Source organism: Vidua macroura, chromosome 17 (genome assembly GCF_024509145.1).
Source record: "Vidua macroura isolate BioBank_ID:100142 chromosome 17, ASM2450914v1, whole genome shotgun sequence".
In the NCBI taxonomy this organism is placed as follows: Eukaryota; Metazoa; Chordata; class Aves; order Passeriformes; family Viduidae; genus Vidua; species Vidua macroura.
This window is the reverse complement of record NC_071587.1, coordinates 12506880-12561845: the sequence shown is the minus strand read 5'-3', so window position 1 is coordinate 12561845 and position 54966 is coordinate 12506880. Positions and strand designations below refer to the sequence as shown.

The window sequence follows — 54966 nt, the reverse complement described above, 5'->3', positions numbered from 1 at the left end:
TGTCACCCCTTTCCTCCATGCCCAAGTACAGGGATGTGTCACAGCAGTGACATCCAGCTGGCACTTTTGAGTTTGCTCTGAGAATAGAGAAAAGAGTGGCCTGTGCAGAATGAATTCAAAAATATTTGAATGGACTAAAATTGTATCCTGAAAAAGCAGCAGAGAGTCTTCACTGAAGGCTGACCAGAAATCTCACTGCATCCAGCACTGCTTGTGAGCAGCTCGGTAAGACATGCTTTAGGCTTAATTCATATTTATATATTTGAATCATGGTTTTTCTCTTCTCCAGTAGGGAAAAAAAAAAAAAAGAAAAAAAAAGAAAAACTAAGATGAAACATCCATGCTATTTTTTAATTTTATATACTTTATACTGAGTCTTAAGACCCTCAAGGTTGCCATTTATCGAAAATTACATCACAGTGCCCCTGGCATTTTTGTGGTGTGGACCAATTAACATTAGTAGCTTAATTAAAATTACCAAATGCATTTTAAAGAATGACATAAGGTTGATTTTAATCAAGACTTCCAAAAATGAAGTAGAATGTTAATCAGCTGCCCCACCCACCATTTATATGGCCCACGGTACTCAGTGTCAGAACTCCTACATCATCCTCTGACTTCATTTCCCCCAGGGATTATTAAATAGTTAATAACAACTGTCTGAAGTCCACCCAGGTTTTACCTGTTGGCAGAAATCTGGGGTCATGACACCACTAGTGTAGCATTCCCATAAATGCGGCAGATTTAGGTTCAAATAGTTTTAATGTACAGCAGGTGGCATTTTTGTATTTAAAGAGTAAAACCACACCTGAGTGTTCATGATTTTTAGGATTTTGCCAACGAAAGGAAAGCAGAAAATAAGACATTTTGCTTTTTGGAAGTCAGAAGAAATGGTGCAGCTGTTTTCGAGATTGCTATTTTCAAGCTGTCATATGAGCATGGAATAGAAGCCATTCTTGCTTTCCAGTTATATTTTAGTACAAATATCTTTCATTTGTTTGTTTCAACATATTTTCCCTTCAACACGTTTTTTTAATCAGAATCTTTCCTAATAGGCTGGAGGAGTGTACTATCTTAGTGTGAGACCAGTTCAGGACAGAGGGAGGAATACTGACTAAGTTAGTACTGGGCAAGCTCAAACTTCTCAGCATGTAAAAATTATGTGTTCAAATGTTCAGTCATACAGTGCTGCCTGTTTGTAGCTTAATTACTATGAATGCACGTGGAATTTATGTTCAATTATCAGAAAGTAATCTTTTATTTAACTTTGTGCTTTTTTGTCTCAAATACCTATTTTGCCCTGCCACAAAAAATATTTCCCATCCCTAAAAGCATTAGAAAATGTGGATCTCAAAATTGACAGAGGTTAGATGAAAGGTTTTTTCCTTTTAAGGATGGTCTGTAGAGTTTATTTCTGGCTGAAAGATAAAATACCAAAAGAAATGATGGAAACAAAACCCCACTTCCTCTTACAGTGACTTGACTAACCACAGAATAAATATTTTGCAGGTGCTTCTCACTCTGGAGCCAGGTAGACTGCACACATACATTATTTTTGGGTTGTTCTTTTTAACGACGAATGTTATTTGGAAGGAGCTATCCCATTTGAAGTTGTGAGCTGTTAGCAGTGAATGACATTTCATCTCCTATTTCTCTGGGCTTTGCTCATTAGAAATAGATCAATAACTTTCCAAGTAATTGGCAGGCGATGGGTGTTGCTCCTGTTTCATCACAGTGTTAAATTTAACAGTTTCTGAGTGGTGACACTTTCTCTGGCACCTGTGGTGCCATCTACTGCACAGCGTGGTAGAGGCTGGACAAGAGAGCTGCATCCCTCCACTGCCGCCTTCTCTTCTTCCTTCCCATCTTAACATTTAAAAATGGTTCCTCATTTGCTTTCCTGGTAATTTTCCTTCTTACACACATTAAAAAAAAAGTATATAAATACATATTAGAGTATGTATTTATGCACATTTATCTATAAATGTATAGATGCGTATTTCTATAATTTTTTTAACATATGCAGTCGACATTTGGAATTTAATTTTGGTAGGTTTTTTGAAAAGAAGGTTTTAAAAAGGGAAAATAAAAAAAGAAAGAGGACTCTAGAAAAATAATCTGCTAGTCCATTTCATGATTGTAGCTCATTTACTTATCATGTTGTGGATACCAATTTATCTGGTTAGAGATATTTATATTTACATATATGTGTGCAGTGTTAAATTGGAAGCACGGAAAATTTTGTTATTGTTACTTGTTTTTGTTGACTTAGATATAAACACTAAGTATTTTAGTTGGGGTTTTTTATGATTGCTGTTTGATGCTGTGAAGAAGAAGTAAGTAGCTAAATTGGCTTCTCCTAAGTTGGTGTATTTAGTTTTTTTTGCAATCTGTTGCTGGGGCATGGTATAATTTTGGCAGTTCCATATCAAAATAATTCTGTTGTTTTTGATGTAGAGTTGTTGGAAAGAGCTACAGAGATTTTACATAAATATTTCCGGAATGATCTCAAGATACCTAAAGGCCAAAGACTTAAGATGAAAGCTCTGAAAATTTCAGTTTATTATTTCCCCTTTCTTTGGCTTCCCTGTTAATTGAAGCACCTTGTGCTCATATCATCATAGCCTGAGGATTTCCTTGAATAAATCAATGCATGGATTTTTTAATTACCTACCCAGGCTGGACTTGGATTGCTCACTCATACGAGTACCAAAGAAGAAAGGTTCAGTGTCAGTAGCTAATGGAGCAACATTTTAAAAACTACATCATCTAACTTGCTAACAAGTCTAAGCATCACCACGTTTGAAATGCTGTTGGCTGTGAACTGGATTGAGCACAGCTTCCAGTACTGCTGACTGCTGTGCACTAAACATGATGTTATCATCAGTGAGCTTTGAAAATTTTTCCCTAGAAAGGATAAGCCTTAAGATATTTATCTCCTAAGTAACTTCTAGCACTCTCAGTGAGACGTCTAATGAGGAATCAATTATGATGACATAGTTATGAGTTGAAAATACAACTTGGCATATGATAACTGCAAAGGTAGGAGCAGTTAAAGTTTGTGTTATTGGTTTTTTTTTTTTTTTTGCCACGGAGCTGATGGGGCAGGAGCCCTGAGCTCTGCACACAAAAGCACTGCAGAACCAGAGAGTGCCAAGGAGTACCTGGGGCTGCTCCTCTGCAGGATTCCCAGGAGTGCTGCATTTTCTCTTTGCAATCACCATGAATTTAACCATTCTGAAGTGACAGACAGGATTTTTTGTAGGAAAAGCCAAACATCTAAAGGTGAAATGCACCAAAATACTCATAATGTGTGGGGTTTCTTCCCAAATTCACCGTCTGTGTCTGCCTGTGTCACCCATTGTGCAGCGCTGCCCTCTGGCCGGGGATGCCACAGGAACAACAACAATCCCAGTTCAGCCATAACCCTTACAAAATTTAGCATTCTTTTCTTAAATTTCAGCTTCTCTGGAAGCCAGTGATTCATGATTCCTTAGAATTGGGGTTTATTGTTTGTTCAGAATACAAGATTTTAACAGCGTACTGAGAAAGAATTGACAACGTATCGCAGGACTGTCGTAAACCTTGGGAATGCTGAAGGCAAACGATAAAAAGTAGCACAAAATCTTTAATTCAACTTCTGTAGAAGTTGAATTAAAGATTTTGTGCTACTTCAGTAGAAGTTGAATTCCACTTTGGGGAAGGACGTGGATTTTTCAACAGCTGGAGCCGCACTGGAGTTCCATGCCCCTCAGCTTCCCGCCAGCCAGGAACAGACATTTGAGAACATGGGAAGAGGGAAATGGCTGGATGAGAAAGGTACTGGTCAGCTGTTTGGCCACTTCCGAGCCAGCCTGGTTGGGTTTATTCCAGAAACCGCGGTGCTGTGGAGTTTGTGGTCAAACATCAGCTCCACGGATGGGCCTGAGGGCCAGCGGCGGCCATGGCCTGGCAGGGTGGGCGGGGCCGCCGCCTGTCAGTCAGAAAAGGGCGGGAAAAGCCCTCAGGCGCCAACTCCAGCCCTTGGCCAGTCAGGAGAGGAGGGAAAAGGCCTCAGCAGGTCAGGAAGGGTGGGGAAAAACCATTGGTAGGTTAAGAAGAGTGGGAAAACCTCTCAGATGGTCAGTCGGGGTAGGGAAAGCCCTCAGCTGGTCAGAAAGGGCGGGAAAAGCCTCAGCTGGTCAGTCAGGGTAGGAAAAGCCCTCAGCTGGTCAGAAAGGTCAGAAGCGGCCCTTGGTCATTCTGGAATGGCAAGAAAAGTCCTTGGTCAATTACGAAGAGTGGGAGAATCCCTTGGTTGGTTGGGAAGAGAAGGAAAAGCCCTTGGTTGGTCTGGAAGGGTGGGAGAAGCTCTAAGTTGGTCAGGAAAAGCCCTCAGTCAGGCAGGGTGGGTGGAAAAAGCCCTCACATGGTCAGGATAGGGTGTGCCAGCTCCTGCTCATTATAAGGGGAGGGAGAAGCCCTCAGCTGGTCAGTCAGGAGGGGTGGAAAAACCTTGACTTTGGTTTCTACAGCAAATTTCTGCCTTTTCTCTATGATCCTGTGGTCTGAGCTCAGGTCATGTGTTTTCCATCCAGGAAGCAGAGGAGCCACTTCCAATTTCTGTGATAGCCTCTTTTTGTCTCTTTTTAACAGGGCTTCTTCCCTATCCAGAGAAGCTGAACTGACCTGCACCAGCTTTAATGGAGAAGCATGGTCTGTGTTCCACTGAAACTCCAGCTGGGAACAAGGCCAGCTTCAGGGAAACAAGTCTGTCTGGTCAGGAGAGCCATGTCCCCAGGTAAAAAAAATGTAAAAAATAGCACCTCCACTATCTTTCTGTGGTAATGCTCAAGTAGGTTGGACACTATTGCACCAAACAGGCTCATGCTGAAGCAAAACCATAATCCAATACAAAAACAAATGAGGTCTTGGATTGCCAACAGCATCTTCATTCCCTCAGACCTCTCCAAAAAGTCTGTGGCTACAGAAATACAGAAAACTGTGACAAAATGAGCTTACTGAATTACACCAACAAAAAACCCTTGACAATTTTTAAAGAGTCTTTCTGCACTCAGTACATCAGCCTCAGCAGCTAGAACAGCCTGGGAGTATCATGAAGGTATTTTAAAAATAAAAGGATATTATTGACATTATTATTTAGAGATTTCTTGGTCTCTGGCTCATGACTTCAGTGATACACAGGTCTACGTTTTGGAGTGTGTTAGTTTCTTACATTGCAGATTTTTGTTTGTAACTGTTTCTTTTGTGTATCTTGTTAGCTTGCTGAAGGTGCTATAATATTAATATTTTGTGCCATTTATGTAGAAGATCTGTTCTCCTTCTATACAGAAACAAGTATCCACTCTGCTGCAATCTATTAGAAATGATCAGGCAAACCCTGCGAGCTGTGCAGCACCTTCCCTTTCTCTGCTCAGATGTCATTGTTAACTAAACCACAGTGAATTTTAAGTAGGCATACTTGGCCAGTGTCATATGTTTGCTTATTAAAATTCAGATAATCTCTGCAAAAAGAGACAGAATATCAGCAGGGGGTACACGGAGACTTCCTGTCCTCTTCCTCCTATTTTGCATTTTACATATTACATTTCCAATTTCTGTTGGCTAGCAAAAGGGGAATTTGGGATTGGAACACAAACCTGGACTTGCAAATTCTGCAGCAAACTCTGAAATACATCTGGGTTATTAAGATAGTTACAGTGGACAGAATAAAATGAATAAGTAAAATATTATCAGTATCAAAGTAATGATATGATTTAGAATTCCTACCTATCTGTCCTTTCATCCATCTGCCCATACAGATTTTTATTGTCTTCAACACTAATTCTTGTTCTTCTGGAACTTAAAATTGCTTTAAAAAATTATAATCTAGTTTCAGCAAAGTGGAGAGAGTGTGGAAGCTGAGCTACAAAATGCAAGAAACATATTCAGCTGATAGAAGGGAGCTTTAATGACAGCTCATTATTGTTTAAGGAGACTCTGCTTAACTTTAAAAATCATTCTTGCTGATTTGAGATAATTCATTTTGTGTGGCATGCACTGGTATTGACTCATCTTTTCCCTGTATATTACTTAATGACAGAATTGGACTTCGCTGATAAAACTTTGAGCTAAAATAAGTTCCATGAATTCTTTAATTCCTACCTAGACTTAGGATAGTGCAGAGTACACTTGTAATTTTAATGACAGCTGAAATGCTGGAGTCAGATTGCTTATGAAAATAAAAAGCATCTGTCATAACATTCAAACCAGCCTGGAGTTTTACTGTAAGGGATCTGCTGCAGGGCTACTTTGTCTTTTTAGGTGAAAGATACAGATTTGATTCTTTCCATGGTGTGTCTGTTGAGACTGAGCCTTCATGTAATTAAAATCCTTAGCAGTTAGTTCAGGGCAGCAGATCAAAAGGTTAATGTGCAATGGTTACAACAGGAAGTATTTGTAGTCTTGAACACTTTTTAAATTTATAGCATTTAAAAACAACTTTGCCAAAATCATGGCCAAAGCCAATATTACCTCATTTATAGTAAAGCATTAATCATTAGTCACAAACCAGCCAGTTGGTCTAGAAGTTCAGCTGGTGAAAAATTTGATGGTTACAGGATTGAACAGAAATACACTTTAAATTGTGTCCTCTATTCATGCATTTGCAATGGAAAGGCAAAGGTATTAGGGAAACTGAGCAAAACAAAATTAAAAAATGGAAGTGTTCCTCCACATTTCTGAACCTAAAGTATGCTGTAAGCAGTTTTGGCTCACATGATTTTTGTAAGAGTGGGGATAGTTGATAAAACTTAAAGTAGAACTAGATTTTATTATATGATCTGTGTCATCTATTCTCTTTGTTTCAGTTCTGAAGTTCTTGAAGCAATAGAAAATGTTATCCAAGGTGTACTTCAAAGCCTGGCCCAAAAAAAAGCACCTGTTCTCACAGTGGCTAACAGAACAGACTGGAGGAACATAGAGTAAGTAGTACATATTTAAAAGTCCTGCCTTCTATTAATATAAATGCTGTGAATATTAATTGGATTATGTAACTTCCAGAAAAGTTAATCATACATAATCATTCTATCAGCATTAGAATCAAGAAATAATTTTTTAAAGTAATGGACGAATAAAAAGTAATGCTTAGTAACCACTCTGAACAGGCATCATCATGTATTAAGTAATAGCAGACCACAGCACAAAGGGAAATGTAAAACTACTGTAATAGGGGTTGGAGAGGAAAGGGAGGTCCTATAAACAATCCTTTTCTGGAAGCAGCAGAAACCAGAAATGATACATTGTGTTAGAGTGAAAAAACCTGGTTTAGGCTGGAAGAAATTACTGGCAATTCTGTTCTTCAAACTCTTTGAGTGCTTCCTACTTTCTTTTCTTCTGCTTTTCCTCATGGTATCATATTTCTTAAAATGGTAGTGATGAATTTATCCTTTTATTCTTCAGAGAAGATGCATCTCATCTCTCCCTGCTGTGTCTTACCTGTGTGCTAAGTTCACTACCAGCAAAATAAAGCAAACCAAGTTTCCAGTACATTAGCTGAATTTCAGATCTTTTGCCAGCTGACCTAGACAGGATCAGAGAAAAAGAAACCTGTCCTCCTTTATAGCACATTCTGTGATTTGTAGAAGTTGATTGTGGAACAGTATTTTTCCAAGGAGTTCATTTAAACTGAAAATCATCAAACCTGAGAGATTAGCTGATTTCTACAATACAATAGCAAAAGAATAAGGGAAGACACAAATCTGGCTCGGGCCTTGTAAGAGCTTTGGACATCAGCAGGTTAAAGGATATTCAGATTGATAAGATTACAGAGGTGCTTGTACATGGACACATTACAAACATTTAAGATTGAGGAAGCACAGCAAACTTTCCAGGCATAACACTCTGGTGGAATACTCATTTAATGAGAACAATAAACTTCTGCCAATCAAAAAACCTGAGGGGCCTGAAGGTAATCAGTTAACTAAAAAGCTTGTAGGTTCCAGGGAATTTAATGTTTTGTGTCTTGATAGTTTGACAAAAATGTTTCACTCAGATGTTTGTAAAATTAAAATACTCTTACGAAGTTTTGCAATTTTTGGCAGTCTTTGGGGAAATGGCATTCCATGTTAGAAAAACAAATGTGAGCTGTTAGTTACCATCTGAACACATATGGGGGAAAATGTTCAAATTAAAACGAGTTAAGATCACAGTATGTTAAAAATAAGAGTCATCAATCTTATCAAAAAGAGCAGAATCATTCTTTCTGGTGGAGAAGTGTAATCTCAGATATCTCTTATGGAAAACTACCCCGCTGGAGTAAGAACAGACCTGGGCAGAATGGGAATGATCCAGGTTTAACCTGAGAGTAATTCAGGGGAGTCTTGATTACAGCTTTTCTCCTTTTCAGTTACAATGTTGGGAGCAGGCAAGCGAAAAGCACAAATAACTTTAAAATGTTGCAACACAAAGGCAATAAAGTTGCTTTAAAGCTGGCAGGCAGATGCTGCACCGGGCTGTCCCGATAGATTTGTGCAGCGTGTGCGCTCTGCCACCCAAAGGACGCACGGAGCAAAACCTCGGACAAACGGATTTGGAAACATGATCTGGTTTGGGATAGAATTATAGCCATTAAACCACCAGCACTTTTAAAATGTACCTATGAAAATCTGAAATGAAAAAGAATGCTTTAAAGGCAGGATCATAAGGCACTAAATTAAATTAAAGTAAAATAATGAAGTGTCCTTAAGAAAATAATTGATTCTTTTGGTGAAATGTGTGCCTTCAGATGTGAAATGGTGAAGCATGAAATACTGGAGCTCGTTTAGGTTAAACAACTGTTTAGAGAGCAGGATACACCCTCTTTTTGTTTCCAACACTTAATAACAGAATGCAATTAAGTTATCTTGATAATAATTTAAGGACATAATTTAGATAGCATTATTGTATTCTGAAATAGTAACAAATTTTCATACAGTCTGCATCAGGAAGTCACTGGTGTCAGACGATTTTTATTTTAATAATGACTCAGATTTTTTCTTCTTATTTCTTCCTTTGTTTTCATACTATGTAATTACTGATGCTGATACATTAACAGTTCTAAACATGTATAAAATACTTCTATTTCTGTCTGGAAACTTATCTACTTTATACTTTAATTCAGCCTTGAACCATCTTCCTGAGAAACTCTTTGCTGTCTTTTTCCTTTGGCTACCCCAAGCCCACCCAAGCTGACAGTTTCTGTGCTGAGTCTGAAAATAGCACTGCTGTGTTTGATCATAGGAAAGGAGTTCCTGAGTCTGAGTTACCTTGCAGAGAACAAGTCACTTGTACTCAGGGAGTTTGCAGTTTATTGTGTTTGTTTGCATTATGTCAGATTTAAAGATTCTGTAGGTCTACAGATGATACCAGCTTGTACTACAAAACAAATAAGAAGTGACTGCCCTCAATCAGCAAGAAGATTTGGTAAGTTAAAAAGAAGTCCAAAGTGGAGTGCTTGGGTTTTTCTTTTTTTCCCCTTAGTTCCCAAGTTCTTAAAGAAACATAAAAAACATAAAATATTGTGCACTACAATTTGGAAGTGTGTGGCTGACATAAGCTGATACTATGATCAGCCTTTCAGCTTTTCTATTTTTTCCTCTATTAAATTATAGTGAGTGACAGTGAAATTAATACAATATTCTTAGAGTTTCTCCCTTCCCTTAATGGATATCAACTAAAGGCATATTCAGTGTGTCTTAATATAAAAACATCACCCTTCTTCAAAAAGCTGGCCAGGAAAGGAATCTTGGAATACAGACAATAAGCTCATTTCTTTTTCTAACTCAGTCATTTCATTTCTTGGCCTGGACATAAGTGCATACATTCCCTCACTTAACCCCCTCATATTTTTTCTCATTATGCTAGAAATTAATGAGTCTATTGAATAGTACAATCTCTCTGTATTTTCACAGTACATTTCAAACTTTTATTTATGGGACACAAATATGGTCTTATATAAAGATAAATTATTGTATATACATTTCTGAAAATGGATAGAATATTTTGTAAAATGTATTTTTTTTTTCAGCTCTGATGCTCAAAATATTATCAATGATCTATAAGATGGTGCAGAGCAACACTTATGCAACTAAAAGGTAATGGAGTCAATTTCTGCAATTTCAGATAAAGCTGTGTTTTAAGTATGTTGTTGTGAAAATCAGCCTGTAGGATACAAACCTGCAGGATTCCTGTACATAGAATGCTTTAGGTTTATCTGGTTAACCATGTTCTTTATAAAATTCTCATGAGCCTGCAGCTGTTTCAGTATTATAATTACAAATACAATATTTTGTCTTGATAGAGATATATATTATTCAGATACTCTACTGTTTGGTAGCCAAAGTGTTGTGGACCAAATAATCAATGACATTTCTTGCATGCTTAAGATACCCCGCAGAAGTCTTCATGTGGTAAGTGGCTTCTTATCAGTATTTTTATCATTATTTCCAAATATCATTAAACTGACTAAACTGCAAAGGGAAATATCACAAAAAGTTGTTAGCTAGAATTAAATAGTTAAAATAAAAGTCTCATTGGTGCTAATGAAACCTAGTTATTGTGCATTCAAAAGATTTTTTTCTTCACAAAAAATTCATTGAGTTTGCTTTTTCCAAAGGGTTTGGGACAAACTGCCAGCTAAAATCACAGGAGCTTTTGTTATCATCTAGAGAAGGCAGTGCTTAAACTTCAGCGTGCAAGACACCTGTTTACAAGTTTCTACTCAAATGAATTGATAATTTGGGGGTTAAATGAAAATTTAAAATACATCAGAAATGTAACTACCTGTCAAATTGACTCATATCTTGCAAGGGTTCCTTCATACATAAAATTATTTCTTGTAAGTCTTTATGTCCATGAGGACAAAACATTGCTTAGTGTTTAAAAGGCTGATGGCAGTGAACCACTGCTTAGTACCAGTGGGAATTCTCAGAGATTTCTTGTTTTATCTGTGCAGTACAGTAACTTCCCATTTACTCTGTACAACTTTTATTTTTTCCAGCTGTCTACAACTAAAGGTTTTGTTGCTGGTAATTTAAGTTACACTGAGGAAGATGGTACAAAAGTGAATTGTACCTGCAGTGCAACAGTATGTATTATAAACCACAAACACAATCCATAGCATCTGCCTGTACAAGATAACCTGCACTCCTTGTAGGTCAGGTTACAGTGTACATTTATTACAAAAACCTCTGCTTGTGACAAATTGAGGCATTACAACCTGGGTGAATAAAACAGATGAAAATATTGCTTAACTGAATTGGTAATTCTAGAGCTAAGACTCCGTATTATAATTCTGAGCTGGACCCACCAGGAATAAATCTTTGGATATGGTTTTTAGCACTACCTTCTGCCATGGGATCCTTGCAGAGGAAGGTGTATATATTACATATCTTAGGCTTTATATTACAGTGTTTTGTCAAATGAGTGCTCCTGAAGCAAAAAATCCTGGGCACTCTGAACATAGAACATTTCTGTCACAGCAGATTGAATTCTGGCAGAGAGAGAAAACAAGTCAAAATTGGTTTAAGGGGAGGCAATTCAACTGGCCTAGTCCTGAAAGATTTTCTACAGCAGTGTAGAGAAAGAAAGCAGAAATAAAACTCAGACTTGCTGACTACTGTCACAATTTTCTGAAAAATATGTTCATTGTAAGCCTCAGTTGGTCATTTCAAAATTGAAGGGTAACCTTAGCTGCTCATTACAGTTTGTTTGTAAGCATTAAGTCCCCTGTTACTGATCTCCATATTTTTATTTGCTGAGTTGTTTCAGCCTGGCACTGGGGTGATTTACGGTCAGGAGTTAAAACAGACCACACACTTCCATATATACATTCTCTTTGACCAAGTTCTTCCCCCAGTTCCTGTTTTCTCATCCATATGCTTGCCAGATTCAGCCAATCCTAACTGAAGATGTAAAGTAAACATCACCACGTCTTCAAGCAGTTGCTCCAAAATGCTCATAAAATCAGGTTAGAGGCCAGTAAAAGAATGAATTTAATGGTCTTACAAAAGGAATGTTTAAATGTTTTAAGTCTGTATTAAATTTGCAATCTTCACACCAAGCAGACTTTTTTTCCTAGCTAACACAGATAAAACATTAATCAGGGTATTGTTATCTCCATCATGCCCATAGGATGAACAATTTTCTGCAACAGTGGCACAAATACTTTTGAAAAGCATCTTGTTATGACAGGGGACTCCTAGACCACTACACAATAGTGCATATGAATGCACTTGTAAAGAGGTGAAAATGTCAGAACTGATCTTGCATATAGAGGAGGATGGTGGTTTCAGGATGAAATCGTGTCCTTCATTACCTAATGTTGTTATTTTAAAATATATAATTTTCTTTATTTAAAATGATAAATCTCATTTTTGTTGTTTTAGGCAGTCACTGTGCCATCTAATGTTCAAGGAATTAAAAGTATCCTTTGAGCAAGAACTCTAATCATAGATTGAAAAAAAGAAAGTAAAAACAAGAAATATTCCAAGTTAAACAACGTTCTGGTAATTTTTGCTTTCCTTGTTGGCTCTGAAATTGAGTCATGATCACTGCTCTTGGCTGCAGAACAGGTATTTTAGAGCAGTTAGTTTTAATTGATTGGTGTGATGGATCATTTTACGCACAGCTGGCCTTAACACAAAAGATTTAACCTCACATGCCAAATTTATATTAATTGTAGAAAAAGATGCAACTTTCCAGAGACTCCTGGATGACAACTTCTTCAATAAAGTGTCCCCATGTATCATGATCACGGTATGCACCTTGTATTTCATATCCTCCAGCTACACCTAATTTAAGGAATACTTTAGCATTGTAGAGCGGCTCAAACTTGGGCAAAAGGCCATCATAAAATTAATAGGAAACATATTTAACAATATTTTTTAAAATTTAATTATCCTCATAGAACTATGAAATACATGTTCTAAATACTTATTTCCTCCAAACATCTCCTTAGAGCTTGGTAGCTTATCAGCTTCCTGTGCTGCTGCAAAGTTGCTGCTCAGTCTCAGAAAGGCTCAGCTCTTCCATGACCTTTTGTCCTTCAAGACCTGAGGTTTTGCAAACCCAAATGAAAGAGAATTGGTTGATTTTGGACAGTACTGAAAGAGCTGTGGAGCCAGGGGAATTAACAGGAATGTGTAAATGAAATATGCATACAAGGAGGAAAAAACATTTTGCCATTCCTAAGAGAGATAAGCACTTCTACTATGCTATGCCACAAATAGTCCAGCTTCAGTCAGCCATAGCAAGAACTTGTTTTATATTGTTCCATTAGTGCCATAAATATTAGGTTAAGATAAAAAAGTGGCCTTCTTACACCAGCCTATGCAGACACCAGGCTACATCTATGTATCAACTCCCAGACCTTACAAATTTACTCCTTGAACAGAGGAATGCCTGATGCTCCTGCAGTGCCCATACTCCAGAACACCTGCCCAGCTGCTCCCAGCCTGGCTCTCCCTCTGCACAAAGCCAAAATAGGAGCATAGGACTTTCCCTGCAAAACAGCTGCTGGAGAAATGTTTCTGCCAGCATTTTGTTTGTTTGTTTGCTTTTAAATGGCAAATGTAAACGCATATGTAGCCAGATGTTGTTTCAGTTAATATAAAACTGTCTGCTTTTCTTTTATTTCTTTAGGGAAGAGGCATACCAGATCTTAATACACGACTTTTGGTCAGGAAGCTGTGGGATTCTTTTCAAATTCCTATTTTCACCCTTATGGATGCAGATCCACATGGTAAATCTGTAGAGGCTCAAAGGCATAAAAGGAAAGCAAAATTTGTTTAGAATGTCTTTTCTCACTCTTATGGGAGGGTTCTGAGAGCTCAGAAATCCGACACATTCAGAAGGTGATCTATCTACATCGATCCCATCTGAAATGGGGGAGACTACTGCAAAGTGAGAAGCAGCTGCTTAAAGAAATAGTATTAAGAGATATGAATAACACAGGATAAAGACAGACACTTTCAATAAGAAATATTGGGCAATGTGTAAAAGAGCTGATTACCCTTGGGTTTGAATGGACTGAACACAGATAGTGTAAAACATTTAACTACATGAAGGTGACATGCTGAGATTCTGATTGTTTTGACATAATCTAAAAATATATGTAAACCATAAAAACCTCACTAATCATAAAGCCATAACTGTTGTGCCATGAAACTGATTTTTTAAACAGTCTCCTTAAGCATGCCCTTTGTGCAGACAGACACTTGACTTTTGCTATTCTGCAACCCAGGTGTAGAAATAATGTGCGTCTACAAATATGGATCTGTGGTGAGTATATTTTTTCCTCTTCAAACACATTGTTTTGTAGCCCATCCTGGAAGCTGGAATGCATGAAATGCTACAGCCTCTGTCAGAATGGGTGCTGCCTTTTACCATTTTGTTTCAACACAAAGAGGTGATTTTTAGGCCTTGTGTGTCTGCAGAAACAGTTTTTTCCTGCAACGAAAAGAAACTGGATAGTAATGCCAGGTGTTTCATTTAACCATATTTCACGGTTTTTCTCTGCTGCACAGGCAGTTTTCAGACAGTCCAAATAGAAAAGGGTTCACCATTTGGATTTGTTTCTGCCTTAGAAGAGGAACAAAGGCTGGAGGGGCCTTGGGAGGAGGAGAACCTAAATGTGACATGGGTGATTCTCCACAAAATAATGTTGTGTTGGTAAAGATTTTATTCTGGACTGAGAATTTGCTTAGGGATACTTGTGTTAGTGTGCAACATTATGGAAGAAGTAAAGAGGAACAAGAGGAACAAGGAAGTATTATCATGTTACATGGCTACAGACAAGGTATGGAAGCACATCATGGAAGGTGGGAGCATATAGGTGAAGGCAGAGGGCAGGAGCAGATGGGTGAATGTTCAGGAGAGAAATGGAAAAAGAACATCCCAAGTTAAACCACAGATCACTGAATGTTATAGCTGACCTTTCCTATTTTAGTCAATGTCCTTTGAGGCCCATCATCTCACTGTTCCCTCTGTCAAGTGGCTTGGTCTCCTTCCATCTGATCTCGAGAGGTGAGTTATTTCCCCAGAAGAAACAGAAGTATCCTTCTGCTTCACAGACAGGAAATGCAGGCTGACTTACTGCACAAAAATCTATTTAAATCCATTACTCTTTCCTTGCATCATTTTGGCTTAATATAAGGAAACAAGATGGACAAATATATTTTTAAGTGTGTGAGAAAATGTAAGAATTTTATTTTCTTTACAGATTAAACATATGCAAAGATGCCTTGATTCCATTTACAAAGCAAGATGAAAATAAGTTAGCAAGTATTCAAAAGAGACCTTACATTGCTTGTCAGCCACTGTGGAAAAAAGAGGTTTGTATAAACCTACTGTTTTCAATTTCTTACTCCCCACAGGACAGATCCTGTATCTGACAAGCTTTTAGGATAGCAGAACCAGCCAGGTTTTGTAGCCCTAAAAGAAGGCAAGATTGAGAAAGCTTGGAATGTCTCTCTGAACCACTTTACAGCTCTACATGCACATACAATGAGTGGATGGAATTTTCTTACTTAACTTCCTACACACATTAATTTTTCCTCTTTTTTTTTTTTTTTCCCTCTTTTAGCTGGAAATTATGGCAGCATCTAAACTGAAGGCTGAAATTCAAGTTTTAACTTCTGTCTCGTCAGATTACCTGTCCAGAGTCTATTTACCAAACAAACTGCAGTTTGGTGGATGGTTATGAGTGCTGCTCTGCAAATGAAATGTATTTCTATATATTGATTTAATTTAACTACACTTAAGATAAAGAAGTACACAGGAGTATCTGTCAGTTTCTTGTTCAATTTCTTTATCTCTGTACCTAGAGTATAATATTCTCTTTTTCTTTGTTCAAACTATAAGAGTAATTATGATTTTTGTGGTCTACTGCTACTTCCATTCTGTGGTTTCTGCTGTGAAACAGTGCTATATGTAATAGTGCACATAGAAAAGATAATGAAATATGTCCTTTCTGGCCAGAAAAATGTGAAGTTCAAAAACATATCCAAGAATTGTTTTGCCTTCTATCTTAAAGCACTGCTTGATGCTGTACCAAGGTTTTTGTATTTGAATGGAGGGAAAGACTTGCTTAAGAATTTATTATATGTACCTCTTTTTGGAAATTATTTTAGGCACAGCATTGTGGGGTTTTGTGTTCACTGTAAATTTGGACCTAAAAGCCAGAAATAATTCCTGATTACTGTGTATCTCAAGCAGCTACAAATGTTTCAGCAATCAAACTATTATTTGTGTTCAATGAACAAATAAGAAAGTGGATGTTACTGATTAAGAATTTAATAAATAATCCTGTTAATAATACACATCATAACAGAAACGCTTGTTCATTTTATTTATTTTGTTGGCTGTAAAACAGTAAAGACAAGCAGAAAGCTGTGGTGATTAAAGTGTACATTAATTTTTATGTGAGGGAGTCAGATTGACTGCATAGAAAATGCCTCCAAAATTGATCTCCACAGCCATCAGCATGGTATTTTCAGTAGATTTATTTAGTTGGGGTTTTTTTACAGCTGTTCCATCAGTATCAAACTTGAATGAAACGCTCTTTTTATTTACAGTACAGCGGCAGAGTCACAATGTGACTCTGTAATCCCAGGGAATACAGGGCTGGTGCAGAAGCCGCTGTACGTCAGGAGGGTCAGGTCACCTGCGGCTCGGGGACATCCCCAAAATCCCAAAATTTCCCCAAAATCCCCAACTCGCGGCTCCTCCCGCGGCTCTGGAAGGAAACCGGGATTCGCCTCTGGCTGGGCCGGCCCCGCCCCGGCCCCGCCCCGGCCCCGCCCTGCCCGCGCAGGGCGCAGTCGCGGCCCCGCCCCGCGGCGCCTGCGCAGGAGGCGCGGCCCGTCCCGCGCTCGCCGCCGGCCGCGTCGCAGGTCCCGGGCCGGAGCGGGCCCGTAGCGGTGCGTGAGGGCGGCCCCGGCCCGCGCCCCCGCCCGGCACCGCGGCAGCGCCCGGGGGCCGTCCCGGGTGCCGCCGGCCGGGCAGAGGGAGCCCCGAGGAGCGGCGGCCTCGGGGGTGGGCGGGGAGCCCCGGCCGGGGTGTGCGCCAGAGGGGCAGCACCCCCGGCCGGGCTCGCGTTTGGGCTCCGGGATTCGCCTTTGGCTGGGGCACGGCCCGAGAGGGATCCGCGGCAGGGTGGGCAGCCGGGAGCTGTGGGGGTCCAACAGCAAGTTGTTGTTTATTTATTTCTTTATTTTATTTTACTGTGTTTGGTTTGGTATATCTGTATATCCCCGGGTGCCTCCCAGGGCCGTGCTGCTCTGGTGGCTGCGCTGAGACGCCCCGAGCACGCTCGAGGGCCTTGCGGGGCTCAACGTTTCGCTCGTTCGCAGGGCAAGGATGAGTCTGTTCGGATCGACGTCGGGGTTCGGTACCGGCGGTACCAGCATGTTCGGCAGCACGACAGCAGATAACCACAACCCGATGAAGGTACGTGTGTCAGCCCCCCGTGCTGCTGGGTGTGCTAGTTTGTCACAGCAGGACCTACTGACTCATTCTGTAGAAGTAATAAGAGCTCGGTTTACAGTTTTCAAAAGTTGTTCTGTCTCCTGTCCTCCCTAGGATATTGAAGTAACATCTCCACCTGATGACAGCATATCTTGTTTAGCATTTAGTCCACCGACGCTGCCGGGTAACTTCCTCATTGCAGGATCGTGGGCAAATGATGTAAGTATTCTCACTTAGACATGCAGATTGAATAAAGTGCCTAAAGTGCAAAATGGGATCCCAAAAGCTTGCACAGGGCCCCTGAAAACCTAACCTGTTGAAGAACTGCAACATTTAGGTCTGATACCAAGGCATTAAGTTTAATATGACTGATAAATCATTGCAAACCCAAAAAGATTAAGTTATCATAACATTTTTTTTTTTTTTTTTTTTTGGTTTGAAGGATGAGATCCCAGCTGGCTCAGGCAGGGAGGGAAGACAGATGTGGGCATGTTTTCTAACTGTTGTGTTCTGCCCAGCTGAGGGTTCAGGGTTCTCCAGGACACTGTGGTGAGGGGTTACAGGTTTGCAAGGCACTCTTGAGGTGGAATTGAGGTTGTGGGGTTGAGTTTTGGTTCTACAGGTGAATGGAACATAAGCAAAAAGAAAAAGGTTTCACTAGTTCTGAAAAAAAAACAGACTTTGGCATTTATAACCATACTTTTTGTTGGATAAACTAGGGCTGGAGTCTTCAAGACAAGTCTTTTCAAGCTCCTGTTAATATGGTTTATCTGCATTTGTTTCTCCTGTTACAGGTTCGCTGCTGGGAAGTTCAGGATAATGGACAGACAATTCCAAAGGCTCAGCAGATGCACACAGGGCCTGTACTAGATGCCTGCTGGAGTGATGTATGTTGTTATTTAAAAACAAATGCACATTTTTACCAGAAGTCCAGATAAATTGGTGTGTGGTCTGCAGGCAGATGAGTGCCATATGAAGCTGCCACCCATGGTTATTGCACAGACTGAAATTGCTGTAAATGTGTGCTGAGTGTGTCCTAGTGGGATGGGCTGGCATGGATGTAAGAAGGCTAAAAGTGAGTTTAAAAGTTAGGAGTGTGTTAAAAGCTAGATAAAACTAGCACCGTTTGTTCTTTTGTAACATAGTAATAAATCAATTTGAATTTATGTTTCTTCTTTGTCTTGCAATCCCTGTACATGTTACATTGATGTTACACTGTTTCTGGAAGAGAATAACACTTGACAGTTTTCCCGTAGAGCCTGCTAATATCTTGGTTTTATTTTTATTTTTAGGATGGGAGTAAAGTATTTACTGCTTCCTGTGATAAAACTGCCAAAATGTGGGATCTCAACAGTAATCAGGCAATTCAGATTGCACAAGTAAGTAAAGCCCAAAATACTAAATGTTTTTTCTTTTTCTGTTTTTATTAAAAACTACCTTTCTAATTTTTATACTTTTGTGATAGCAAAGTGCACCTGAACAGGTGATCAAAGTGATTTAAAAACCCTGTGCATCTGTTTCCTCTGTTTTACTTAAGAGAGCTCTTTCCACTGCTGCAGTGATCTCACTAAGTCACCCATTAGAGGGGAAAAATATTTTTAAGAAGTCATTCAATTCACTTCCCAAATACCAGCTTTCTACTGCAACAATAACAGAATTACAATTTACATTCTCAAATTAGAAGTTAATGTCTGTTTGTAGAATATGTAATTATGGTGACTAAAATTAGTTACCAGTTGTAATTTAAGAAGAGTTGTTCTCTTTAATGATTGCTTCTTGCATGTGTGTTTGTCCTTTCTTTCTTCAGCATGATGCTCCTGTGAAGACCATCCATTGGATTAAAGCACCAAATTACAGCTGTGTGATGACAGGAAGCTGGGATAAAACTTTGAAGGTATAATTTTTACCTGAATAAATAGACACAAAGTGTGCTAGTAATTTGTGTATAAAAATACTTACATGAAATGAAAATATTTTATTAAGCTCTAATAATTAATGGAATAGCCTCACTTCACAGAGAGTTGCACTATTCTGACTGTAACAAGAATGAAACAGTTACATTCTCTGTCCTGTAGTAATTTTAGGTGTATCCTGAGCTCCAGGTGTAAGTTTGTTTGTTCTCTGTCCCCATCAGTTCTGGGATACCCGTTCACCAACACCTATGATGACACTGCAGCTCCCTGAAAGATGTTACTGTGCAGATGTGGTAAGTTAGGATATGTGGCAAACTGGTGCCAGCTGGATAACTGGGAGTAGGAAGAAGTTTTGGGGTCTTCTGTAGGACAGGATTTGAATACTGTTAGTGTTTGATGTCTGTGTGATTGTAGTGCTAGAACATAATCTGATCTTCTTGAGCAGGCCCTGGAAAATAGGGATGGAAATAGGGATTTTCTTCATATAGGACACACATGGTGTCCTTTTAACATCACAAAAATCAACCTGAGAATTGACCTACCTTTAGTTCTGGACAAGTTTGTAAACCACCACTGCACTTCACACTGGAAGAATCAGCTCATAATTAGAAGATTTTTGGTGTGTTTAATTTCTCAGTGGCAGGGAAAAACTGACTGGTTGTGTTTGAAGATACGTGAATAAATGAACTTTTTTCTTTATCTGCTTCCTATTTCCCTCCCTCTCATTCCTTTAAGTTCTTCAGGGTGTTCTGCCATGCAATTAACACAAGTGTCTCTCTTCCAACCTGTTTTACAACCTTATCCAGGTTCATCCTATGGCAGCTGTGGCCACTGCAGAAAGGGGTTTGATAGTTTATCAGTTAGAAAACCAACCTTCTGAATTTAGAAGAATAGAATCTCCCCTGAAACACCAGGTAAATAATAATATTTGTATTTATACAGATCATTGACTTTTTTTGTAAAAACATGCAGTGTTTCAAAACCAAGTTACCTTAGCATGGCAGTGACCTGGTTTGCCAGTGATGTGGTGCTGATCTTCACAAGGATTTAGAAATTTAAATACTGTTGCCCAAATTCTCAACAGAATTTGAGCTATCTTTTGACCTTGCTAGTGGTTTTGCTTTACCTTGCATTGATGACTTTGAAGTTTTGTGTCCCTGTGGAAAAGATGTCTCTCTATAAAAGTCCTTTGTATTTTTCTCAAATTCAGCATCGCTGTGTTGCTATTTTCAAAGACAAAGTGAACAAACCAACTGGATTTGCCCTTGGAAGCATTGAAGGCCGAGTAGCTATTCATTATATCAACCCCCCTAACCCGTAAGTATTCAATAAAACATTCTCTCTCTATTGCTCACTTCACAGTGATGGAAATAAAAAGCTTTTTTTTAAAACAAAAAAATTTAAACTTTTAAATTTCCTTTCCAGCGCAAAAGATAATTTCACTTTTAAATGCCATCGCTCCAATGGAACAAACACATCAGCACCTCAGGACATCTATGCTGTGAGTATCCAACATGTTTCATGTATACACTGTACACTCCTAATGTGAAATTGGCTCTGAATTGTTCTCCTTCACCTTTTATCTTGCCTAAGGCTGTCTTAGACACATTTAAAGACCTGTCATAGTCATTCTTTAAGAAGAAAAATATTTTAAAAATTGTTATTTATATATTAAAAAAATTTAATTCTCCCATAAAACCAGCATTAGATCAGCCTTGCATTGAATCTGCTTGTCAACAAGTGAGTTGACACTTGTTGATTTTGCAGATATTGAAACAATAGTTGTTTAATGGCATTATGCATTGAATTATTAGGTACTAAGCCAAAAAGATGGTGTTTTGCTTGTTGCCTTGGTGGTTTTTCTTTGGTTGTTTTTTGAGGTTTTTTTCTCAAAAAAAATTTAAAGAATTAAGAGCTGTATCTAGTTGAAATTTAATGTATTTACTCTCACAGACTTCAGCACACCTTCTGTGAGTGTTCCCATTACCTGTCGCTAAGTGTGGTGTTTTACCTGGTGTTCTGTATGGTTCTGCAGGTTAATGGGATTGCATTCCACCCTGTCCATGGTACTCTGGCCACAGTAGGGTCTGATGGGAGGTTCAGCTTTTGGGATAAAGATGCACGGACAAAGCTAAAAACCTCAGAGCAGCTGGACCAGCCAATATCTGCTTGTTGTTTCAACCACAATGGCAATATATTTGCTTATGCTTCCAGCTATGATTGGTCAAAGGTAAGGAGGCTTTAGACTCATGTTCATACTTTCAGTTGATCACTAAGACACTTCTTCTTGTGAGGTTTCTGCTGTTTTTTATAAGTAGTACATGAATCTTTCTGATTTCTAAGAGAACTTAAAATGGCTGTTGGCCACCTGATGAAGTTTAAGATTGAAGCTTTGAATTCATGGTGGTTCAGGTCGAGCTGGACAGGATTGCTAAATGATGCTGGTTTGCAAATGTGGATGAGCAAAATGTAAATTCCCTGATTCAGAGGTTGCTATGGTTGCTCACACACGTTGTGCCGTGGGCAGTGTCACAGGGCAGTGTGGCACCCTGACAGCTTCCCACAGAGCTTGTGAAATGCACATCTCTGCTGCTTGTGCAGGGAAAAAAGCTGTGACTGTGATTATAAACACTTATCTCAGTGTTTGAATGCTCTCTATTAAATTTTCACTGCCACTCAGTGAGGCTTTTGATGGTGCTTATTTATGTATTTCTTCTACACTTAACAATACAGATGCAGCAGAACCACAGCTAAACCATGATCTGTAGAAAATCAATACTTCCTAATAGTTTAAGGAGGGAGAGCAGCAAGCTTGGAATGTAACTAATTTTCATGGTGCTTGGAGGATAATGTTCCTTCTGGTTATGAGTCAAATGAATGCAGAGTCACACAGATTAACTCAATTGCATGCCACAGAGAGCTAAATTTTAATTCACTGCATTGTATTTAGTCCTCTGCCCACATGAAAATATTTGTTGGTGTCAAGGCAGATGAGTTCTTCAGTTCTGCTGCTTGGGTAGACTGCAGTGGTACCTTTCAGATCTGCAAACCTGTATTAAGTTGTAAAATCAGTTGGTGCCAAGTACAAACCTTCCTTCCCAGAGCCATTTCTTGTCCATAGCGTTGGTAATTTCCAACTTGCATGTTGGACTTCATTAGCTTTATTAGTGTTTACTCTCCCTGATTTGGATACTTGGGTATTAATTTGGTAATGTGTATGAAAATGATATGCAAAACAGGGCGTTTGCATCTGCAGCTGGGGAACAGAAAACTCTGCAGTTGCCTGTAGAACTTGGGCTTCACTTTGAAAAAAATGTAACCTTATGTTATTTAAAAGATAGAAAATATAAAGTGAAGCTGGGTGGCCATTAAAGGTTTCGTTTTTTCTCTGCCTCGAATGACATTTAAAATAAATCATATTGAGTTCTTAGGCTGCATCTGTAAAGGAGAACTTAGAGGTATGTGGTTATTTTTTAAATGAAAATATTTTATACTTTAAAAATGAATAAAAGTCTCTTAAATTTCACTTTATATGTACAGTTTTTGTAATTGCTTGTTCAAGTAAACTGTTCCTAATCCACCAGTGTGGTCCAATATCTGGTCTTAAATCTTAATAAACCAAACTAATGGAATATTCATATTCTTACATTTTAAGTAATGCTGATATTTTTTCTTTGAAGAGACTCAATGTAGATTATTTTTGTCTTTAGGGTCATGAATTCTATAATCCACAGAAGAAAAACTACATTTTCCTGCGAAATGCAGCAGAAGAGCTGAAGCCCAGGAATAAGAAGTAGTGAGTCTGACTTGAACTCCTCTACTTGTTCTGCCCTTCCTGCCTCTGCTCTTCTGCCATTTGTGCCCTGTTGCACCATGATTCAGTCAATTTTGGATCACAAACATTTAGCAGGAACTGTAAAAATGACAGTAAATGTATTCTGACTTGCTGGAGAACAGTTTCCAAATTAGATACTCTGACATGTATAAGAAAGAGAGGCTCATATTGACAAGACTTAACCACTCTCTGTTCCACAGCAATAATGAAATTGCAGCAAAATCAACACGTGGGGTGGATATTCCTGCTTTGAAGTGCAACCATTTGTATCTCTGGATTTATTTTGTTAGTATTACATTAAAATATGTTAATTATAATTGTTCTGGAGAAGCTGTATAAATACTGTATTTTTTGTAAGTACTTGGAGAATCACCAGTAATTCTTCTCAAAGGAGGTTTGGGTTTTTTGGGTTTTTTTTCCTTATTAATAATTCAGGGATTCTTTCATTGCTTTCTGGTTTTTGAAATGGAAGCATTATCTGCTGTATGCCAGGAAGAAATGCTTTGAAAATAGTTTTCCCTCCTTTTTTAGATGACTAGGAAGGTATGTAGGGGGCCAAGAGCAGCAACAGAAACTCAAGACAGAAAATGGGCCCAGTGCAAACTTTAGATTCTTCTGACACTCCTGCAGTGGACATGACTTCTGAGCAAACTGCTTTTTCTAGTTCAAAGGAGAAGTTGCAGTGGTGCCAAGTGGTGAAATAGCTCAGAGTTCAGGAACATGAGCAAACCTTTAAAGGTTTTATTCATGACCAAACCAATGTGTGCAAAATCCCTTTGACCTAAGCTTCTTTGAAGCTGACACCTTTTAGAGTTGTAAGTTGAGCATTTTAACATGGTTTTGTCCTGTAAGAGGGTGTTCAGGACTGAAAATATACTCATTTTTGTATTAACTAGAAAGTAGTGCTGGGAAGTTTCATCCTGATCAAAAATGCTGTGAAACAAAATGAGTGGGTCTCTTTCTGACTTGAATCTACCACTGTTTACTTTTAACTAGCTATTTGTATACATGCCAAAGTTTTCTTTTTGGAAGTGAATGCTTATTATTCCTGTCTAACTATTGTTTGTTTGATAATGACTGAATAAAAAGGGGATGGGGGGAGCATGTATAGAATTACATGGCATATTGTACAAATTCTCTGTAAAACTGTTATGGTTTAATGCCGGTGGTTATGGATTCATGCTGAGTTTCAAATAAAATTTTTACTAAATGCTTTTTTATATTCAGAAGTTCTGTTATAATAATGTGGGCAAGGCAATGTGCTTCATGTTTCACAGCAGCTTCTTGGCCTTTCAGTGTAATTCACAGACATTTGCTGAAAGTCAGCTCCTTTTCCTCCAGCTGCTTAAGCTGAGAATCCAACGCATTTTCCAACTTCTGTTCCACTATGAATGATTCCTGTGGGTTTGCCTCAAAGAATTGGGAGAACTGCTGTGAAAGGCCTTTTGTTTTGAGATGAATCAAGTTCATTGCTATTTCAGCAGCCAAACACCTGACATGGTGAGTACAAATAAATCACAGACTCTTCAGACTCCCTCCAGCCCACTGTCTTTTCACTCCAGACTCTCCCCTGGGTTCATCAGTTTTTGCTGGATGGGTATTTCTTGTTTGGTATAGAGGAAAATCTTTCAAATACACCCAGCTCTGCTTTGTTAAGGGATTATCTTTTTCTGTTTTATTTCTCAAGACAATTTGGATTTTTTCCTGCTACCTCTATGTTTTACATAGTTTTAGATTTCACATTCATGCACAATTTGTTTTCTTTAAGGTAGGAAAGAGTTCCCAGCACTTAAATCAGTAGCTGATCATTTGCTCAAACATTTCTTTGGTTTCTGTTGATTTTTTTCCCTAAGGTTGTGATTGTTATGCAGCAGTTTCTGGTTGTTAGCACATTTTTCTAGACTTCCCAGTCAACTGAATGCCACCAAGCAGCTGCAGGCTCAAGATCAGGTGTAAGTGATCATTGAAGTGTGCAGAACTCCCACTGGAGTAAAGAGGGAAGAATGGAATGTGTCATTGCTTCCTGCTTTAAAAAAATCTCATTTTGTTTAAATACCTAACAATGTGAATGAGTGAGAGAAAAGAGATGAGTTCAGCAGGTACATTTCTCTGGGATCCAGTGGAGCTGCACCTGCTCCAGTGGCCACTGAGGCCAGCACTGGTGAGTCTGGTTTCATAACACATCATGTGTTAATATGCTGAGTACTTAACTCTGCTGGACTGAATTTCTTTGTCAGTGAGGCTTCAGAATTATTTAATCATCACTTGCTACTTGTTCAGACTAATTTTAGAATGACATAGTTTCCATTATGTTGCTGTGCACATTAGATGTGTTCAGCTGGGAGGAGAGTCAGGCTTTGAACTGAATTGTTTTCCATTACCCAAGTTAACAGAACACATTGGCAATCTGCTCTTCCCTGGAACTATTGTGAGGTTCTGTTGTAAAGTACACACAGCTGTATCCCTTCAAGTATCAAAAATGAGAGTTTATTCACACCCTTTAAAGTGTTAGTGCATTTCTGGAAATGTATTAATTTGCTATTCCATGGCAGTTTACCTGTCCCAAAAAACTGAGTGAAGAATGCAAGATTCTAACATGTACCAAAGCTAACAGGAATGCTTGATTTATAAAATAACTTCTTTAGTTTTCTGAATGTTTGCTGTGAATGTGTTTTATTGCAGGCAAATAATCTTTGGCATAAAGAGCAGCCCAGTTAAACCCCTCAAAATGGGAACATTTTACCACATTTTCAGGTGAGTTTCCTGCTGCTGCTCTCACATGTCAGTGGTTTTGCACATTGGTTTAATGAAATGTATTTCAGAAAACTAAATAATTGTCAAAGTTTGTCTGCTAAAGCCTTTCACAGATGAAACAAAACATGTTTGCACAATGGCAGGCAGAGTATTGATTAAGCATCTGCCACAGGAAATGCAATCCTGAATTGGGGAGTACTCCAGTTTAGCTCCTAGGCCAGAAAAACTGGTCACTGAGTTGTTCTGCAGAGAGGTGTGGATTTGAGATCCAGGTGGGATTAGGTGTACGTGGGATATTTCAATGAAACTATTGCTGTGGCCTGGCTCACTTTAATGGTGAAGCACTGTTTGCAGATGAGGTGTCTGGAACTGTGTCAGATCACTATCAAGAGGTTTTACACTCTCCAGCCTTTGAAATGACAGAAACCACTGATTTCCAATTTGTTTGCTTTTTGCAGAGATGAACCTGAGTAAAATGAAATGACTGTTAATTTTTAAGCCTCCAGACTGGCTAATTAAGTGCCATTTGCAGTCATTTTGTAAGATTGATTTATTTCACAAAACTCTGGTGCAGATTCACTGTGTAAAGCATTTCCCCTGAGTTACTGAGCTTTACCAGCCAGGTGATGATCAGCATCTGGAGCTGCAGCACACAGTAATGACCAGAACAAATTCAGGACAGGAACAATTCCCCAGTAACTTTCTCCACCGCGGCAGTTGCAGGATGCACAGAACGCAGCAGTTTGAAGCCGTTGCTGCAGCTCTGCTGTGGTGCCAGGCGATGGCAGTGCTGATGGCTCCTGAGCAGAGCTTTCCCTGCAGCCGGGGCTGCAGCACGCCTGGGGCTCTGCACGGAGCTGGAGTGCTGCTGGAGTACAAGGTATAGTTATTTCTAAAAGCAACTCATCCCAAAATACTCAGAAGAAGATGGAAATAATTTCCATTTTTGAGCTTTTCAGGAGTCTACCTGGTATCCATACACATAAACCAAGTCTTTAGAGCTATGCAATGCTCTTTCAGCTGCTCAGTGAGACATCTGACCAAGCAGGTAATGCCTTTGTTCCCCTTCTGTCACTATCAGGCCCTGAAGGTCCCCTGAACCAAGTCAACCAAACAAGTTTCTTCTTCCCCTGGCTGCTGGCCTCACAATTCCTGGGCTCCAGGCCCATTCCTCCCTTCCTTGCTGGCCTTGAAGGTCCCAGGCTCCCGGCCAGCCCGGTGCTGCTGCTGTAAAATGGAGTTAGAAATCCTCAGGGGAGAGCTGGGACCCAAACTGCTGCTGGGCAGTGACCTGTGACCCCTCATGGCCACCAGTGCCTCCACTGTCCTCTGCTTCCTCAGGACTGAGTGGCTCATTCTGTGACAGGATTTCCAAGTCTATGTGATTGTTACATTGATTTACTAAACCATGTGTTAGGATCCTCAGACTTGCAGAGGATTCAGGCTATAAAAAAATTATAAATTCTTTATTGTGCTATTTACAGATTGTACCATATTGATGCTACTTGTAGAAATCCTGTGCCATACTAATCATAAATTCTGTGCTATGCTAATCAGAATATCCTGCTGAGAAAACCTTGAGTGTAACTACAATTTAGTGCTGTCTTTATTCTGCCAAAGACCCCTAAAAGAACCCATCTGTCCCCTTAGTGTCAGGTGTAACAGGTGTAATTCAAAGGGGAAAAACCCAGGAATATTTCCACTGACAGAATGTTGTCTTTGCAAACCTTGGGCTGTGGGTTGGAGTTAGTAGAACTGCATTTCATCCTGCAGCTGGTGTTCAAACAGCTGGAAGCCATCTCTTTGCATTTCCAGGTAAGCTTAGCTTTATATACAGCAGTGCAGGACCCATCCTTCTCTCAGCAACAGCACAGCCATTCCATGAGAGGAATCTGCTGCTGTTCTTCCCTTGCCAGGGCAGAATAAATGGAGCAACACCAGCTGGCTGTGCTGCTCCCAGCAGATGTGCTGGGACTGCCACGGTGTTGTGTGTGCACGTGGAGCAGCAGTGCTCCCAGGAATCAGCAGCAGGGGACAAGCCCAGGAGAGCAGAGCCTCTGGAGTGGCATCAGCTGCAAGCAGTGTGAGCTGAGAGTGGCACTGATGCACAGCCCCAGGGAGGTCCCACTTGATGCAGAGTGGGACCTGAATGGCCAAATTGATCTCGCTCCTTCCTCAGGGGCAAAGCAAACTTCCAGGTGTTTGCACCATTTACCTGCTTCTGAAATGGGGATGGTGCTACACCTGGTAAAATAATTCACATTTTTAGGTCTTGGTTGCAAGGTAACATGAGACTGAGGCAGCACCACAAAGGGGAGCATGTGCCTTGGGAACACTCGTGCATGGACAGAGTAATTCCAAATGTTTGTGTTGCATCAGTTCTGCAAATGTTTTTTGTTACAGTGCATAAAAGATACAATACCTGCCAGCATTAGCTGTGTAAAGAGAGACCGTTTTCTTCTGTTGACTAATTATGCAGTGAATATATTCAGTTTGAAGGGACACTTCAATAATTCAGCAGGCATGTGCCAGGTAATACAGGAGCTTTTGTCTTACTGGTGGCACAGATCTCGAATCGTGTGTAACCCAATCCCCGGCTTTATGTTTTCAAGGAAGTGTTTGGTATAGCTCCTGTATCAAGTGCCACTGAAAAGCAGGCCTAGATAAGAGATTAAGGTAATGCTCTTCCCTGGGCATAGGGAAAATTTACCCTTTGCTGCCCAGGGTGTCTTTTGCAGGCAGTAAGTGCTTTATAGTGTGAGGTGTGGATGTGCTGACATCCAACAATGAGTTTGTTGCAGGAATGGGAAAATGCTGCAAACTGCATGTTAAACACCCAGGTCAGCTAAGCCTGTCCTCAGGGGTGCATTAACAAATGCTTTGTAGTTTGACAGGGAATGCTTTCTGTCACTCATGTTTATTAAATGCAGGTTGTTGATTTGCTGGACCAGACAAGGAGAGGGGTAATGTTCAGTTCCTGGGAACACTGTGAAATAAAACTCAAGTAACGGATTTTCTTCAACCCTTCCCAAGGTACTTCCTCACAGTTGTGCCATCTCCCAGAAAGGTGTAAGCTCAAATGTCCTTTTCTGACCCACTGCCAACTGGTTCGATCACCTTCCTTCCCTTGCCTATAAAATGCAGCTCACTACTGATCTACAGCAAAGGGAGATCCACTGTGTTTAGAATATGCCATGATTATTGCAGTCAGTAAAGGGCAGAGATAATGCAGTAGCTCAAGCTATTCTCAAATGACTAAAGTGGAGTTCAAATACAATCTTTACAACCTTTCTTTCCTTTGGAAGGACAGCTGTCTGCCATGCTCCTGCTGTAACAGTGGGATTTATATGGAGTCAGGTATCACTTACTGACAGGTAATTGCTTTCTGCAGATACCTGACTCTTTTCCTTGGAGGTCTCCCTTTCCTAAGTAATGTTCATTCTTGCTCTGTAGCAGCAGGGTTGCAGACAGCAGTTGGTTGTTCAGCCATTAATGTTTAATTTACAGAGCAGTATCTATATAATTGTAAAGAAGAACATGTACATTTGTGGAACATTGTCAGCCCGCAAACACAGTATGTAGCATTTCAGAAACACTTTAACTGGGCTGAAACAGCTTTTCAAAAAACCACAGAAAGATAGTCTATTTAAAGAGAACAGCTTAGCAAAACCTTGTCATTGAACCCTTGTAGCTTTTGTTCAGCCGTTGGCTGCGTGATGCAGTGGGAGCCATTCTGCAGTGCTGACCTGTGTCTGTCACAATGGCTGAGCTCATCCAGTTCATCATCTGGGCACCTTTCTTTGGTGGTCCTGCAAACAGCAGCAGGGAGATGAGAGAGAGAGGATGATTAAACTCCCCAGACTGTTCTGAATGTGGCTTGGCCCAGGGTAACATTTCCCACTAGTGACCTTCTTGCTCCTTAACAGGGATGGTGTTGTCACAGCCACACTACTGGTAAGGAAACAGAGGAGTGTTTTTTTCTCCCTGTAGGCTGATGAAAATCTCCTTTGAGATAAGACTGGCCCTGGCACCCCAGGGCTGACAAAAGGAAAACCATACTCCAAGCAGCAGAATGGATTTCCTCATTTAGTACTGATCCACATGCTTCATTCAGGAGCTTACTTCAGAATACAATCAACCCATCTGCCAGCCTTTTTGTCTTCCTGAGAATGCAAAACCTGCCCTCTTTATTACCTTGCAACTTTCTCTATGTGCTTCCTCACTAACTAAAGGCATGATGGGCACTAAGTGGGCCATGTGATTTAGCAGTGGCCTGCCTTTGTTTCACTTGTCATGTTCAGCTGATGTCATTGTCCTGTTGCAGTGTTGAGGACATCGTGTTGCTGCCTGTTGAGCTGTTGATGGCTTTTCCCCAGCAGGAATCACTGCTCCAGCAGACTGGATGTGGATGTTGAACTGTCAGGAGCCAATGGCATTGCCCAAGTGAGTTTTGACCCTGCCAGTCAGTGATTGTGCTGCCCTGCTGTGGCACCATCATAAATGATTCTCTTTGTAAAAGGCCTATTTTGGACTTTTTGAGATCATGCAGAAGCTGGAATCATCCTGCCCAGATTTCAGTGCAGGTAACTCTGTTTTTCTTTTTAAATACCTTTCCAGGCTCCATGGAAAAAGCTTCTGTATCCAGTGTTGATATGTTGGTTTGTTGTCTTGACATTCCAATTGTGTTTATATCCTGTTCAGAGCCACTGCAACCAACCTTTGCTGCCTTGTGTTTAAATAGAGTAGACATGGTAACTAGAAGGCTCTAAGAGTTTCAAACAAAACCTTTAAGGAAAGTCAATTGCCATGCTAGTATTTTTTTCTTTTGTGTATGTTGTTCTGCACCTGGCCAGGTTCATCGTGGCCATTAAATACTTTCTAGAAGTATCACAACTGGAAAAGTGATATGAGAGTAGATGGATTATTTATCTCATTGGATGTGATGTGACAGAAGAGCCTGGATTAGTGAGGACTAAAATACAGCAGCCTGGGGAAAAGGAGCATGAGGTTAAGGAGGGGATCCATGGGTGAGACCTGCCTGTGCTCACCTGTGGGAAGGGGGATAGAAATTGGGTCTGCCCCAATGCTATGGATGTGTTCCAGCTCTGGAGCCACTTGTCTTTTGCTTTTAAGAATATCTGTTGTGTCCATACAGCTGTGCTCTAGATCCCAGAGCTGAGACATCTTATTTAATGCTCTTCTGTGTCCTGAGTGTTCCCTGGTTGGAGTGGGTGGACAGTTCCTGCTCAGTTTGTGCTACCAGTGTCACATGCACTCCCATGAAAAGGTCATGAGATGTGGCCCTGGCAGCTTTGGCAGAGATTGTTAGAAGCCTTCTGGCATTTTCTTTTTTTAAATCAGAAAATACCACTTAGTTTTAACATAACTCCACAAATATTTGAAAAAAAGATAATTATTAATGCTGTTTCAAAGGGCCTTACTTTATCTGCTTCCTTCCTTTAAAGAATATTAAATTATTTCTTCTTCATTTTAAAATGTAGTTTATTGGTTTTCAAACTTCAAAAGTATGAAGTTACAATTAATATTTTCCCAAAGAACAGCATAAAATTGAAATAGCAAAAATATTTGTTTAACTATTTTGAGATGTAGTTTGGATGTTTGACTCAAATGGAATGTTTTTTTCTAAAAAATTTTTTGAGGGAGGAAAACCCTTCTGATGATTAAATCCCAGCCTGAGAGAGATGGGATGATATTTCCATTAAAGAGAGACAGAGTTTCTGTGCAGGAACTCGGGAAGGAACAGTATCTTTATTGGAGGTTGTGTTTAGCAGGTGATAACAAATGGTTTCATGTCCTTATCCTTCTCTCCCTTCTCCCAGTGCCCTGCCTCGCAGATTTGGCCAGTTCCTGAAGAGACTTTTCCCCCATGACATCACCAAAGGCAAACGTGGAGAAATAGGCAGTGTTTTGGCCTACAAATTTATTGTTCTGCTGAGATGTAGATGCTGTCATAGCAGGAAAATGTTTTCTGGATCTGTGTCACAGCTCCTGCTCCCCAGTGCTTACTGCCAATGGAGGAGTTGTGGTAGAAAATCTGGAGGGAAACTTCTGTCCCTGACACCACCATCAGTTGTTTGCTTTGCCCTGTTCCTTTTCTGCTTCTAACCCTTTATCATCCCTTTCCTGCCCTCTACAAAGTAAAAAAGAAACTAAGGTCAGCTAGTGAAGGATTTCCTGGATTGGTTGCATAATTTAGCTGCAATATGAACATCTGCCCTTTTCATTAGTCATTCTCTAAGAGGTCAAAGAGAGACCATCCCCAAGGTCACAGGAAAGGCAAGGGTTACCATTGCTCTAGGCCAAGACATTACAATACTGATGATGACAGAACTATTTGGCAGAGATGCCAGCAATGCCAGAAAACAAGCCACCATCCTATCAAGGGCAGATTTTGATTGCTCAGAAAGCCAGCCCAGCTCCCTGCTGTCACACTGTGACAATCCCCAGCTGGCAGGCCCAGGCTGCAGCCCCAGCCCAGTGTCATTCCAGCTCCCCAGAGTGTTTTGCCAGGGCTGGGGAGAGTCTGTACACACAGCTCCCAGGAGCTGTACCTGGATAAACAGTGAACTGGAGATGGTGGAGGAGAAATTCCCCAAGGGCACAGTAAAAAGCACCAAGAAATGTAGGTGTGACCACTCAGGGTGCTGCAGCACATCTTCACCACTGAAGGGACACCACCACAGGGTCCACTGAAGCACCTTTCCTTGCTGACCTTGTCCTTCCTGGTTCCAAACAGGTGCTTCATCCTTCCCCTGACACACATGGCTGGCACAAGGGCCTGTGGAAGGAAAAGTGCCAAGCTGTGCTCTGAGAAACTCCTGGGAAACAGTGATGGTGGCACAAAGAGCACAGCACAAGATTCCTGAATATTAGACATTCTTCCTGCTGGCAGTTGCAGAGGTATGAGCAATGTGATGGCACAGCCTCTTAATTTCCTTGGCCATTCTTTATGCCTTTATTTTCATCTAGACTTTTATCCAAGGCTTGCAGAGCACTTCCTGTGGCAAGATCCTCCAAGCAGTTATGAGGTCTGCTATGTCTCCTCCAAGCCTCTTCTTTTTCAGAAATCTTATTTGCAGTTGCCATGATTCTATTTGTCCTTTGTCATGGCACAATTTTCATTTTGTGAAGGGACATCAAATGGGAGGGCAGGAAGGTTTGGGTAAGTAGAATTAGATTTTTAATGACATTTCTTTTAGCCACACTCTAACCTATGCTTGTGGTCCAGCAGAATTGAGTGAGGTGTCCCATTTGTTGTTCTCTCAGTCCCAGAGCTACTAACATCCATATCTATGGTTTTTTTTTAATGCAGGTTACTGGAACATTAAGCCTGATCACTCTAGATGCCCACTAGAGCTGGTGGTCTGCTTGTGTGTAACCAGTGTAGCCAGCAAAAGGAAACAGAGTTCACTCAGCATGCCCAGCTCTGGAATACTCAGAAGAGGAAATAGTCCTATTGAAGGAGTCCTACAGAAACCAAAGCCAAAAAGCAGCCCTGACTGGGAACCTCCTCTGCTCAACTATTTTGTTACAAGTGGCCCAAAGAAGAATGATTTTCATTTTTCAATTCTTGTTGCAGCAGCAGCTCTGGGTTAAGCAATTGTTATGGTGTGCTCAAGGCATCAAACCAAAAAATCTGAGAGAGAGGGCCCAGATGCAGAATTCCCTGCGATAACCTAAACCAAATGCCACTGAATGCAGCTCCCTCAAGATCTCCCTGTTCACAGCCTCGCTGGTGGCCAGCATCCAGACTGAGCATTAGTAAAACCAACAAACCAAACAGTTCCCACAGTAAGTCCCTTGCTCTCCAGTTAACTTATTTAACTGTGGAGCTTCTAAGGGGGATGTTTCATCTGCTGTTGTTGCAATAAGCGGGTATCCATGGCAAAACCCAAGGGCACTGCCCTACAGCAATGAAGTCTTGGCTAAGCAGCAGCAGGAACTGGAAAAGGTCAGAGCTCCATTGTAGCCCTGCTCCATTTTAAAAATAAAGCTCATCAGTTTGTTAAGAAATGAGGCAGGTTCTTCAATGGCTTGCAGATCAGACCTGGGGTGTCTCAAATCAATTTTCCCAAAGACACTGGGGGAAGAAAGGAAAATGCTCAAAGTCTACAAGGAGAGCACCACAGAGCTTCAGTGCCAAGGGAGGGACAAGAACAGAAGGGACTTTGGTGTTTTGCAGAGGCCAAGGAACAAGGAACATTTTCCCTGCTGCTCTTTCCCCACCTCTGTCCTGTTCTTGCTCCCAAAGGTACAACTTCCTGCTATAATCTGTTTTTCATCCTTTAGGCAGAGACCATTTCTATATGGTTCTGTACCTGGATAGTCTTACAGTGCCACCTTCTCTAGGATTGTCAGTGGAATCCAGCACATTGGTTTGGTGATCTGCAGCTGTTCCATTCCATCTCTTGGATAACACTGCTGAAGTCCACCAGAAGGAGCCTTTGTGTATCAATTTTGCATAAGCCTCAAGGAATGTATTAACATGTAAGTAAAAACCCAGTGACTCCTCTTAACTGTGTTGAATTATCATAAAATTAATCTTCCCAATCTGAATGAGAATAGGATGCTCTGGATTTGCAATACAAATCCTGTACATTAAAGATAGGGATGGTTGTACACCCACTGGAAAAGATGACTTTTCTCCCAGCCTCCTCCGTGTAGTTTTATTTCTTAATAACAACAAAGGACTAAATGCACCCCTACAATGGCTTATATCAGGTCTGTGTTCTCCTTCTTGCTTGCAGTCTGCTCTTAGATTTGTGCTAAGCAATGTTCTGGCTTCCCCAAGGCAGCTTCATACTTTGAGATGTGCTTGCCTTTACAGGATAAAGAAAGTTGAAATACATTCTTCTCTTCTCAGGTACTCCTATTGTTGCAGTAAAAGCATGGGGAGGTGTCAGCAAACTGGCTCTGCCAAGCTCCTGCAGCTTTGATCTGATGGCTGGATTTTATCTGTAGGTGTTTTGAGGAGGATGAGTGCTTTCTGCAAGAACGAGGCGGAAAAAATAAAAGCAAACTAATTAACTTCCATAAAGTTATCCTTACTCACTTTCTCTTCCCTTTCCTGCTGTGTTTGTGGTAACAGCTCATTAGAGCCTGTGTTTGCAATAGCTGCACCATGAGACAGGAGATTTCATTTCCCCTCCTGCTTTCCAGGATGTGGCAGAACCGAGGCCGCCTCCCCCGGCCACGCCAGCGCTACCGGGGGGTTTGTGCTGCTCACCGAGCGCAGGTTTAGCCTTAACTCCTTTCTTGTTCTGTTCTGCCTGTAAGAAACTCCTGTTCCTGCCTCGAGGGAAGAAGAGGAGCTGGGATTTATGTGGGGCTCATGTTTGAAGAACAAAAACGCCTGTGCTGTTTTTCCCCCCAGACAAGCATAAGCATGGAGAGCAGAGCTGCTGCTGGTCTCTCTGGAGAACTCTGCCAGCCCTGCCTGCCCTGCAGAGGAGCCGGAGTCTGCTTGGATGATTTGAATCTTTGCCATCATTTGGAGCAGAATGAAGCTCTGTAAAAGGACGGTGACTGGATGCCAACTGGGTTGTCATTAGCTCGGGCAGCCCAGGAAGCAGCTGATGTGCAGTTTGTGGTGGAAGTCATGCAGACAGAAGGGGTGACTCGGGGGTGGAGAGGCCCTAGCCCCTGGCTGCAGTCCAACCCCAAAGGTGTGTTCCAGGCTTGTTTGGATGGACCAGCCACAGCTGGTGGCTTCACAAGACACAAAGGCTCCATGGACCATCCATTTGCTGTCAATTTTTCAGTGATGTTGGGTGCTGCTGGCCCAGCTCCATCCTTCTTCCACAGTAATCAAAGGAAATGCACCCTCGTCTTGAAGTCTGGTGGTTCAGGACTGAAAAGCTTAATGGCTTTCCTTGGCTTTTTTTTTTTTTCCCTTTCTCCTTTATGAAGCATAGGGTGTTTAGAACTATGGAAGTGGTGCAAGAAAAATATTAATGAATAACTATGGAGTGCAGACATTAATGCATTCCTTTCTCTTGAAATAACTGGCTTTTCTCTGTGGGGTCTGTAACAAAAAAAAAAAGTGTCTGTGGAGTCTGAACCTGCTGTATAGAAGCCAAAGTAGATGATGATTTAGAACTTCACTGGCTTTTTTTTTTTTTTTTTTTCTAAAATGTTATCTCTGCATTTATCATGTTGCAAAAAATCTCTTTTTCTGAGAAATGATAAACCTAAGGCACAGGGGCAGTTCTTGAGATTCTGGGTGATGGAAAGTATGAACGAATAATGATTTTTGGGATCCTTTCCCACACCCCAAACTCCAAGTGATGCGTGAGAGGAGCAATTAAAGCATTACAAGCACCCCACCACACTGGAGTTCCCCAGTGGTGGGTTCTGAAGTACCAAGTAGCTTTTGTTTTCCTGCAGTTATGGACCAAGGGGTACACGCAGCAAATACGGGGCTGTGCTATAGTAACAACTCTCCCAGGGTTCAGTCGCAGGTTTGGGCAGAAACCTGCAGGTCAAGTCAAAGGCAGTGGCACTTCACAGCAGGAGCTGCCTCTCCTTTCATGGAACAAAATGCAGAAGGAGGACAGTGGAGAACCCCACTGCTGACTACCAGTGGCAATGGGAGCGGTGCACCCCTGTCCCCAGAGGCTGCACAGGTACATATCCAGCTGCCCAGTGGAGAAGCAGGAGGCTTAAGAACCTGCTTGAGAAAGATAGTTCTGAACCTTTGTTCACTCCTTGACCCCCTCCCTGGCTGTTTCTCCTTTGCGATTCGGTTCAACACCGCCCCTTCCTCCTGCCCGGTCTTCGACCGCGCCTTTGCCACCCTGCGCGCCACAAAGGCTGCCAGCTGCCGCACGGCTTTGTCCCCGTGCCCGAGCCTGCCAGCGACCAAGCCCTCGCCGTTGCGATGGTTGTGCAACAGCGGCGGGCTGGGGGCGCGGGACACCCGCTGCCCAGGCGGGATCTTTGGCGGGCTCCCGCCGGAGCGCTGCCCTCGCCCGCCCGGCCCCGCTCCCCGGGAGCCGCCGGGGCTTGCGGGGCCCGCTCCGAGGGCCGGCCGCAGGGCGCCGCGGTGCGTGCGGCGCTGCCGGGGGCTCGGAGCGGGCCGGGGGCTCGGTGCGGGCCGGGCCGCGGGGACCCCCGGGCGGGGCCGGACTACGCGCCCCGAGCGCCCCTGCGCGGCGGCGGGGCGGGGCCGCGCGGCCCTACAAAGGCGGCGGCGGCGGCGGGGCGGCCGCTACTCACCGGCACCGGCGGGCGGGCGCGGGGCCGCGCTCCGGCTCCAGGCGCGGCCATGAGGCGGCTGTAGGGCCCCGGGACCCGCCGCCGCTCCGCTGCCTTCGGCCGCCGCGGGGGGGCTCGGCGGGGCGCGGCTCTGCTCGGCGTGGATGCCGGCCGGGGCCGGCCGCTCCCGGCACCATGCACACCGTGCAGAAGGACACCACCTTCACCAAGATCTTCGTCGGGGGGCTGCCCTACCACACCACCGACTCCTCCCTCAGGAAGTACTTCGAGGTCTTCGGGGACATCGAGGAGGCGGTGGTGATCACGGACCGGCAGACCGGCAAATCCCGAGGATACGGCTTTGTAAGTGCCGCTCCGCTCCGCGGCGGGACGGGCGCTGCCCTCGCTGCCCCCCGTGCGCCGGGGAAGGCGCCGGCAGCGGAGCCCCGCGCTGGCGAGCCCGCCGGCGTGGCCGGACAAAGCCCCGGCGTGGCCGGACAAACTCCCGGCGTGGCCGGACAAACTCCCGGCGTGGCCGGGCGGACCCCCCGGTGCCGGGCGCTGCGGAGCCGCCGCCCGTCCCGTGGCTGCCGCGGAGCTTGTGCCCGCTGCGGGAACGAGGGGCTCGGTCAGGACAAAAGCTGGGCTGGGGGCCCGGGAGGAGCCCCCCCCCGTGTTAGCCGAGGCAGTGCCGTTCGTTTCAGCACCTGCTTCCCCCTCCCGATGTCCGTGCGGGTCCCCGCATCCCGCCCGCAGCTGCCCTGAGCTCCTCTGCGCCGGGGGTTTTGGGAAGGGCTCCACCTTGAAAAAGGCACGGGGAGGAGGTGGAAGGGCAGGGGAGAGCAGCTGGCACCGGCCCAGCGGGGAAACCGGGCGCGGGGGGAGCGCCCGCTTTTCCATCGAGTCCCAGCAGCCCTTCCCATCTCGCCGTGCAAGCGGGGCTGCACGAAGGGAGTTCAGCTCCCGATTCAAAATAGAACAATAAATAAACTCCACTTAGTGCCTGTTGCTGGAGTGTTTACAAAGCACTGTTGCTACAAACAAGGCTGTGCTCGATTCCAGGTGACCATGGCAGACAGAGCAGCTGCTGAAAGAGCCTGCAAAGACCCAAACCCCATCATTGACGGCAGGAAAGCAAATGTGAACCTGGCGTATTTGGGAGCAAAACCAAGGAGTATTCAAACTGGTGAGGCATCCAGGAGATCCCATCTCTCTGTATTAGAATAACTTGTGAGACAAGGAAACAAGTTCCTCGGGCTGGAATCATCTGATCTGACGATGCACATTTATCTGTCCCCCATAGTTCTGATTATTGGCTGAGGGCACTGTGTAGTCCAGTTACCTCTCTGCTGTATCTTCTTCCTCAGCCTTGCTGCACTAATATTACTCACCAAAGTTCATATAACTGTGTTAAAGCTGTTTCCTTCCACGGCAGATCTGTTTGCCCGTTAACCTCTTTGTTACATGAGAATGAACAGTAAGATCCACTGTGTCATTTCTCCCTTTGGTTTAATGACCACAGTACCCAGTGTGTAAAATAAGGCTTTACACCCCATTGTGTGTTCCATAACAGCACGTTCACACTGGGCTTTCATCGTGAATTCCCATCTGCTCCTCGTGCATATCACATATGCATGTTAAATTTAACTTGTTTCTAAATGGGGCTCTGAATTTGCTCACATGCATAGCAGATCACATGCAAAGACGTGTGGTGTAATTCTGCCTGTGTGTTAGGAGTTGAATGGTACAATGGATGCCATTCATTAATATTTCTTTTTTTTTCTGAACTTTTATTTTCAGGTTTTACCATAGGTGTGCAGCAGCTACACCCAGCCTTCATTCAGAGACCCTTTGGGTAAGTGGAAATGATTCCTAACGGTCTGTTTGAAATCAGATTCACAAATCAACTTCCTCATTATTTAAAATGTGTGAAAAAGGCCTTCGCCGTCAAGAGTGGACAGTTTCAACAGCTGTTGTTAATGTTCAGAGTACTTTATTTCTGGTGATTTCAGAAGTTTTGTGCATTTGTCAGCTTTAATGTAATTCCCAAAGATCCTTCTTTATCCTTAGTAAATCTTAGTCATAATAAACCTAGTGCATTGCTCACTGCTTTGCCAGCTTCAAGAATTCACAGGAATTCAAATAAATGGAAAATAGTTTCTCTATTATAGTACTTAAGGTGTCAAAACAATTAAGCAAATTCTGCTCTCATGTTTCTCAAATAAGATCCTCTGCTTCCTCTGTGCCATTTCCCACGTAATAACGCTTAGGATACAGTTTTATCCTAGAAAACAAATTGCATTGGAAACAAAGTCTGTTACTTAATGAAAGTAACATTAGGTCAAAAATTGATTTTGGACAGATGTTATACAAGGCTTGAATAGTCTGCAAAAGTGGGCTTTTGTCTGCTGTTTTCAATAGCTTATACCATCCCTACTCGGTTAGAAAAGTCCTCTTTTTATACATCTAATAGGATCTGGCAGCTGCTCGGCAAAAGACAAGTGTGCTTCACGAGAACAATAGTGACTGTCATACTGCCCTCATTTAACTGTTTAATGATTGATGCAGCTCTTTTTTTGCACCATCTCAGAAAGTGAATATTGATAAGGTTTTTTATTATTATTTTCTAAGAGCATTAAGAAAGTAGGTGCATTTTTTAAAGCTTTTGAGCACTGCCCTGGTGTGGTTTTTGTGTGACTCTAATATAAATAGATGGGATTTTGGCCTTTGTCAACAGCAATACTTCATCCCTTCCCTGCTCTCTGCTCGTTTTTTTGGGGGTGTTTTGTTTCTTTTTTTTTTTTTTTTCAAGGAAAAAAAAAAATCTGCTAACAATAAAACTTTCATTCCTCTGCCCTTATGGCCGCAGTTGCCAACTGCCTGGATAATCTCATTCCGATGAGTTTATGGATGTAAGAGGCTGTGTTGCCACAATAGTGCACACCCAGTGTACGTGTGCTGTGTGTGGTTCAAACACGCCGCTTCTCGCCAGCGGTTACAGCTCTGCTGGAAAGCCCTGACAAACATCTGCCACGAAAGGAAGGGTCTCCCCTTCTTTGGGGCAAGAGCCACAGTAGTCTGCATAGACCAAATGCTGCTTTTTAATAGCTCTCCTTGCACGGGGGCTGCAAGAGCTTTCACAGCCCCCAGAGCAGCAGCACCTTGAGATGTGAATGCAGAGACTTTTGCATGGGAGTGCAGGAGAGAAGTTGCCAATAAAAGCAGCCTCTGGCGAGTCCTGCCACGCATGGGAGCAGAGAAGAGCAGAGTGGTGAAGCCCGTTAAAACCCCTCTTGTTGGCAGGAGCACCTTGCAGATTATCTGCAGTTTTCTGGGTGCCCTTCCTACCCCACAGCCGCAACTCTTGAAAACATTTCTTTTTTCCAACAGTTTGCTTTTGGTTTCACATCCAGAGGAGTGTGGGATCGACTGATTACATGTTCCTTGTGATCTAGACAGTTCCTGTTGCAGTTCCTAGGCATTGGTTTCATCATTAAACCAGCAGAGCTGCAGTTGGCACATACAGTGGAGAACATTATAAATTATTTATCAGTTGCCAAGAGACAGGAACCAGGAGAATGGAAGGCTGGAGGCAGGGGATTATATATCATTATTTGCAAGCATCAGTAAACAAGAATTTAATTGAATTCAGTCATTGCTGCAGCAGAATCACTGGAAATGTGGGTTTTGCAGAATGTGTTTACCTGAGCACCACCTTTACCTGAGCACCACAACTGGGGCTGCTCTCTGGCTTCTGAGCAAAGCCTCAGGTGCTCAGTTGAGCAGCAAAGCTTGGCTGCCAGTTCCCTCTTTGTCTCCTCAGTAGACCAACAAAATTAAGAGCCTGCCAAGCTCCACTCCTGCATTCCCTTGAGCCCACAACTTCCTTGGCCCTCAGTGGGATATGAGGGTAGATGAGGAGTTTATCAGGGTCTGTCACTGAATTGCTGGTGTCTGTTTGCACCACGCTGGGTGGATCCTGACCTTTCCCAAAGGAAGCTCAGTGGCTCGGCTGCTTTGCCCCTGGTGTGAGATGTTGCCTGGCTCTCCCTCCTGCAGTTCCTGTCTCTGCAAAGTGTTTGTGCCCAGGGGTTGGCATTGTGGTTTCCAAAGGATGATTGTCATGGGGCACAGGGTGCTTGGTGAGCGAGCTGGGCTTGGCAGGGCAGGAATGAATGAACAACCGTTAACTCCCGAAGAGCAAGCAGCCAGTCATGTCCTGGCTGTCAAGCCACAAAGCGCAGGTTTTGGTGAAATCTGAAATGAATGGAAACTATGAAAATCACCCAAACACCAGAGAGGATTATTTATAAACTGAAGGCTTCTCCCCCCCCAGCCCCAGACACCTAAATGCAGCTGTAAATATTGCCAGGGCTATGCGGAACAGAAAGAGAAACCACGAGGAGCCTCTCTCCTTCCTCCTGCTGTCCTGGCAGGGGAGGCACTTGCACAGCAGACAGCACGGAGTCAGTAGTAAATCCTGTTTGGAAAAGAAGTTTCTAGCTTGTTGTAACCAGAGATCTTAACAGTAATGCAAGGCAAAGGATGTGTCTGGTTCAGGGTGACTCGGAGATCCGGCTGCTGAGTTTAGGGAAGCAGCATTGGGCCTGGGGCTCAGCCTGGGGCTTGCAGACTGTGCTTTGCTTGGAGGCATCTGGCCGTGCCAGAGTGTCCCTGCAGCTGCCGTGCTTCATGTGATCAGGTGATGTGGAAGAGCTACTTGGTCCCACCTTGTGGTTCCTTCCTCTGGGACTCTGGAGGTGGAGGCAGGTTTGAGTCTGTGCAGGGAGTGGGGATTCCCTGGTTCTCCTCTGTGCTTGCTGCTCTGGACACAGCATATGGCAGATGCATTCCTGTGGCTGTGCCTCAGCGAAGGAGCTATCTGTGTGGGAGATCTACCAGTGACTGAGTAAGTGACTGAGCTCTTGCAAACATAAAACTGTCTCTTGTGGCAGGATCCAGCTCTCTCCATAGCTGCACATTGGATGTCATTGCTCCAGAGACCCCATCCATGTGTGGTTACTTGTTTTGGTGGCCCCCTGCCTTTGACCCACATTTGGTCTTTGGCAACGTCAGAAAGAGTTAAAACTCTTTGAGTTTAAAATTTCATGTGTTGACACTGCTGCAGTTAGAAGTGAAGAAAGTCTCTCTTTGTGTCAGCCCAGCCTCCCTTGCAGCTGTTTATCCTTAAAATTTCTGTATTGGGTTAAAAATAAAAGGCAACAAACTTTCATCTTTTCTGTGGTTATGCTTATAAAAGGGCGCGTGCTGTGCCCAGCCTGTGTCAGCTGGCAGCCCCCTGCTCCAGCTTCCCACTGCCCACTTACCCGGAGCTGGAGGCTGCAGGCTCCCATCCCACTCTGCCAGGCTCATGTGGATGGAGCACCCGGCACCTGGTGTCATCCTGTGCCAGGAACATGAAAGCCTGGGGGGGAAAGGGGGCATTTCCTAAGAAATGTCCAAATCCATTTTCCAAACGGCTTCAGCTGCTGGTTCTCATGCATGGTGACTGCTGTTCAGACCAAATGCTTGCCAGTCGGAAAGAAATCACTTTCTTATTATTTTATTATTTTCTTTTGTGTTTTTTAAGTGTAAACATTTATTTATAAGCAGCTCAGACAGCTTTGAGAATTTTCTTGGACATCTACTTCAAGATGGCAAATGCTGGTGTCAGACCCAAGGGTTTGGTGTGCCTATTTTTTGGGGTTGGGGCAGAATTTGCTCATTTTCTGCCTGTAAAACAATAGAAAAACGTGGTCTGATACAGTGACCTCACACTTGGCTATGTGAATGATGTGCGAGCTCAGACCTGTTGCAAGGGACAGGCTCTGGGTGAAGGATCTGAGCCATTCCTGGGCAGTCAGGGCACAGGCTTGTGTGTGTTGGAGAGACAGCCTGAGCTGGCTCTAGCTTTGTCTTTACAGCACGTGGCTTGAGTTGTGCCATCTTCTCTGTGTGATCCCATTGCCTCTGGTGGATTTCCTCTTCATCCTCCTCAGCAGCAGAGACCTGAGTCCTTTCCCGTTGGTGCAGGAGCTGGGGAGTGGCAGATCCAAAATTCACCTGTGTTGCTCTGGCTGGTGCCACAGAGGCCCAAAGTGGCAGATTGATGCACACGGCTGAATTTCCAGAGCAGCTCAGCTTGTGCTTGATCTCATGTTTCCTTTGAGCAGCTGTTGGCATATGGGCCCCAACTCACAGTATTAAGCACATGCCCAGTAATTCGAATGATGAATGCAGCCCTGGGCATCCTGCCCTGGCGCTGAGGGCACCAGCCAGGGAACCAGACAGTTGTTGTGCTGATAATTTGGTAGCAAGGACACCGGGTCACTTCTAAATACAACTTTTATGAAGAACTTGTTCCCCACGGATGGGAGCAAGCTACATACCAGAGCTAAATATACTCCATGATCACAAAAGATGAAAAGTCCTGGACCTCAGAGTTAAAACTCAGTCTCCTGTTTCTCAGTCTCCAAGTGCTGTAAACAGGGTTGTGCTGTCCCCTGCAATTTCCCTGTCACCAGCTTTGAGCATTTTAGCTCTCCTCTGTCAGAGTTGAGCTGCCCTGGCCAAAAGCAGCAGAGGCTGGAAAAACCATGCTGGATCCAGGCATCCCCCATGATTCCAGCTTGCAGGAAGGTGTGGAGGGATTAGACTGAGATGTCTTAAACTTTCTACTACCACAAAGGCACAACTGGTAGCAGAGATCACAAAACTCTTTAAATGGAATTTCTTTCTTGACTGAGAAATTACTTAATTACTTGTTTTACCAAGTGTAGGCCATCTTTTATCAAAAAGAGATATTTCATTGCTTCTTCCATAGCTGAAGCATTCTACTTCAAAATACGTCATCTCTCCAAGAAAGGGGTTTAGATAAATCAAATGACTGGATGGTTTTAATGAAAGGTCGGTGGAAGGGATCATGTGTAAAGAAAGAAATCCATTAAAAATGGAACCAGTTGAAAGTAGTCACTGATGTGTATTATTCCAAAACTTGTCAGGTCCTTCAGAAGAGTTTAGAGATGTTTCTGCCATTGGTTTTCTCTAAATTGCAGAAGAAAATTGGAGAGCTCAGTCAAAGGCAGAATTCTGGGGCTTCCTGGGTTAATCTGTTGGAGACCCTGGTTTTCCCTACCATCCTACCAGGTTCCTCACAGGGATGTTGAAGGACTCAGGTTCCTGTCATGCACTGGTGTGAAACAGTCCCTGTTTATTCTGTCAGTTAATTTCTGGTTTGGCTGTGCTGATAACTGGAAAGGGGAGGGGTTTTTCCTTCTCTGGAGAGCTGACTAGTTGTGGATAAACTTCCATGTGGCTTTTTCCTTGGTGCCAGATGGCTCTTGTTTCAGGCAGATGTTATCTCCTGCTACCTGAGTGTTTTTCAGCCTGCTTCTCTCCAAAACTATTTTTGGTCTGGCCCAGCATGCCTTTGTTTGGGATCATGGTTTTTTTTTTTTCCTTCTTCCTTTGGGTGTGGGGGAAGCAAGATGCAGAGGATAAAGCTATTGAGCCTGGCTATAACTCCTGGTGGAGCTCAGCGTGTTGATCTCAGACTCTTGGTTGAGCTGAGAAAAAGTATTAGATCTTTGTGAGATGTACTCCCATCTTTGGTCTGCAGCCTTGTTTTTTACTTCTTTCTGCTTTTTTTCCCCCCACTGGCTGCAGTCTGGGACAGTCTGTTGTGGCATGTCATGCCTTGGTGATTGCCACTGGTGCGGTGACATCTGCTCCCAGCAGGGATGCAGGGAACCCAGTCCTGTACCTGTTTGCACAGGCTGCTGTGTAAATCTTCTCAGAGGGACAGAGGAGGATGAGGAGAAGGCAGACAGGCAAATCAGTTACTAGAGGAGCAGAAATTGTCTTGACTGCTTTGCTATTTTGTGTTTGTGTCGTGTTGCAGCAGGTGATGATAAATCCCACGGAGCTGCGGAGTTCATCCTTGTGTGACTTTGAGCTGGCTGGGATAGCTGGCTGATGAGGCAAAAGCTGTTGACATTTCAGTGCATTTTAAAATCAGCTTTAGTAGGGACATTTCAGGAGTTGGAGGTTTGTCATGTTGTGGTTAGAGCCCAGCCCTGTCAAGTGAATGGTGAGGGATGGTGGAGTGATTAGGGCACAACCAATGTCCTGACCTGCACCCAAGTGTTAGTGGATAAACTGTGATCCCCTCCTGGAGTGAGAGTCCTGCTGGGCAGGCAGGGACATCCTGCAGCCTCCTCCTCATGTCTGGACTGAGAACAGCGCCTGAATTTCTCACATTTCCACAGCCTGTCATCGTGGCTGGGGCCCGTATGATACCTGTGGCCAGCCCTGCCTGCACTCCACACACGTTCACTGAGTGTCTCCTCCAGGTGAGTGCTTGCTGGCTTGGGAGTGTCCCTCAGGAACAATTCCTTGGAGTGTGAGTTACACCAGGACGTGTGCCTGCATCTCCAGCTCTGCCGTGGTGCCGTGGCACTGCCAGTGCAAGTGTGGGGTGTGCTTCCCAGAGCACCTTTAAACTCAGGAGCCCACTTCAAAATACACCTTTGGATCTGCCCTGCAGGCAGTGCCTGGAGGTGTCACATCACCAGGGGCTGTGCTCAGCTGGTCCTGCAGCACCCCCAGCACCCCCTGCCATCACGTGCTGTGGCAGTGTGGGTGTCCCTGTGGCAGCCAATGGGTCAGCTCTAGTGGAAATGGAGGCCAAATTCCTGGGGTCAAATGCCAGAATTTGTGCCTTCACTGGCAGACACAAAGGGCTCTGTTTCTTTTATTCTTCAAGGAATAAAAGGCTGGTCGTGGTGGTGGCATTTGTGTGCTGATCTCTGTAAGGCTGCCAAGAGCCCTGTGCCCCTCCTTGTTTCCCAAATGTTTGTGTGATGCCGTGTCCCTCCTGACAGAGGGGTGCAGCTGTCTCCACCTCTTCAGAACTGACAAAACCAGCTCCCAGCAGGGCTGGCAGAGATCGAGGGGGTCAGGAACTCCCACCTTGTTGCTCTCCCAAACTCGTGCAGCATGCAGGAGCAGCTTGCAGGAGCAGCTCGTGGCTCATGTGTAGGAAGTCCTGCAGGATGGCAGAGAGCTGAGAAGGTGCAGCTAAAGCACACTTTAGGTGTAAATCTGATACAAAATAGTCAAATATATCAAGTGTCTCTGAGATGAGCTCTGCTGATGAGAGCTCGTTCCTCTTCCCAAGTGCTTGGGGAGAGAAGTGGGACACATTTCCTCCTGACTTGTCCCTTTTTTTCTTGCTGCCCCCAAGCCAGCCCTGCCCTGCTGCTGTGGTGGGGAGACCTGGGAGATGGCAGGTTTTGAAAGGGACATTTTCATCTGCCTGGAGCCACGGATGCCTCCCCTGATGTGTTTGAACATCTCCACCCAGACCTGCACCAAAATGGGGCCCCTTTTGTTCTGTCCCCCACCAAAGCAGGACCTGTGTCCCTCTGCCAGTGGCTCTGTCACCATCTCTGTTCTGGTTCAATTTTGGCTGCCAGGGCAGTGTGGCGTGGTGCCACGTGGTCAGGAGCGTGGGCTGGCACCACGAGAGCCCTGCCAAGTCCCTGCTGTCCCTCCTGCTGTCCCTCCCGTGCCACTGCTGCCTCTGGGCTTAGGTTTGACCATGCTCCTTGTGTTGGGTGCCCTTTGCCTGTGGCTCGTTGTCGTGCCAGCAGCATCTCGTCCATCTGCTGCTCACGGGGTGACTTTGGTGTGTGGTGGCCACGGCTGATCACTTGGTTGGTGTTTTATAATCACACCGTGTGTGTTTCTGATGAAGTTCTCTTCTGGCTGGCAGGGCCCATCGTGGGGGATGGAGGAGAGCTGCAGGGAGGGAGGAAGGGAAAGGCATCTTAAACCACAGATGTGACTCATCCTGTAGAAATTCAGATTAGAGTTTGCTGTTTTCTAGAAAGAGAACTCCAGAACAGCTTGCTTTTTGATAATTTATCTCCTGAAAGATCATGTTAAGGAATAATGGAAGAGGGGGAAATATTTTAAGATTTTCTGTGGATGCAAAATGTAGCCAGCAGAGAACTTCATCCTACTGCACTGGTTTGTTTTGTTTGTAGCTGCAAGTCATCAAAGTGACCTTACTTTGGGTTGTGTGTTTGTTTTGATTGATGAATTGCCATCTGTCCACCTAATTCAGAAGACCAAACTGCATAATATCTTGATTGAAATTTCTAGCTGAATTATTGAAATCCTACAGACCAAAAGAACCTTCCCTTTTGCATTGACATTCCCTTTAGAAGCAGATCTTGGAGTTGCTGAGTGTGATATTTTAGTGCAGTACCAGCTATTGTGAGTGATGTGTGCTTGTGTATGCACTGGGCTGGTGGGATGGATTTCTGAGAGCGAGGTCCAGGAGTACATTCTGCCTTCCAAGCTAATGGTGCTTTTTATTCCAAGTAGCACTGAAAAGCTGGAGTTTTTTTCCTTGCTGAAGGAAAAATGTAGTGTAGGATGTTGCAGATTTGCTGTCTCCAAGCCCACTGAGGAGCTCTGTGCGTGAAAGCAAAGCCAACAATGCGGAGATTCTTGGGATGAGCTGGGAATGTCCGCTCACCCTGATGGCACCACGTCCCCCACATGGGCTGTGCCAGCTCAGGAGAGCAGTTGGGTGGCAGCAAGGGACATGGAGGAGCTGCTCAGAGAGGGTGATGCTCAGGCTGGATTGCCCAGAGTCTCTCGGGCTGTCCTGGTTGTTTGGTGAGCACAGGTGGAACTCCTGTGGGCAGGAAAAGTGCAGGCCCCTCCTCTGCTCCTGCCACCGGGTGGTTTTCGGTGAGCTGAGCATTTTTTGTTGCATTTGTGGCGTGATTTTAACTTTGTTGGGCCCTGGAGTACCAGGAAGCCTGGTGCAGGGTGTGACAGGCAGGGAGAAGTGAGGAGCAGCCAGAGCATCCATCCCCAGTCTGGCATGCAGGATGTTGGCTGAGCTGCTGATCTACCAGGGGTAGATGGACAGAGCCTGCTCGTGTCATTCCCAAGGGCCAGTGCCTGGGGGTGCCTCTGCAGAGCCTCTCCCCAGACTCTGGCAGGCCCAGAGAGCAGCATTGCACCTCTGAGTTATTTAAAACAAAATGAAAGAGAAAACCCCCCAGTGACAGGCGTGAGGAACCTCTGGCTGGGACTCAGCCCTGCTCCTCCAAGAGGGGGCTGCCACTGTGTGAGTGTGTGGCATGAAGTGCCCTTGGGCTGAGCTGGTGCCTAAGCTCCAGCTCTGATTCAGCTGTGCTGGCCTCAGTTTAGAGCAGAGCTGAACAAAAAGGGATTCTGTGCATTTCTGCTGCCTCATCTCATTCCTGTTACCCACAGGGTGATGCTGGGTATGGTGTGCTTATGGGCTGAAGGACTGTGAGGTCCCTCTTGCTGTCCAGAAGAAGATCTTGCACTGAATCAAAGGTTGAGGTGCTGCTCACCACCATCCATCTTCCCTGGCCATATGGAAGGACCCTGATTTCAGAGGCAGTGTTGCTGTGTGGGGAGAGGAGAACAGTCATTCTCTTGTCATGCCAATTGTCTCAAGCAAAAACAAACTGCATATGGGAGTGGGAAAAGGAGAGGAAACTCGGTTCAGATGAGCCCTTGTTTGTGAGAAGCCTTTCTCCTGTTTGAAGAGCAGACTAAACCATCCAGTGCTGGTTGTGAAGCAAGTGGGATCAGCCCCAGGTGGACCCCAGCATGCTGCAGGTGGTGGCTGAGATTTAGGATGCTCCCATAGACTGAGGGTAACCACGTACAGCCCTGTGCCTTGTGAAGAGCCTGTGGGAGGCTTTTAAAAGTGGTTGTGTTTGAAAATGTGCTGTCACACACATCCACACAAAAATCCCCAAAATATTTGAATCTGCATAATCTCTCTGCAGAATTTTGCCTTGGGGATTTTTTATTGGCCAAAAATGAGCTGGGTTTGGAGACAGGGTGGCACAAGCTTTTTGGCTTTGCTTCCTTCTGTGGCCTTATGTGGTTCAGCAGGCAGTGGCCAAAGGGACCTTCTCCCCAGGGTGTGTGTGGCTCTGATCTTCCACTGGTACTGTGCCATTTGCTGGTGATAGCCTGCACCCCCTATTTCTTAAACAAACCCCAGATGTGTCACCCTGCAGCACTCTTCAGGCCACATAAATTCCCCATTTTTGCCTGGCCCGTGGCAGTTTGTGTGGATGTACCTAAACCTTCAGTTTTGCACAGTTTTTGCCCAACTGTTTGAGACCTGACTTGACCTGGGCCCTTTGGAAAATACAGCCCTTTCATTTTGATGCTTTTTTCCCCCCTCCCCTTTCCTCCTCATTAGCAGTTTCTAACAAATTAGGAGGCACTCCTGCATTAATCACCTCCAGGATCTTTCCATCTATGGACTTTAATTGACTGGGACGTTGTTAAGTTCCCCTCAGCAGCACAGCTCCTCAGGGCAGGGCCAAGCCTGGGAGAAGCTGCACTTTTGGGCCCTCGTGGAAAGGGCAGCGGAGGTGCCAGGGGCAGATGTGACAGCTCATGGACACAGGAGTGTCACTGCCCTGCCAGCTACTGGGGAGTGCTACCAGGGGAAGAAAGCAGCATTAATACCTCATGTTTTACAACAAACACCCTGTAGCATTCCCTAAACATGCAGTGTTGTGGAAACATGGTGTAAGTGTGTAGTAACTGATAACACCTGGCAGGATGGAGGGCCTGGGGCTGCACCCGGGGTCAGTGGTCATTCCTGGTGGGACACATGGAGGGTGACACGTTTTCCCTGCTGCCAGGAGCTGTCCCACAGGGGCTGTGGGTCCTCAGGACCCTCCTCCACCCAAGCCTGGATGGAGAATACAGGAGGCAGGAAGGCTGGCAGGGACCCGCAGAGTGTGAGGAGGCTGAGGAAACGAGGTGAGCCAGAGGCTGTGTCACGGCCTTCCAGGGAGCTTATTTTGGATTTCAGCAGCCTGGATAGTGGGAGATACAAGCCATGGGGACCAGGATGTGTGTATTAGTAGCAGCCTATGCTTCACCTTGCACTACTCCCACCCTCAGTCTAGGAGTGTTTGCTTCTCCTCCCCACCCCGGGGAGCACCCCTCGCTCTGGGGCAGCACCGTTTCCGTGGCTGACTCACACGAATCTGGGGGGAAGAGGGGCTGTGCAGGCCAGGGGGACCCCAGCCCCTCACTGACTCTCTCCCTTTCCCTCCACAGACTCACGCCTCACTATGTTTACCCCCAAGCTATCATCCAGCCCAGCGTGGTGATCCCTACCCCCGTGCAGTCCATCACGTCTCCCTACATCGACTACACGGCCGCCAGCCAAGCCTATTCCCAGTACACCACAGCTGCCTACGACCAGTACCCCTACGCTGCCTCCCCCGCCGCCGGCTTCGTGGGCTACGGCTACACGGGCACGGTGCAGCCGCCCATCACCGCCAGCACCCCCGCGGCGCCCGCCGCCGCCTTCGTGCAGTACCAGCCCCAGCAGCTGCAGCCCGACCGCATGCAGTGAGGGCCACCCCGGACAATCTCTCACCCTGCGAGGATGCGACTAGGACAGCAAAACGGCAAAAAAAAAAAAAACGAAAAAACACCAACAAAAAAAAACAATAAAAGAAACAAAACCAACAACAGCAACAAAAAAAAAAAATCACCCCCTGCCGCCCCGCCCCTGTATCTCCCGTATGTAGGTGCATATCGATACCTAAGCTATTTATAGTGTTGAGGGCGAGCCCAAATCCTTGCAGTCTGACTGTGCTTATGAAAGTGGACTTCTGGTAAGTTTTTTTTCCCTTTTTTTTTTTTTTTTTTTTTTTTCCCACCTTTCAATCTGGACAGATACTGTCTTGAAGATGTCCTGAAAGCGGCTGAAATGTTTCACAGGGAAACGACAGATTCTTGCACACATCGCAGTCTGCTTCCATCACCTGTGGTCTTCTTTCTGCCCCCTTCCCCGTCAGCCCTTCCTTCCTCATCCAGCCTACAATCCTCTTATTTACTGGTGAGGTACAGAGGTACTCGGAGAACATGGAAAAAAAGCAATCTTATTTTTTGGTTGTACAAAAACTTTGTAATACTCAGAGATGCCTTACAGAAAAAAAAAAAAAAAAAGCAAAAGAAAAACTATTTTTTAATATTTATTGCGATTTTATTCGCATGAGCTGTGAATTGCAGACAGAAGAATAGTAGTAAGTATCTGCCTTGTTTAATTCTCATTTTACTAAATTATTGTATGTAGGTAAAAGTTCTTAAGTAATTGCTGAATCACTTCAACATGCAAAAGGGAATATTGGCTTGAAGGAGAGCAGAATATTCCTTTAGTCAACGCACTGTACTATTTTCTTATTGTAATTGTTACTCTGTTAAGATTATCTCAAATTTAGGTATATTTTTAAATGCAAAAAACCAACCAAGAATACCGAACATTTTGTCTACTTTGGTAGATCTTTTGTTATAATGCTGCAACCTATGGAGACATTTACAGTATTTATGTAAAAGAGATTTGGGGCTGTTGGCCAGCAAGGTTTAGGTGAATATCACGAGTGGAGCAATAGAGAAGAAGGTGTTATGTCACTGAACAAATGGGTAAATGTAACCTTTTTATGCCTGTAATCCAACAGCCAAATAAAGGAAGAGAACAGGCGATGTAAGTGCATTTCTACAAAGACAGCAATAAACTATTTTAACTTTTAAGATTATTCGATGCAGTATGGTACGATGTTTGCGTGGCCGCAGTGCCTTAGGGAGTATTTCCCAGCCCACCTGGTCTGGCCACGCTGGGCTTCACCCTCGAGTGTGCCAGGGTGGGCCGGGGGGTGTCCTGTGGCAGGAGCGCCTGCTGCCATCCTGGCAGGCATCAGGTGCTGCCACCATCCTGCAGCGTGTCCCACGCTGCCCTTGCTCTGCGTGTCCTGAGGCACCTCAGGGTTTCTGAGCTCACAGAACCTCGTGGGCTGGTGCCAAGTGCTTCCTCACACTGCGTGGAGCAGAGGGTGGGAGGTGCTGCCGTCCTGGTGCAGCTCCAGAGGCAGTAGGGGCAGATGGGATCTCATCCCAGAGTTTTCAGGCCATCGCTTTCCTTCTGTTATTTGCTTAAAATAAGTTGGGGGTTATTTTTCTAAAATTGAATTTTTCTGTAAGAGAGTAGTCTGCCAGAGCTCTGTCCTGGTTAAGGGGATTTGCTGAGGGTGTCTCAGGTCCAGCAGTACCAGGCAGGTGCCAGCAGCAGAGAGACTTTCACCCTTGAGCCTCATTCGCTGCTCTGGTGCTGCATTTGACTTCCCCCAACCAACTTGCTTTAGAAGTTTGGTGTTCAGATTTTGACAATTACAAACTTCAAGAATTAATCTGTAAAAGTAAATAAAATTACTCTGTTTGATCATGCCAGTGATCTGGTTCATCTCCCTAAAGGCCACAGCGGGCCCGGTGCCAGGAAGGGCCGTGTTTTTGGCACCAGCATCTGCTGCTGGTTCGGGTGGTGATGCCTAAAGTCATCCTGGGGGAAGAGGATGCTGCAGGATGAAAGCAGAGGCATTCAGCACTGTGGCTGTCCTGGGGAGCTTAAATGCCCACGGTGGGCTTGTCTAATGTCATCAGTAGTCCTCAGAGTAAGGAGCCCATCCATCTCGATGAATGGAAACAACTCGCTCCTGCCTTGCTTGTGTTGCGTGAGAATGCAGATCCTGGTGGGGCTCTGCTCATCCTGCCCGGGGTTTTGCTTACAACCATGTGGGTGACATTTATTTCCTTTTTAAGTAATTACTTTCTGGATAGGCTGTGGGGCTGCCAAAGGAGTAAGAGCCGAGCGCCGCATCCAGCCCGGCGCTGGCGGAGCGCAGCCTGGCCCGGGCCCTGCCTTTGAAGTGCTATCGGGGCTGGAGATTATGCAGCAATTCTTCTTTCTCCCTGTCAGGAGTCCTCCTGAGGAGAAGGGAGGGGAGGATTTTTGGATGGGGGTGCTGGGAGCTGCTGGGGAGCCCTTGGCCCCAGCCCAGCAGCATTGAGGTGCCCGGCCCCAGGCAGTGGTGCCTGGCACTGCTGAACTGGGCTTTTGTCTTCGCCGGGGACACACATCTCCCCCGCTCGATGGGGACAACAAGGCTGCTGAACATGGATTTGTTGTTGAAAAAACCCACGTGTGCGGTGCGCTCTGAAGTGAAAAGAGTGATGATTTTCCATTTAGCTGTCTGATTTCCTGAAGGGTGGCCAAACTGCCAGGAAGCGAGGGCGCGGGCGGCGCTCCCGGCACCCGGCGCTGCCGAGTGCCATTCCTGGATCCCGCTCAGTTTTGCTCCGGGCTCATTTCAAGAAACAGCCACATCAAAACAGCAGCCCAACCTGCCTCCTTCCTGTTTGCGAAAACCCGGCTGTGAAATTGCAGAATCGTGAGCTCTGCCATTCCCCTTCCCGGTGGGAGCGGGGCTGCGCTGCCAGGTGATGCTGGGAGCCTCTGGAAAGGAGCCCAAGCACTTCCCTGTCCTGTGCTGGGCTGGGAAAGTGGGAAGAGCTCAAAGGGTTGCTGTGTTAGAAGGACAAGAGCTAAACTGCAGAGTATGAGCAGTGGGGTGTGGGTGAGAGGCAGAGGCTGCCTGGCTCCTGACTGATCAGGGGTGGCACAGGGCAAGGGCTTAAATAATTTCGAAATTGCTCAAAAGTATAATTTTTTTTTTTTTAAGTGCATTGCTTGATGGAGCATCCTCTTCCACCTCCTTATGTTGTCCCACTACAAAAAAAGTTCATTCTGGGCAGCTGAGCTCTGCTACAGCCAGACAGAAGCCAAAGGAGGGGACAATCAGGGAGGTCACAATGCTGGTTTTAAAAGCTTCAGTGAGCCACAGGGACCAGGAGGAGTGGCAAGGGCTGGGTGGTTTTGGCAGCACAGCCCTGGCAGCACCATCTGCTTGGCAGGTTCCAGGGGTGGGACCAGCTTTGGGGGCCAGACCTTGTCCTGGGCACATCCCTGTGGCCATGCTGGCAGCTGACCCAGCCCAGGCCAGTTCTCAGCAGCTGTGCCCACATGCCCAGTGATTTGCATGACAAATTCAAATCTTTTTTATAGGAAACCATCACACTGGGGCAGTCAGGAGGAGGTTTGACTTGTGTGGGCTGGGGCACGTGCAGCCCCTCTGCTGTCATGGGGAAGTGTCACCATAAATACCAGTGCTGGGGTGCTGGTCATCATCAGGATGAACCCAGCCACAGTCTGGCATCATGTCCTGGCATCACCTCCCTTTCCACCTGGCAGCAGCGAGTGAGAGACAGCCCCGTAGCCCAGGGTGGCTACTGCCAGACCTTCCCCACTTGCCTGCCATGAAATGGGATGTCTTGGGTGAGATTTCTGCCCTTTCCAGGCACTCCTCTCGCTGGGGTGTCCCCTGTCACAGAGGCACAGCCAAGGGCTTTGCTGCCTGAATCTGCTTTTGACGAGGAGCAGGGCGTACCCAGCCCACACCTCTGCAGTGCTCCCCACGCTGTCCCACCCCGTCTGGGGGACACTTGGGCACCCCCACGGGCTCCTGTCAAGGTCCAGAGCTTTGCAGTGGCACCCCCAGCCAGTGACTATCCCCAGGATGGGATGGGAGCACTGGGGACATGGGGGCACTGCCAGCCCCCACAGCCCAGCTCCCCTGGCTGACAAGCCCCAAAACTTTGCATTGAGAGGGAAAGGCTGAGCACACTATTTATTTGCATGGTAACTGGGCTGTTGTTGGCACTTACCCTTTAAAACAGAGTTGACAGCAAAATGTTTTACCCCCTCAAATACAGGGAATGCTAACAGCATCCTTTTTTTTTTCCCTCTCTCTCTCTCTTCTGGCTGAAACTTGTTTT

At 44.3% G+C, this 54966-nt stretch overlaps 3 protein-coding genes across 4 annotated transcripts; all 3 read left to right on the top strand.

The window, feature by feature from the left end:
• The first annotated feature begins 3991 nt into the window (after window positions 1–3991).
• Window positions 3992–16318, top strand: SPO11 (SPO11 initiator of meiotic double stranded breaks). Its single transcript, XM_053992931.1, has 14 exons — window positions 3992–4060; window positions 4636–4780; window positions 6849–6962; window positions 9353–9441; window positions 10046–10112; window positions 10319–10427; window positions 11018–11104; window positions 12405–12441; window positions 12665–12774; window positions 13660–13759; window positions 14261–14298; window positions 14966–15042; window positions 15239–15350; window positions 15602–16318. The coding sequence occupies exons 2-14, from the start codon at window positions 4683–4685 to the stop codon at window positions 15719–15721; spliced, it is 1158 nt and encodes a 385-aa protein (XP_053848906.1). The 5' UTR covers window positions 3992–4060; window positions 4636–4682; the 3' UTR covers window positions 15722–16318.
• Window positions 16319–17215: 897 nt separating this feature from the next.
• Window positions 17216–36368, top strand: RAE1 (ribonucleic acid export 1). 2 transcript variants are annotated; one of them, XR_008439781.1, is made up of 17 exons: window positions 17216–17466; window positions 17599–17703; window positions 18279–18371; window positions 18777–18863; window positions 19292–19378; window positions 19619–19690; window positions 20204–20311; window positions 20608–20714; window positions 20823–20898; window positions 21433–21627; window positions 23108–23193; window positions 24513–24732; window positions 25915–25986; window positions 28917–29019; window positions 30311–30569; window positions 32744–32907; window positions 33320–36368. XR_008439781.1 is itself a non-coding variant. In XM_053993313.1 (11 exons), exons 1-11 carry the CDS (start codon window positions 17377–17379, stop codon window positions 23192–23194), a joined length of 1107 nt encoding a protein of 368 aa, XP_053849288.1. In that variant the 5' UTR covers window positions 17218–17376; the 3' UTR covers window positions 23195–24454. The 2 variants fall into 2 exon arrangements, 1 of the variants encoding a protein (XP_053849288.1); XM_053993313.1 differs by lacking the exons at window positions 24513–24732; window positions 25915–25986; window positions 28917–29019; ... (1 more) ...; window positions 32744–32907; window positions 33320–36368 and having other exon boundaries at window positions 17218–17466; window positions 23108–24454.
• An 898-nt stretch (window positions 36369–37266) lies between these two features.
• On the top strand, window positions 37267–51836 carry RBM38 (RNA binding motif protein 38). The gene is made up of 4 exons (XM_053993314.1): window positions 37267–37566; window positions 38266–38389; window positions 39004–39058; window positions 50350–51836. The coding sequence occupies exons 1-4, from the start codon at window positions 37399–37401 to the stop codon at window positions 50648–50650; spliced, it is 648 nt and encodes a 215-aa protein (XP_053849289.1). The 5' UTR covers window positions 37267–37398; the 3' UTR covers window positions 50651–51836.
• Window positions 51837–54966: the final 3130 nt, after the last annotated feature.

Bases quoted from the DNA above. Each gene is read 5' to 3' on its own strand.
- SPO11 (XM_053992931.1), top strand. From the start codon at position 4,683: ATGGAGAAGCATGGTCTGTGTTCCACTGAAACTCCAGCTGGGAACAAG. The intron at 4,781-6,848 runs GTAAAAAAAATG...TCTTTGTTTCAG, and splicing joins CAGGAGAGCCATGTCCCCAG to TTCTGAAGTTCTTGAAGCAA. The intron at 15,351-15,601 runs GTTTGTATAAAC...TCCCTCTTTTAG, and splicing joins AGCCACTGTGGAAAAAAGAG to CTGGAAATTATGGCAGCATC.
- RAE1 (XM_053993313.1), top strand. From the start codon at position 17,377: ATGAGTCTGTTCGGATCGACGTCGGGGTTCGGTACCGGCGGTACCAGC. The intron at 17,704-18,278 runs GTAAGTATTCTC...CTCCTGTTACAG, and splicing joins CAGGATCGTGGGCAAATGAT to GTTCGCTGCTGGGAAGTTCA. The intron at 21,628-23,107 runs GTAAGGAGGCTT...TTTTGTCTTTAG, and splicing joins CCAGCTATGATTGGTCAAAG to GGTCATGAATTCTATAATCC.
- RBM38 (XM_053993314.1), top strand. From the start codon at position 37,399: ATGCACACCGTGCAGAAGGACACCACCTTCACCAAGATCTTCGTCGGG. The intron at 37,567-38,265 runs GTAAGTGCCGCT...GCTCGATTCCAG, and splicing joins AATCCCGAGGATACGGCTTT to GTGACCATGGCAGACAGAGC. The intron at 39,059-50,349 runs GTAAGTGGAAAT...TTCCCTCCACAG, and splicing joins TTCATTCAGAGACCCTTTGG to ACTCACGCCTCACTATGTTT.